This window comes from Silene latifolia, chromosome 1 (genome assembly GCF_048544455.1).
Source record: "Silene latifolia isolate original U9 population chromosome 1, ASM4854445v1, whole genome shotgun sequence".
NCBI classification, from domain to species: domain Eukaryota; kingdom Viridiplantae; phylum Streptophyta; class Magnoliopsida; order Caryophyllales; family Caryophyllaceae; genus Silene; species Silene latifolia.
The window spans coordinates 3,864,752-3,936,840 of record NC_133526.1 but is presented as its reverse complement, the minus strand read 5'-3'; the positions used below and the strand labels follow the sequence as shown (position 1 = coordinate 3,936,840).

General features: G+C 37.8%; 5 protein-coding genes and 1 long non-coding RNA gene across 7 annotated transcripts; 2 read left to right on the top strand and 4 right to left on the bottom strand.

The window, feature by feature from the left end:
• Positions 1–11,111: 11,111 nt before the first annotated feature.
• Positions 11,112–15,000, bottom strand: LOC141593935 (uncharacterized). Of its 2 annotated transcripts, none has more exons than XR_012521968.1 (3): positions 14,761–15,000; positions 14,583–14,662; positions 11,112–13,470 (listed from the first exon to the last, which is right to left on the bottom strand). It is a non-coding gene; the product is annotated as an uncharacterized LOC141593935 (long non-coding RNA). The 2 variants fall into 2 exon arrangements; XR_012521969.1 differs by having other exon boundaries at positions 14,865–14,994.
• A 13,093-nt stretch (positions 15,001–28,093) lies between these two features.
• LOC141593919 (uncharacterized) lies at positions 28,094–32,943 on the top strand. The gene is made up of 5 exons (XM_074414182.1): positions 28,094–28,398; positions 29,086–29,150; positions 29,501–31,633; positions 31,747–31,834; positions 32,203–32,943. Exons 1-5 carry the CDS (start codon positions 28,314–28,316, stop codon positions 32,832–32,834), a joined length of 3,003 nt encoding a protein of 1,000 aa, XP_074270283.1. The 5' UTR covers positions 28,094–28,313; the 3' UTR covers positions 32,835–32,943.
• Positions 32,944–33,590: 647 nt separating this feature from the next.
• Positions 33,591–40,520, bottom strand: LOC141594455 (deoxyuridine 5'-triphosphate nucleotidohydrolase-like). Its single transcript, XM_074414476.1, has 3 exons — positions 40,328–40,520; positions 34,577–34,668; positions 33,591–33,989 (listed from the first exon to the last, which is right to left on the bottom strand). The coding sequence occupies exons 1-3, from the start codon at positions 40,480–40,482 to the stop codon at positions 33,745–33,747; spliced, it is 492 nt and encodes a 163-aa protein (XP_074270577.1). The 5' UTR covers positions 40,483–40,520; the 3' UTR covers positions 33,591–33,744.
• Positions 40,521–47,096: 6,576 nt separating this feature from the next.
• On the bottom strand, positions 47,097–54,048 carry LOC141593903 (SUPPRESSOR-OF-WHITE-APRICOT/SURP RNA-binding domain containing protein 1). The gene is made up of 5 exons (XM_074414181.1): positions 53,914–54,048; positions 51,668–52,687; positions 50,915–51,189; positions 49,861–50,615; positions 47,097–47,547 (listed from the first exon to the last, which is right to left on the bottom strand). Exons 2-4 carry the CDS (start codon positions 52,639–52,641, stop codon positions 49,888–49,890), a joined length of 1,977 nt encoding a protein of 658 aa, XP_074270282.1. The 5' UTR covers positions 52,642–52,687; positions 53,914–54,048; the 3' UTR covers positions 47,097–47,547; positions 49,861–49,887.
• Positions 47,368–48,537, top strand: LOC141641328 (F-box/kelch-repeat protein At3g23880-like). Its single transcript, XM_074450016.1, has one exon. It carries the CDS (start codon positions 47,368–47,370, stop codon positions 48,535–48,537), a length of 1,170 nt encoding a protein of 389 aa, XP_074306117.1.
• A 657-nt stretch (positions 54,049–54,705) lies between the features above and the next one.
• On the bottom strand, positions 54,706–66,008 carry LOC141593714 (formin-like protein 14). The gene is made up of 18 exons (XM_074414170.1): positions 65,611–66,008; positions 65,345–65,500; positions 63,451–64,154; positions 63,145–63,366; positions 61,294–62,975; positions 60,776–60,899; positions 59,328–59,399; positions 58,848–58,946; positions 57,835–57,876; positions 57,664–57,744; positions 57,514–57,564; positions 57,344–57,425; positions 57,152–57,246; positions 56,374–56,445; positions 56,158–56,274; positions 55,916–55,984; positions 55,762–55,828; positions 54,706–55,295 (listed from the first exon to the last, which is right to left on the bottom strand). The coding sequence occupies exons 2-18, from the start codon at positions 65,415–65,417 to the stop codon at positions 55,105–55,107; spliced, it is 3,843 nt and encodes a 1,280-aa protein (XP_074270271.1). The 5' UTR covers positions 65,418–65,500; positions 65,611–66,008; the 3' UTR covers positions 54,706–55,104.
• Positions 66,009–72,089: the final 6,081 nt, after the last annotated feature.

Genomic DNA, 72,089 nt, shown 5'->3' with positions numbered 1-72,089 from the left:
GTCAGTGGTCTTTCAAGTGAAGTCATGATCCGACTTATCACACTGTTTACTGATAGCACGACTTGCAAGTGTAAGGCCAATGAGCACAGCAAGCGGACAAGACTGACACCAGGTTGGATACTGTACCTAAGATGACTACTTGATACTATATTTAAAGTAAAGCAACTATAGAAGCAAGGCATGCATATGATAGAACTGGTAACATCCAGGTTGGATCTTTGTTAGAGTATAAAATCGATCTTGGAACTTCAACCATCGGCCTTCAGAAGCTATTGGTTGAGATGGTTTCATGACATGGTATAACTTTGTTTCCTTTCGAACGAATATTAGATAGCACAAAATTGAAGAACAGCTCATTGATGTAACAACAATATAAAAGACGATTATTTTGGATTGTAAAGGGAAAATAGATACCCGCGAATAACTTAGGTCACAAAAGTTTTGTTAGGGTGAAATTGCGGAAACAAGTACTCTTATGAGTCTATTGAGAGGCATTCGACAAGTAGGCCTTAGGAACTGAGGAGGGCCACCACTGGAGCTCGAGCCTATTGCCAAACATCTCTCCATTAAATCTCACCAGGCTTTTTGAAGGCTTTATCAATCTTGTTTGTGTATCGCACAAAACCAATAGCCCCTGCTGCACATAAAGATGCATATAAATCAATTTGTCATTGTTCGGGTGCATCCCTAATCCTGGGAGTAAAGTTTCTCTATTGGCTGGTTCGAGTTTGTTCAGATTGCCCGTGCATAAACCTTTGAAAGTCATTTTCCATATCAAAGGTACTTGATTCGGGTCCAATTTCCAGACCGCCAACGCTAATTCAATGGCCTTCCCACGTTGTATGTAGTACATAGGATAATAATCCTTGTTAGGGTTATGCATGATGTACAATTGTCCCGAAGACTCTCGCAAAAAACAGCCAACTTGAGATGCCAATGACGGGAGAACCTTAGCCTCAATGGTACTAGTATTGTCAGTCGTCTCGTCCACATCAAATGGATTAAACGCAGCGAAATATAACATGTGGTGAAGGTAGATGATGCCGTTACAAACAACACCCTGAAATTTATTATCATAAATACGCCCTTGAGCCGCTAGTTCAGGGTTGATGGATACGCTAAGATTAAATTTCTTCCATTCACAAATCTCAGAACAATAAACTCGCAATTGATAAACCGGTGGTGGATCGTGATTAATCACAACAACCCTAAACTTGTAATTTTGGGTAAGGTCATAAGGCTGTTGGCATACTAAACCAGCCCATCGCTCAAATGATTGCCATTGGTTGTCGGTAATACGAGGACATGGTGGCAGAGCAACCCATTGTTTGGTTACTGGATTGGTAATATAATAAATCTTATCACATTCATGATTGGAACATAAGACTAAGTCCATGAAAGTTGCGTCAATACGGAAAAACAAAGGTAAGAATTTCAGCGATAATTTTGGGAACCCAAACACGGCTTTATTGGTGATACCTTCATCCCCACAGTATTGATGCCGAGGTATCTGAGTATCCATCATAATTGCTGTAAACGTAAATGGTGGCTCGTCGTCGCCAGTATTCTGACCTAATAACTTCGAAAGAGTAGTGCTTTCTCTCTTATGATAAGAGTAGTGAGACCCAAATTTAGGGTCGGAGATTAAAGAACACCAACGTTTATTTACAAGCTTACATGCTACAATAGCTGCACAAGACGGAAGTCTAAATAATATTTCAGTTAACATATCATCATCCAAATCGTCGATTGTTGTTGAATTACCACCACTGCCACCGCTGCCGCGGTTCATCTTTTGTGTTTTATTACTGTATTATTAACCAGCCTAAGCAATTGAAGAAAGAAAGGGGAAGTTTGGCGTCTTGGGGCGTTATTAAAGGGGATTTCTCGCATCTAGGTCTCCATCTGGTCGGGTCTGGTAATATTGAATATATATGTTCCTTATATTTTGGGTCGGGTTATTTTCAATCGCTATAGGTCTAGTTATTACTTATTAATAAGTCACTTTGGACGTTGAGTCATATTATTATTATTAAACCTTTATTTATTACCTTATGGTTTTTGATATATACAACCCATTAGGTTGTATATAAGTATTTAATATCTTCTATATTTGGTACTCCAAGTTAGGAATTCAAAATTAAATTATACACGTTCCAATGCTAAGGGTTGTTTCTTTTTTTGGATTGGCGACATTATTTACCGTCGCTAAATTAGTGACCGAATGTCGTCGCTAATCCTCTTAATCCGTCGCCAATTTGGCGACCACCAAGACTATCCATCGCCGATATTAGCTACAAAAATCGATCGCCCGAGTCTATCTAGGCGACTAAGCGTTGCGACGACAGATGGGCGACTATTTTCGGTCGCCAATTTCATTTTAGCGACGCCAATCCATCGCCTATTTTAGTCGCCCGGGTAGTGAATTCTTGTAGTGGTTTATACCATTTCTCCCTAACCACTAAGGCTCTGTTTGGTAAAATCGATGAAATGGTACCTGAAATCGAAAAGGTACGAAAACGATAAGGTGACTAAAATTAAAAAGGTACCGAAAAGCTAGTGAAAATTGGAAACCGATAAGGTAGGTGATTAATTGTAAAGTGTTTGGTAAAACTAACTGAAAAGGTAACAGATTTTTTGTAAAATGACATAAAAGAATATTAATAATTATAATAAATTAATTTAAATAAAGGGTAAATATGTAAAGTACAACATTTCAGCTACCTGAAACTTTAAAAAGCTACCTGGAGTAACTTTTCATTTCAGGTACCTGAAAAGTCATTTCAGGTACCTGAAATGACTTTACCAAACAGCACTAGGTAAAACAACTACCTGAAATATTAGTCAAATCAGGTTCCTTGGTCAAATCAGGTACCTGAAATGCCTTGCCAAACATAGCCTAAAACTTGGGAGATACGGTCTTTTAATAAGTTATTTATTGAAAGACAAGTCTTTCGTATCTTTTGTTTGTATTTCGTGACCCTTTTGTTGTTGATCGTGACATAATAAATGTACTTATTTTATCTTTAATCCTGATTAGTATCTATTTTATTACCTTTAGTACCACTTTTTTAAAAAATTGTAAAATAGTCCCTCAATAAGCTATTAAAAGACCGTCTCTCGTAAAACTTACTCGTGCCACATCATGTTGTATTTATATAGGGTGTTTGACAAAACGAACTTCGATAACTTGATAATCACGTAATATATCGTTTTCTTTATAAAGTATTTCTTCCCTATTACGCCTTTGGGTTACAAGAAATCTTCCGTAGGATAATAATACACCAAATTTCCCTCTTGTTCTAAGGCAAGAAACAAGAGAAAACTTTATGAAGTTTTTATTTGTTTGTTATGCAAAAATCTGAATAATAAAGTTTGTTTTATTATTTTTTTTTCTAACCTTTTCTCATGCATATCTTGTATATATAGTCCCTCTTATTCTATATTTTCTTCCCTATTTTCTAAAACGGATTATTCAGGTTTTCTTTCTCTTTCTTATTTTGGAAACTTTTACACTTATTTTATTCATTTCTCTTTCCTATCATCAAACCCCACCCAACTCTTTTACTCATATATTTATTATTTTCCTTAATGTTTTAACCCCGTCATTCCTTATTTAACTCATAATTATTCATCCATCTCTCCAACCACCAAACCCCACTCAACTTTTTACTCTTATTTTATTCCCCTCCTTAATTCTCATGCCCACAAACAAGGGGAAGAAAATATAGAATTAGAGGGAGTATATACTAATGCAATTTATACAGAAAGAGAAAAGTAGTTATCATCCAAAGGATCATAAAGATAAATACGAAACAATGCAACATGGTTTATAGCAATTAATTGCAAAAACCTCATAAACATCACTCGCCCCGATTGGGGACGTAGCTTTACCAATTTATGTAAATTGAATTGGTTGAATTTTGGCTAAGTATTTGAACAAACACTTCCCCAATCATCGACCCCGATCGGGTTTAGCCAACTCTTCATTTTCGAGCTTTATAATACATGCCCAAGTACTTATCGAGGTCCATATAACATCGACTATATTGCATTGTAACTTTATTCTTTAAAACCGCACATTCAAACTCGTTTATATGAGCGTGTACTCCACAGTCCACATTCCTTAACCCATATTATAACGGTCAACCTTGCTACGATTTTTGGCCAAATCCCAATTACATTCAAATAATATCGTGATTAACTTAAATCACCAACACATCAAGTCATCTCTTGGATATAAACTTAAAATGCCTTAACAAACGAACAAAAAACGAGGCACAACTTAATAAGCGATATGCTAGCTATAGTCCCAATTCTCAAACATCTCAAGTACGAAGTCAGCAAGATGATACGATCTAAATTGAGACGGAAATTTAAAAGGATAGAAATGCAGCTGTTCGACCGCAAGGATCGATAGGCTACCCCAATAATAGAATTGTGGTGAATTAATCACCCAGATTCCATTATAACAAATGAGATAAATCTCACAAGTTCATTCATAAAATTCATTGATTGATGATTACACATTAACTAATACCATTATATAGCCTCTAATGACTTGGAGAATAAGAAATAGAAGAGAAAGTTACTAGACTACCCTCCACTCATATTTCGGTGTGTATCACAAGACTACCAAATGTAATTGCGAAGTAATAAGTTCGACAAATAGAAAGCCAAAGCGAATCAAATTTGATAACTTCACAGGGAAGTTCATGAGAGCTGAACTACTAATTAAGGCTGACAAGCAACAAGAAATAATGTCAAAAATCCAAGTGAGCAAAGGAAAGAACAGCAAGCAATAAAATACGAATGATGATAGCAAACTACGACATTACCAAATGATGTATGCAATGCTTACCTGAAAAAGAAATAAACTCGAATAGTGTAGTCACTAAATATAGAAAGCTGACAACGTTTGTATTCGATTATTTTGTATTGTAAAGCGAAAACATATATTCGCGAATAACGCAGGTCACAAAAGTAGTGGGGATGAAATTGTGGGAACAAGTATGAGTCTTATTGAGAGGCATTTGACAAGTATGCCTTAGGAACTGAGGTGGGCCACCACTGGAGCTCGAGCCTATCAAATGCCCCTGCATTATGTGTGCCCAGACTTTGTAAAGGCTTTATCAATCTAGTTCGTGTATCACACAAAACCAATTGCTCGTCTGAATAAAGACGCATATAAATCAAATTGTCATTGTTCGGGTGCATCCCTAATCCTCCGAAAAAAACTTCCCTAATTGGAAAAACTACTTCACTGGCTGCTGGTTCGTATTTGTTCAGATTGCCGGTGCATAAACCTTTGAAAGTCATTTTCCATATCAAAGGTACTTGATTCGGGTCCAATTTCCAGACCACCAACGGTAATTCAATGGCATTCCCACGTTTACTGTAGTACGCAGAATAATAATCCTTGTTAGGATTATACATGATGTACAATTGTCCCGAAGACTCTCGCAAAAAACAGCTAGCTGGGGCTGCCAATGACGGGAGAACCTTAGCCTCAATGGTAGTAGTACTGTCAGTCATCTCGTCCACATCAAATGGATTAAACGCAGCGAAATATAACATGTGGTGAAGGTAGATGATGTCGTTACAAACAACACCCTTAAATTTATGATTATAATAACTACGATAACTTGCTGCTAGTTCAGGGTTGATGGATACGCTAAGATTAAATTTCTTCCATTCACAAATCTCAGAACAATAAACTCGCAATTGATAAATTGGTGATCGACAGTGATTAATCACAACCACCCGAAACTTGTAATTTTGGGTAAAGTCGTCATAAGGCTGTTGGCATACTAAACCAACCCATCGATCCAATGGACATTCATTGTCGGTAATACGAGGACATGGTGGCAGAGCAACCCATTGCTTGGTTACTGGATTGGTAATGTAATATTGGAACACAATATTGGAACATAAGACTAAGTCCATGAAAGTTGCCTCAATACGGAAATAACAAGGTAAGAATTTCAGCGATAATTTTGGGAACCGAAACATGGCTTTATTGGTGATACCTTCATCCCCACAGTATTGGTGCCGAGGTATCTGAATATCCATCATAATTGCTATAAACGTAAATGGTGGCTCGTCGTCGTCAGTATTGTGACCTAATAATTTCGAAAGAGTAGTGCTTTCTTTCTTATAATAGGAATAGTGAGACCCAAATTTAGGGTCGGAGATTAAAGAACACCAACGTTTATTTACAACCTTACATGCTACTATAGGTGCACAAGATGGAAGTCCAAATAATATTTGAGTTAACATATAATCATCCAAATCGTTGATTGTTGTTGAATTACCGTTGTCGCTGTTGCTGCCACTGCCGTTGCTGCCGCCACCGCGGTTCATCTTTTGTGTTAACCAACCTAAATAATTGAAGAAAGACAGGGGAAGTTTGGCGGCTTGGGGCGTTATTAAAGGGGATTCCTCGCATCTAGGCCTCGATCTGGTCGGGTCAGGTAATATTGATTATATATATATGTGCCTTATATTTCGGGTTGGGTTATTTTGAATCGTTACAGGTAGAACTGACAAATAGATTAGGTCGTATCGTGTTTGTGTCCGTGTAAACTTTAAACGGGTCATCACTACCCGACTTTAACCCGACCCAATTACATAAACGAGTCATTTGTCTCAACCCTAACCCAACCCAACTTACTGTTTAATTCATTTATCTTTTAGCCGATAATTTTTAACCCATTTAACATGTTTAACCCAATAAACTAATAGAATAAGCTAAGCGTTCGACCCTATTATCCCCAAAATGATGAATAAAAATACTTATTTTTAAGTTGTTTGTTTGGATTATTGGTTCAAAATATATTACGACACTTTTAAATAAATGGGTTATTCGTGTCGAATTCGTGTCAAAAGAGCTCAACCAAATCCGACCCATTTAAGTTTTGTGTTGTGTTCGTGTAAACCAATCACTTAAATCGGTCATGACGTCTTAACCCTAATCCGCTAATTTCGTGTTGGCTTTGTGTCATCTTTTTGGATCGTGTCAATGATTCCCACCTCTACTTACAGGTCTAGTTATTGAGTCACTTTGGACGTTGAGTCGTACAGTATTAATTAAGTAACGTATAATTGTCCGGGTCATGTTTGAGTCAATATTAAGATGTACTCGTATTTTGCGAAAACACTTATTTATAATCGAAAAATGTTTGATTGTTGATCTTTTGTTTTGTAAATTGTAACGAATATATTATTAAGAGTGAATTTAAATTTGTTATTTTGAGTCATCTTCAAGTCGAATCCTTCAAATCTAGTCATATTCGAGTCAGTGGTTTCAACTACGAATAACTGAACAAGGATGATAAGAGAAAAATAATACTCCTATATAGAAAGGTAAACAAACAAAAGAGACATCTATGAATAAAATTCGTAAACAAATGACAGGGACAAAGGAAATGATTTGTTAAATATTCTCGTACGAAACCCCTCTCGTATAAGTTTCGGAAATATGCAGATTTGCCCTGAAGCCATACTGCTCAACAAAGAAGGCGGCCATCATCTCAACCGTCAGCGCAAAACCGCAAAAGGATGACAGACATATAGGAAAAAAAAATTAATGGATACTGTAATAATGGATACTACATCTCCCAACTCCGATATAGGACAAAAAATAGAAACTAGAAAAATAAGGGCAAAGCGAAAAATATACCAGCGAATATGGGTGAAATTGTGAAAACAAGTATGAGTCTATGGAGAGGTATTTGACAAGTATGCCTTAGGAACTGAGGTAGGCCACCACTGGAGCTCGAGTCTATGAAGCAACTTGAAACGATATCCTGGAAGACTAAATAAAGGCTTGATCAATTTTGTTCTTGTATCGCACAAAACCAAGCGATCCTCTCGCCAAAGAAGGATATAAATCAACTTGTCATTGTTCGGGTGGATACCTAAATTCCAGACAAAGTGAATATTGCCGCGGTATGATGACTTTATATCAAAGGGGTTATTCACATTGCCTCTGCATGAACCTTTGAAAGTCGTCTTCCATATTAAAGGTACTTGATTCGGGTCCATTTTCCAGACCTTCAACGACAATTCAATGGCATTCCCACGTCGCTTATAGCTCACATAATTTTTCTTCTTAGGGTTATGAATGATGAACAATTTTCCCGAAGACTCTCGCAAATAACCTTCTTCAATTGATGGGTCTGGCAATGCCGGGAGAATCTTAGCCTCAATTTTCCTAATCTCAGTCGTCTCCTCCACATCGAACGGATTAAACGCAGCAAAATATAACCTATGGTAAAGGTAAATGATGCCGTTACAAACAACACCCTGAAATTGGGTATCATAAAGATGCTTTTGAGCCGCTAGTTCAGGGTTGATGGATACGCTAAGATTAAATTTCTTCCATTCGCCAATCTCGGAGCAATAAACCAGCAATTCATGAACCGGTGACGGGCATTGCTGAATCACAACAACCCGAAACTTGTAATCTTGGGTGTAGTCATCATAAGGCTGTTGGCATACTAAACCAACCCATGGCTTGGATCGCCATTTGTCGTCGATAATAGCAGGGCATGATGGAAGAGCAACCCATTGCTTGGTTAGTGGATTGGTAATGTAATAAATCCGACCGTGTCTATAACTGGTCTTAGGATCGGAACATAATACTAAGTCCTTGAAAGTTGCTTCAATAACGACAGCAAAAGGTAAGAACCCAAGCGAGAATTTTGGGGACCCAAACACGGATTCAATTGTGCTAGTATTACGCACAAGGTAATCGTCCAATTGACCGTCAGCATCATTCTTACTTGCAATAAAAGTCCATGGTAACTCGTCCTCGCCAATTTCCTTCTTAAGATCGGAGAAGTGAGACGGAAATTTAGCATCTGAGATTAAAGAACACCAACGCTTGTTAACAAGCTTGCATGCTACGATAGGTGCACAAGACGGAAGTCTAAATAATATTTGAGTTAACATATGATCATCCAAATCGTCGATTGTTGTTGAAGTACCACCACCACCGTCGTTTGTCTTGCGTGTTTTTCGAGGTCTACACATGGCTCTCTTTCGGTATGATTTCTGCGTTGTTGCAACAATATAACATGCAACAACCAATTATCTTATCTTATAATATATACAAGTACTAATTTTCCTTTTCCTGGGTAGGAGTAGAATTATTATATTATATTATATACCATTTAAACTTGCTTGGCCATCAAGTATACGAATAAAGAACTGATCAATCAGATTGTTTTTACCATAAACCAGCCTTAAATAAAGAAAGCAAGCGGAATTTTGGGCCGTTTTTGATGGGTCGGGTACGGTTACTCGGGTAACCTTTAGTATATATGTACTTTACCGTATAATTTGGGTTGGATTATATTGAATCGCTAATTTACATATAAAACTAATTTTAATAAATATTACTGTCAATTTTTTATTTTTTTTGGGTGAATCGCAATATTACTGTCAATTTTCAACAATAAATCACAATTTTTTCCAACAAATCAAAGAATTAACGGTCAGATCAAATAGTCTACTGGAGATGAAGAGGTACACATTTGGAATTAATAAGCTCAAGTTAAAGAGTATAGAAATCATACAAGGCACTAGGCACCCGGATCTATGTCGTCCGGCCTAGCATTAGTCGCTCGGATATCTTCTAGCCTTAGACATGGCCAGTCGATGCAATTCCGATTTCCAGCAATTAGATAAATTACACTCCAAAACAAACACAAAAACTAGCTCAACTTAAAATCGAAAATCAGGGCAAAACAGTTGATACAAATGGAAACAGTGTACTAAATCGAAAGTGTGCTGGTGATTCAACTCTGTTACGGGTGCATGAAAGCTCGGGTCATTTTCGGGTCGGGTCGGCTCAATTCGGGCTTTAGATGTCATTCAGTGCGGCAGGTCGAGTTGATTTCCGGTCTCAGGTCAGCCTTTTCCGGGTCGGGTTGATTTTTAGGCCTACTTCCAATTGAACCTTATTTGATTGATTGACGCTTATTTTAAGCCAACACGAGGACCTGGATGGAGTCGAACCACCAACCTCCCAAATATGAGATTTGGGCGCTCTTCCCTAATTAGAGCTTACAGATCCATGCTACCAAGACAGAGATGAGGGAAACAAATCATGAAGTAGGATAGTACCGTCTTAAACTAGAATTAAAACTATTGGCATATTCACTTCGTCACACTCATTTATTTACCTTTTAAATAACCCTCCCAAGACACAATGAATATAAAAGGTAAACAAATGACCATGAGAGTAAATTTTACTATTAAAAATAGTCGGAAACTATTTCACTGTATGTAAACGCCATTATGCATCAGTAGAGGTGGCAATCGGGTCAGTCGGGTCGGGTTTGGATCATATCGGGTCAGCATACCCTTTCGGGTCGAGTCGGGTTTGGGTCGGGTCATTTCGGGTCAGATGATGTGTCGGGTCGAGTTTGGGTCGGGTCATTATCGAGTCCGGTAACTTAATCGCATTACTATAATTTTTTACCTTTTAAACCTATTATTTGGTTTAATTAATTCATTACTAAGTCAAACATATCAATCTGAACACAACATCACTTTCATTTTGCTCAAAATTAAGCTTAATAATTGTCGGGTCATCAATTTAATCGGGTCGGGTCTGGGTCGGGTTTGGGTCACTGATAATCGGGTCGTGTCGGGTTACGGGTCATCATCGGGTCGATTTCGGGTCACGATATTTTCGGGTTCGGATCGGGTCAGACTCGCCAGCTCTATGCATCACATCTGAAGACTAGTTTTTCAAATCGTTGGAGGATACACCCATACTCCCCTCCATCCTCATTCATCAACTCTGACAATAAGTTAACCACGGTATGTACTTGAACAACCCTTTTAAAAATATGGTTTTCGATAAACCGAACATAGTTTTTTTGGAAATAATGGTCAGAGACTCATAATCGTGTACTAAAGTTCTATAATGTATAGTTTTCAAATTAATTGTCATAAAGTCTACTACAGTTATATTTGGAAAAAAAAAAAAAATCGGATCAGTCTCGACTTTCATTCCTCCAAACACTAGCAAACCAACTCTTTATCATACAATAACCATCAATGATCAGCCACAAAACCTAAAAGCGCGGTCAAACACAGTTCAATGTCGGAATGACCAAAAATCATCTTAAGTTTATGCAAGAACTACTGAAGAGACGTTATGTTACTACAGCTCTGAGTAATGTTACTCAAAAGATACAAAAATCATATACTAGTATCTCAGTCCAGCCTAGTATTAGGCTAAGGCTATCAGATATCTTCTACCCAATAGACATGGCCAGTCCATGCAATTCCGGATGGCGACAAGTCGGCAAACGACTCTTTGAACCAAGCCAATAAATAAGAGTCCGGAGCCAAAAAATATAGAAATAGCTCAAGTTAAGTGTGAAAAAACAAACATTATCGGACAGGTATTAATAGAGGAACAAGATAAGAACATACCCGGTAATGTCTTAATCATGATTCATGAATGCACTAGATTACTGGAATAGTCCGAATGACATCCAAAGGCCAAAAGATACTGATTTTCTTTTACAAATCCAAAGAGTATAATTCTTGAACCTAACCACATCCGTACTAGAGTTGAATACAGCCGTGTTTTGTAAATCCCGAACCCATGGAAGAGTAGAACAACCTTCCTCATCAGATGACCTCCCCATCCGTACTAAAGATCTTGAAAACACAGTGTTCCATGACTCCATCTGGTATGTTAATGAGCTTAGTTGATAATACATCCATGGTGCAGACTGACAGTGACTCCATCATTAGGACACACCATGACCAAATAGACATGCAGAATTCAGTAGAAGCATTACAAAATTACTCTTGATCAACAGCCGCATCATGTATAGCCACGTGACGGTAGAGCTTACAAATCCACCTAAAATACAGTTGAAGGCTATCTACAACAATAGGAAGGCCAGAGAAGTACATTCTATTCCTTTCAACCTTACAGTTATATAGAGAGAAAGGAGCAGGGGAATACCAAAGTTTGACAAACTCCTCTAAAAGCCACTAACAATTAGATAAAATATAAAATATAAAATATAAAATAATTAAAAGGGGCATCATGAGACAAAGCATAAACAAAATTAAGATTACTAATAGTAAAGACGTGCAATGGGGAAAAAAATTAATGAAAGTTTTTAGCAAGAGATTGATAGCATGAGAAAATGAAGTAATGAACACGAGGGGTTAGCGTATCTATATTTGATACTCTTACCGGTTGTTAGCGAAGTTTTGGAAGTAATAAGGCGATGTTACTGTAGTTGTGCAAATTCAGCGTTTGACACTGAACAATGATCTGACTTATTGCGCTGTTTACAGATAGTAGAACTTGCATGTGTAAGGCCAGGATCACATCAATCGCATATGAAGTGTCCAGATTCACTTCCAGGTTACCACTCATTGGTACAAACTACAAACAATGGAGAATACGGTAATAACATACTCGTATTACGTAATTAAGATAACGACTTGATAAGATATGGATTTGACATATTGCAGAATTGTGGTGCTAGAAGATGCACGATTTCAAGGTCAAATTATGCTTGAATTACCAATAGCGAAAAACAGCTCTCCCGAGGGATTTCGAAGCTGGAATTAAGGCCCTTTAAAAAGAAACGTCCATTCATTGAAAATCAAGTAACTTTAGAAGCAATGCATATGATAAAGAGCTAGTTAATAATGTACAGGTTAGCTAGGTCACACAAATGATGGGAATTCTACAAGAATACAAGGATCTGAAAAAGTTACCTCCTCCTGGTTGAGTTACTGATCAAGATTTTCGTGAAGACAGTTGAGCAATTAACTAGTGGCTTTGATTATGTACCCCAAAAGCAACTTTTGGACAAAAATGCAACGAGAAAAGGGACCATGATTGCATGGTTCAAGGATCAGTCGGCCAATTCTCAAACAAATCCATCATTTGTTTGTGAATGAGGTCGACAATCCAGATATTAGATATAGATCACTGAACCACGAATCACCGAGCAGTAGTGCATGAAAAAAAGAAAAGGAGAAAAAAAGCAGGGGCGCACACACACCAATGGGGGAGAGCCAGGCAAAATCCCTGTGCCATCTCCCCCAAAAACCAAAAAACGACCTTTTTATTAATATGGTGACCTGCCATGCGAGCGCACCCATCATGGCAAAGGCCGACTGACAACCCCAATAACAAATCCCATAAGAAAATATATCATCACCTACTTCCCATCCCGTTGTATATCTAAATAACACAGCGTATTCATCTTACTGCCTACCCTAATTTCTCCCTTCAATAGACACGAATATCTCATTTAGATTGGATAAATAGAATGATAATAACAGTAGATATTTAACCCACCATACAATTGCCGGAATCAAGGTCTATATCCCTCCGTCTTCATATAATCCATGAAGTAAGACAGGATTGAGTCAAGCTTCATCAGGTAGTGTCACTCCATTGATTTGGCAAATCTTCAAAAAGAAATCAATCAACAATATCATTAGACCGAACAAGAACAACAAATTGACGGTTATACAACAATAAAGACCGAAAGTTTCATCCAAGGCATTAGATTTAACGAGAACCATACATCTTTAGGTTGTGCACCAAATAAATACTTCCTTCTGTCAATAATGAAAAATCTAGTAGAAGATAAATGAGACGGATGGAGTATACGACTATATTGATCTGTAGGTCAACTTTTTCATCAATAATGAAAAATCTAGTATCGAGAAGAACGCATCCAATTTCATATAGAAATACATACAAAAATTGAATGATCACGGAAAAGGCAAAGATTCTTGACAAATAGGAGATTGAATGTGATAATCAACAAAATCATAAGAGAGAAAATTACGCAATCAACAAACATTAACAAATATCTCAAAGATTAAATTATAAATCCAAAATCATCACGAATTATCAAACACACAATCAGATTAACAATCGGTAGAAAGAATCGATCAAAAACGCAAATCAACAGAACATTAATTCATGATCCAATTCAATCAACACGGTAAACCTAAATGAACACGAGTGAATAACAGAATTAATGCTCAAAAATCACTTAAAACATGAAAGAAGTTGAGAAGACTTATGACTCAAACAATAAGATCAATCAAATTAGTTTATTAAATCGAAAATCATGAAAACATATACCGAGTATTAAAGAAACAACGACTAACTTGCATACGAAAAAAACTCGCATATAATTCAACAAAGAGAAACAAATTAATCGGCTAATTCAACATAGTAAACTTCGATGATCAAGATATATGACCTGGAGGATTAATTTAAATGCAAAAGAACACGAATTACCAAACATATCATCACAGAAAGAGAGTAGATTCAATAAATAAAAAATCAACAGAACATTATTCATGATCCGATTCAATCAAAAATGTATAAATTCAATCAAATTAATCGAATAATTCAAAAATAAAGATAATAAAGATTCAACAACGCACTTAAATACGACAGCAATCTCGAAACATCAAGCAATTCATCGATCAATCAATCAAGTAATTCAATCAAATTAATCGAATAATTCAAAAAGAAATATAATAAAGATTCAACAACGCACTTACATACGACAGCAATCTCGAAACATCAATCAATTCATCGATCAAACAATCAATCAAGTCTTGTACTAATCTCGATCATCTGCAATAAAACAATTCAAACACGAAACATCGATAAAAAAATCACAGCATATGACGTAAATTTATTTAACGATTTAAATATTTTGTGACTATATCTACCTCCGTTTTATGATACTGTCTCTGTTTTTATTCTTTGGGACGAAGATTTTAATCAAAAAATTTATAAAAAGCTTTGCAAAAAGAAAATAATCAAAATATAAAACGTCAAAATTTGGTGAAAATATTTTAATCAAATGGAATAGATAGGCTATAGAAGGGATGGAGGTTGTTGAGACGAGAGACAAAAGGAAGAGATATTTTTGTAATGGAATAATCGAGATTCAATGAAAGAATAGGAATATTTTTGGGGGAGAGAGTATATTTATATGATTTAAAGGCAGTGAATAAACGGTTCAGATTGGATCTGTGATTGATGATCCTACGGTTGATAAGGAAGGATGGATTAGTTGGGAATTTAGGAAAAGATAAATGAGTATCTTCTCCTAGAGGCGATGATTCTAATGCTTTATTTGAGGCAATTTATGATAATTTTAAGAAAAAGTGGTACTAAAGGTAATAAAATAGGTACAAATCATGATTAATGATAAAATGGGTACATTTATTATGTATATAGGTACGAAATTACTATATCACGATCAACAATAAAAATGGTACGAAATAAAAAAAAGGGTACGAAAGATTGGTCTCTCAATAACTTAGTGAGAGACCGTCTCTCCCAAGTTTTAGTGAAGATGAATATGGAAAATGAGTTTGGGTGGAAGTCGGAGATATTCGACGTCATATTGGCGCGTAATTCAGGAGGAAATGAGTCGCGCGTGATTTAACCGTCCTTTGGGAGTCATCTACTCATCTACTCATCTCTTGATTATTTTAATTAAAAAACAATTTTTATAAAAAACCGTTTTATATACTCCCTCCTAATGCTCATTTCTTCCCCTTTATCACTCATTTCTTTCACTTTCATTTTGCACAAGAAATAAAGAAATGATTTTTGACCATACAAAACACTCTACCCCACATGCAAATGAATTTGAACCATACAAACTTTTCCAAAATAGGAAAGAGAGAAGAAAATCCGACTACTATGAAAAATCGATTCATTAATCAAAAGTCAAACGGCATCTACAACAGACGTCAGAAAAGACAAAATACAATATCGTTAAAATAAAAAAAAAAAAAAAAAAAACCATCTTCAACGAAACAAAGATCTCTAATTAGAATGCAAGGGGCTTCTGCACACACTCGAAAACACAGTTGTTTCTTCACACGGCCCAACGGGAGGGGATCTTCGGATCTGAAGGAGTTTTGTGAAAGATGGGTTTTTTCTGATCTAACTTCTTGTATCTAACGGACCTATATTAGCTCCACAACCATAGGAGAAACAAGGAAAGCTTCGATCTTCCGCTTAGATCTACAACTCCTATAAAGGGAGACAAAGCCCACATAATGTAGGAGCAAACCCACCATAAGTGGGGACAAAACTCTCCAACAGGGAGAGAACAAAAAAAAAAAAAAAAAAAAAATGAAACCGAAGCCTAATTGGAGTAAGTTATCTATAAATATCATTAAAAGGGTAAGATTTAAAAGCCACCTAAGCATAGACTAAATGCCACGTTACATTTGTAAATGCCACCTTGCGCAACTAAAAATACACGTCACCACCTCCACACTCCGTAGACCTCGCTATCTCCTCCTACTCACAATCAACTAAAAAGGTGTGCTTCCGCCTTAAAGTTATTGCGCTATTTCAAGTTCCCCTTCCTCTTGTTACTAGCTCCGCATTGATGGCACTCATAATTGTCATCCCTTTGCCTTCCCAAATTGATTGCCCCATACAATATGATTAAATACTCCTATAGAGTATATAATCGAGTTCTGTTCTCTCTCCATTGTTCATCAATGGTCGACAACTCACTCCTTTCGCCGCTCTTATTAATTTCTTAATAAATCCCACCATTTACTTCTGCACCTCTTATTTTCATTTACTTTTCCATTCAATCGATTTCAGGTACTCTTCACTTCTTTACTTATTAATTTCTATATCAATTACCCAAATTTTTGATTGTGTTTTCAACTAATCAATGTTGGTCTGTTTATTGTGTTTATAATTAGTCGGTCACCACGGATTTTAGGCAAGTTGTTGAAACTATGGTTAGTGAAACACAATGGTGACTGTGATTATTTTCACAATATTGATCTCCATGGTATAAAATGTGGAGTTTGATAAGTCTATTTGTAATGAGTTAAGAAGATTGATTTTGAAGCATGTCAAATTTTGTATTAAATACACTCAATTTCCATGTGTATATGGCCTTCGTTGTTAGTTTTTATATTCCCACATATGCTTTCTACAGATGAGGAGTCCATTAGTGAGTATAAAGGTGGTTCATTTAAAAAAAAAGTTGAAATGGTAAGTAAGTGTGTGGTCATATTTTTGCATCAGTATATCATCTCACCCGATTTACCGTATATGGGAACTTATTACCACGGCATATATTTTACCGACTCGACTCCATGTTGTATGTTCTTGTGTGCATATTTCCATAGCATTTTCGTTGCACTTTGTATTTTGCTCATGTGGCCACCATATGATTTTATCTTGGCTGATCAAGTCTCCATCGTCATACCCGTATTAAAGTTCAAGATGTCAATGTGTGGTCTTATTTTTGCATCAAGATATAGCATCTCATTAAATGGGCCCTTTGTTCTAAGAGCCATTTCCAAATAGTTACTAATACACGTGACATTATCATATCGACCTTAACTACTACCCAACGTCCCCCCCCGATTTGACATTCTTTTCTATTGCAACGTCGGGAATCAAAAGCGGTAATAACCATTCCTCAATCCTCATTGATATACAAAGTTACGAACTTTAATGGTTCTACGTTAAGACGTTTTTAATCGCACAAGTGAGCGGCCTAATAGACCACTTGCCCAATGTAATTTGTTTACAAGTGTTCAAACAACAAGTGGAGCGAAATTTACTCGACACTACCTTTGAAGCACCTTAAACGTCTAATTTTAGGCATATTTCCAATTATTTGTTTAATTATGGTCTATTTAACATGTCTACTGACCTCTTTCACAAAATTTAAAACCGAGTTTGATATGGAGTGTGGTCATCGTAAAAGAGGCTTTCCACGTAAGGTGACAAGTTCCAACGACTCAAGTTTGGTCACCCCCAACATACACCTCATTGCCGGTGGTATTGAGGAGTGAAGACAACGCGGTGGTCCTCTTCGCCCTTTTTAAAAATTTGTTGTTCAACATACCAATTGCAAACATGCTGTTCTTATTTACTATCTTAGGGATGCGGTAGGCATTTGATGGCATGGACATTGAACCAACTGTCTCTCCGACAACGAGCCATTTTGCGGGTACCTCAAACCTTTCAGCCATTTTACTAGCAAAAACAAATTGTGACATGACAAAAAATAATTGTGACATGACACAACCTAAACACACTGAAGTCTAGCGGTAGTCAAATTAGAACAGTATCACTTTACGGGAATATCTCGAAACCAATTTGCATCTTCGTTAATTTCTCCATAAACATTCTTAAATGTCATGTGTAATTATTACGAAAATATGTCACTTCCCCTTCTTTAAAACGCCATTATAGACAATAAAGACGGAAGGTAAAATGGGCGAGGTTAGACTTGGTTCTCGGGTTAACATTTCATTAGCTAAGTAATTACTAATTACATTACATTACAATCTTTTCTAAATATCAATGAAATTATGTCTTTGGTATAGTGGTATATATACATGAATGATAGTTTGAATTCACGGCTTTTGTTTGCATAGTTTGAAATCGAGTTTTTGTTTCATATCTTGAAATTTGTTTTGTTTGTCGCCATTACCATTTATTTTACTTTGTTTCTCGCACTAACTACTTTTCAATTTTGTTATTTATGAGTGACAGATGATACAATTAAGTAGTTATGCGAATTTGAGTCGTACATATCATGCAATTTTGTTTGTTTGATTATACAGGTTGACTTTTGAGAGCTATTGAAGTTTTTCGTTGATCTGCACATCTGCATCATCAAGAGTTCAGGATCAACAGTGAGTGAAGAACGAGCATTGATGAAGCGAGGGGGACAAAAAAATCTAACCGTAATTACGCTCATAAAGACGCTCCTTATCTTGAAGGTTGGATGAAATGGAAATCAAGAAGTGCTTCGAGAATATGGAAAATACGGATTGAGAAGAGGAAATTAGCATGGTCAAGTCATATTGACGGTTGATCTTACTCATTTTACTCCGTCATCAATCGATAATGACATAACTTTTCGGCATGCCTTCACCTTAAGTTTACATTTACTCTTCTCTTCCTCATGACAATAATATTGCTATATATTGTAACATCAAAATGACATGTGCGTTTTGTTTTTTAATTATTTTGTGTTTTTCTTCTAATGTTACTAATGCAATGTGGGCTATTTGTTTTCCAGGTTAAATCGTCTTTAATTTAAGAGGATATTAAACCGTCTTAAGTAAAGACAACACTACAATTTAAATAGGGATTAAATGAAAGGAGATTTGTTTTTCTTTTTGGGTGCATACCAACTTGACTAACTCGGATTCGAGTTGGGTACGACCACAAGATGAAAGGAGATTTGTGAAAAAGTCTTAACCAAAAACGGTTTTAACTTAAGACCGTCTTATATGGTCTTAAGCAAGACCGACCGTTTGATAAAATGAAAGGAGATTTGTTTTTTGGGTATATCATCTGACTAATCCGGATTCGAGTCTGGTACGTACGACCACTAGATGAAAGAAGATTTGTGAGAAGTGGTAATTTAAGACGTTTTTATCTTAAGTCCGTCGTATGTAGGATAGTCTTAAGCAAGAAGGGCTTATATGACATACTTTATATTTAACCACGGGTTTCCATGTAAATAAAATCTTTGTTTATTACGTAATACATTAAGCACACTTCAAGTTGACAGCAAATTAACGAGTATACGTGCCAACCATTAGGTAAAAAACTAAAGAAGGGTCTAAGCATATCCCGTGCATTGCACGGGTCACAAAACTAGTTATTAACTTAAAAACCACTATTAAATTAACTTTATCAATCGTGGCTTTTCATAATAAGGACATTAAAGTCTTTCGTTAATGCCTTAATGGTTTTCCAATATGAATATTGTAAAACCGTTTTACATGAGACTTACCCTAAATTATATGCAAAAAAAATTACTAAATTCAATTGGGAGTACAATTTGCTTGGCCAGAGTTCTAAATTATATTTATGATTTGTGATATTTGTATACTTGTTAATTAATTAATGGGTCGTCTCATCAATTTTTTGTCAATAAAAGAAATAAAAGGATCTGGATGGACTTGAACCACCAACCCTCCCAAACAAATTTGGGCGCTCTTCCCAGTTCAGAGCTTACAGATCCATACCACACAGGCTAACAAGACAAAGCGACATGTTAATTTTATTTTAAAAAAAGCCATTATGCATCACCTCTTGACGACTAATTTTAGCTTACAGACCCATCACCAGCAGAGTCTCGTCAAACGCTTCACGTCCCTCCTACTAACCCCTCAGTTGCGTGCGGCGCACGCACCCACCACCAGCAGCACCCCTCTCCTTGCTCCTCGACTTACCAACCAAGCCCTGTCACCTCGTTTACCCTGCAACTACGCTCCCTAATCAGTCAAAACATTACGTATTTGATATGATTTCTAAGATCGAAATGAAATATTTCTAAGATCGAAATGAAATATTTTTGGCTAAACATGACTAGGATTTAAAAAGGAAGCAGGGAAAATCGTGGTTTCTTTCATACAAGTGTTGTCCCTTCTGAACATCTGCAGCTGATCTTCAAAAGTACGAAGTAGCAAATAAAGTATACCAAAAATCAGTACGAAGTAGCAAATAAAGTATACCAAAAATCAATCGTGAGTTTTTTGCAAGACTACTGAAGATACATATAATAATACAGCTAGAATAATTATTATACGGAGTACTAAAGAAGTACAAAAATCGGAGTACTAAAGAAGTACAAAAATCAAAAGGCACCAGCCAGCAGAACACCAATATCCCAGACCAGCAGTCGGATATCTTTTTCCCATAGACATGAGCAGTCCATGCAACTCCGTACGCCAACAATTCGATAACTACTTTCCAAACCAAGCCAATAAACAAGTGTCCAAAACCAACAAAATAGAATTACTTAAGTTACCAAAGTACCGGAAAAATAATACACATTTACCAAAACAGGTATTTGCGGACAGGAACAAGATAAGAAGATACCTGTATGTTTTGTGAAGCTCCAGCTTCTGCAATGGCGAGTGTACGACAAAAGATAATAATGTAATGCACTGAAACTTGTCCAAATGACAATCTAAGGTCGAATCCAATGAGTGTAGTCATAATTACATGTGGATGGTCAAAAATCCTTGAACTTAACCATGTCCGAACTCGAATGCACTTCTTTCTTTTCAATTGAACACAGCAGTATTTCTGACAATCCTCAAAACCAAGCAAGACTTCAAGCATCATATAATATCAGCTTCAAGGTACTCCCAAATATTATAACTGTCTGATGGGAACGAAAAACGTCCAATGTTCACCTTATATCAAGGTCAAGGCATCCTTAATACTGTAACAGAAACAAGTCAAATGATCACCTCATGAGCCTTAGTCGATTACACAGGCAGGTATTATTATAGTAATATGACCAATCGAAGGTGTATAATACATCTGTTACAGTATTGGGAGCCAACAACGAGTTTAGAGCTGATGAGCACTCCTTGAGACACTGAGGTAGCAAAAACACTTCAAAAAACCATTCTCAGAGCTAGGAAAATCTTGTAAAAGCAGGTACTTTCTATCAGCTTAACTGTACTTGACAACAGTGGCACCGTGCACCGTACATCGATCTCCCCAAAGTTATGTAGAAGCAGTCCAGAGTTGCTCTTGATCAATAATAGATCTTGCGTAGCTAAAAGCTTGCTTACATATCCACCTAAAGTACAGTGGAAGGGATAGCTACAAGCATACCAAGGAGAAATACATCCACTTTTCTCCTACCTTACATTTTAAAAGACACTACAATTCCATAGTTCTATAAATAGAGGAAAAGCAGTACAGAAGTTCTTCATCACTAATTCATCAATTAATTAATTAATAATAACCAATAATAATAAAGGTACCAGGAGACCAAGCATAAACGAAATGAAGAGAAATGAAATGAAATGAAAAGAAAGGATGTGCAGCGGAAGAGAAATAAAATTCATGCATGTTCTTAGCAAGGGAATGATAACTGATTTAGTGTCAACATTTGATACTCTTACCGATCGTCCGAGGAGTATTTGAAACAATCAGGTGATGTTACTGTACTTGTGCAAGTTTAAGGCCAATGAGCACAACCATCGCACAAAAAATGTGAGATTTGTTAACAAGTGTCAACAACTCATTGGTGCGAACAATACAAATCAATGGTAATACGACACTCGCACTGTAATTAAGATGACTACTTGATACGAGCTGAACTGAATGTTGTTAAACAGCCGCGTTACTGATAGATGCACAATTTTAAGGTCAGGCTAGAATACAGATATCCCCAATGGATTTCCTGAAGAATCTGTACGCCACTCTGACCATGTTTGACACGCCGGAATTTAGGCCCTTTCAAAATACTAAATCATACATTAAAATCAAGCAACTTCAGAAGTTCAGATGCAATGCATATGAGAAAAACCAGTAGACGTTCAGGTTGCCTACGTCACACAAATGATGGAAATTTGACAATACAAGGATCTGATAGAAATACCTCTTTGCGTTGGGTTGCTGCACGGTCAAATTCACAAGTTGCTTTGCTTATGTATCCCGACGGCAGTTTTTGAATGTAAAAAATGCTAAAAATGGAAGGAGAAAAGGGATCGTGATTGCATGGTTCAGGGATCATTCGGTCAATCCTCAAACCAAACAGTCCATACTGCTGTGGATTTAGTGTGTGAATGAGGGTCCCAATTCGTACAGATCAATGAACCATGAATCACGTAGCAATGGAGCAAGGAAAAAAAGGGGGGGAACACACACACCAACGGGGGAGAGCCAGGCTAATTATCCCGTGCCATCTCCCCCGAAAAACAAAAAACAGCCCTTTTTATTAATATGGTGACCTGCCATGCGAGCGCACCCATCATGGCAAAGGCCGACTGACGAAACCAAAGACCAACCCCATAAGACTATATCATCCCTTCGCCCAATGGCCCCTGTACATCTAAAAAGCATCTTAAAAGCAGAGCATATCCTCCCAATGTCTACTTCAACAGAGAGTCGGAGACAACTATATCATAATTTATATTGGTTACTAATAACAGTATATATTTGACCCACCATACGATTTGCAGAGCCAAGTCTGTATCCCTCGGTCTTCATATAGTAATCCATGCAAGACATCATCGGGTCAAACTTGCTTGAGTAACACCATACCAATATGAATGCCTGATACGGTAACGAATATATTAGTTTAAACATCATATTTGGCAAATCTTCAAACAGCAATAATCCACAATCTCATCGGACCAAACAAGAACAACAGTTAATACCACAGACTGAAAATTTCATTCTACGCCATCAAATTTTAAGAGAGCCCTTCATCAACTCATTATATCATAGGTCATTTCAGTCTACAAAAGTTCATACGTTAATCAATTGTAGAAGAGTTAAATCTTGCTGAATTGGCTTATATTCAGATTCATTTTTCTCAATCAATTGTAATTTCTCTGGGATTTGTCAATCTAAGCAGAAGACTAGACTTTGATATTATTGAGCAATATTTGATTCAAAGAACCCTCCCATATCAATTGAAAAAGCAAATCCCATCTCAATTAAAAAAGCAAATAAATAAATCAGTTCTGCTTCCATACTATCTGATCCTATATAATTTTGACGGAAATAACAACAATTCTTTAAAGATCGGAAATTCAATGTGTTAATGAAACCCATAATTAGTTTTAAGAGTCAACTTCGAGATCAGTAACTAATTAATGAAATAAATCAAGGAAAGAAAATCTCGCAATCAATAAAATTTAACAAAGACATAGATGAATAACTTAAAAACAAAATATATCATAAATTATCGGTGTAATTAAACACATAATCAGATCGATAAACAATAAATGAGAACATTCAATCAAATAAAAATCAAAGAAAATTATTCATGATCAGATCAATCAAACAAAGCAAACGTAAATCAAATTACTTTATTAATTCGAAAATAATGAAAATATATTCGGAGTATTAAGGATTCAAGAACTTACTTGCATACGGAAACAATCTCGCATATCAATCAATCGATCAATCAATAAAGTCTTCTACTAATCTCGATCATCTGCAAACAAAATCAAAAACCAAACAACAGCGAAACAATAACAACAAATCACAAATTTCAAAAAATTACAAAGAAAATCGGAAATCGATAATCGCCGCAATCATTCTTTACGTTTTTCTTCGGTGAAAAGTATTTTAATCAAAAATTCGCGAAATGATTTTGTCAAACATAGAAAGCTAAAAAAGATTTTAATTGAACGTATCAAAAGTTTACGAAAAATATTTTAATCATAGAAAAGGTTCAAGAGACGAGAAAATATTTTAATGAAACGTAAAGAATCGGAAGAGGATGATTGATGAGGAGAAGGTTAAAAGATGAGAAATTAGGGTATCAGGAGAGGGGAGAAGGACGAGATAATTTTTTGGACGGAGGAATCTAGAATCGATGAAAGAATGGAAGAAATTTAAAGGAAAGATGAGAGTATTTATACCTGTCATAGGCGGTGAATGGACGGCTTAGATTTGATTTCTGATTTATAATCCTACGGTTGGTAAATATAGGAAAAGAGTTTAGGCGGAGGTTGGAAATGTCCATCGTCCACGTCATATGGCGCGTAATTTAGGGGGGAATGGAGTAGGAATAGAAATAGGAATAATAACTCGCGCGTGACTTACCCGTTCTATGTTAGGACTTGCGACTTACGAGTTTTCTAGTGGTGGTTGTCAATTTGTTATATGGTGTTCAGACCCGAGAAAAGATGACCCGATTTTAAAAACTGATCGAAAATATCTTGAAAATAACCCCTTTTTTAAGCTGAATTAGAAAACGACCCAATACGATAATAACCCGAATATTAGCTCGGGACTCGCCGACCCGTGACTGAAATATGTAAATTTATTAAAAAGTCGAGTTTAATGCAAATAAATTTAATTAAAATGACAAAAATAATTAAAACTTGAAATATGCTTTTACTTTTAAAGCATAGTTTTAATCACATTATTAATCAATTAAATGATTACCATATAAATATAATCATTATTTGTCGCGTATGTGTAACAACTGACCAATCTAATACTTTGTAATATAACGTTTCAATATTGATTATATTAAATAAAAAAAATGTATATTCTTACTAATATTATACTCCATTTAAAGAAGTTTACTAATCTAAGGTGTCGTTTGGTTGCCTTTGTAAATCATGGGAATTGCAAAATCCCATGAATTACAAAAAATGGGAAGTGTTTGGTTGCCAATTTTTTGGCAAAATGTAGGCATTCAATATTCCTTGGAGTTTTGAATGCCTACATAATGTGGGAATTGAACTAACTACATCCCCCTAGGTAGTTGGCAACTCCTTGGAATTCAACTCCAACATTTGCAACCAAACGAATTTTCCGAATTCATGTGAATTTGTCTATAGGAAAATAATTCACATGAATTGGATTTTCCGGTGTTAGTTTAATTCCTGGATCAACCAAACGAGGCCTAAGATTTTACACTAAAACTTGGGAGAGACGGACTCTCACTAAGTTATTGAGAGACCAATCTTTCGTACCCTTTTATTTGTATTTCGTACCCTTTTTATTGTTGATCGTGACATAGTAACTTCGTACCTATTTACATAATAAATGTACCAATTTTATCATTAATCAGAATTTGTACCTATGTTATTACCTTTAGTACCACTTTTTCTTAAAATTGTACAATAATCTCTCAATAAAGCTTATTAAGAGACCGTCTCTCAGGAGACCTACTCAACATGCTTTTCCATTCGAATTTTGCTTTATGCTTTCTTTATTATACTATCTTCATTTTAATTTTATTTTTCTTTGTTTTTTAAAAAAAAAATTAATATATCAAATTAATTGTCTTCTTTGTAAATTCGGTATAGTTAATACGTGGATTATCACTATTACCCTTAGTATTTACACAAATTCTCATTGAAGACATGACATATCCGTCACAAGCTGAAGACGGATACCATTTTACCTCACAATGTACCCACTTTTTCTCTCTCTGCAACACTATTCATGTGGTCCCCTTTCTCCACTAACCCATTTTATTTACCATTTTATCTCACAAAATATCCATCACAAATGGAACCCGTCACAAGGAGACCAATTGTAGTATTTAACACTTCTCTATCAAATGAGTGTCTATATTCTTTTTAATTGAAATAGTAGAATTGTAATTTTACATCTATTTTGTAAACAAAATTCAAAATAGAAAGTTGGAAAATGAAATAGAATGAATGGAGTATTTATATTCTCTCTCACCTCCAATATAAATGAGATAAAACGGATATTAGTAAACTTCTTTAAATGTTCATAGTTCATATTAAAATCTTCACTAAAACTTAGGAGAGACGGTCTCTCACTAAGTTATTGAGAGACCAATCTTTCGTACTCTTTTATTTGTATTTCGTACCCTTTTTATTGTTGATCGTGACATAGTAAATTCGTACCTATTTACATAATAAATGTACCCATTTTATCATTAATCATGATTTGTACCTATTTTATTACCTTCAGTACCACTTTTTCTTAAAATTGTACAATAGTCTCTCAATAAAGCTTATTAAGAGACCGTCTCTCAGAAGACCTAAGCATGTTTAGGGTGATGTTTATTGTTTCGTAGTTAAACTTGGGTTAAAGATCTTCGGTGTAAGTCTCACCAAAAGCCATAACGTTGGTATTATGGTATTATTAAAGTTAATCGTTGTAATTTCCTCGTAATAAACAAAAATCGTATGGAATAAGTTTTTTCTTTCACATTATGTAGTACAGTTCAATTCAGCTCTATTCAGTTCAGTTCATTTTTTTCCTAACATTATATCCCTATTCTTTTGGAGTTAATTTTAATTCAGTTCCGCTTCATTCAGTTCAGTTGAATTCAGTTCCCCTTCATTCAGTTCAGTTCAGTTCAGTCCAGCTCTATTCAATTCATTTCAATTTAGTTTAGCTCCATTAAATTTAGTTCACATTTCAATCAAAAAGAACACGGCTTTTGTGCATCTATAAGCTAAATTTTTTATGAACAAACCACAACATTTTGAAAGGCCAATCGTAAGAAAAAAAATGCTTGTACTACACGTATAATAACACCTGACTTTTTACCTGCGAGTATGCGACATTCCTTTGTTTTCAGTGAGAAGTTTCCTTTGTTTTCAATGCAAGTATCCTGTATCCATCCACACTGCACAAAAGAATGATGGCAGAGATAACCATGAAAGCAAAGGAAAGAATAATTTCAGAATTATAGATTATTAAAAATAGTGAATAATAGATACGTCTAATTCATATATTTTGAAATTAGGAATGAAAATTAGGATGCTTCCTTTAAGTATGAGTGTATGACCATCACATTAATTTTATTGACCTTACAAAAGCAATAAAAAAAAAAACACATTAAAAGTCAAATATATCTCAAAACAAAAATTTAATACAAATTCTCATTTTTGACCGATCACAATCTTGGGCCAGAGAAATATGACAATATTGCGAGAAAATGTAACCATTATCATAAAATTGAACATTTCCTCAGTCAAAATTTGTGATACGTCACAAGAGAGCAATTGATAATTTAAAAAACAAAGAAAGAATTAGAAGCGTGAGGACAAGTCTCTTGTGAAAATGAAATGGCATCATCAAGTGGTATCCAATTTCACCAATTGTTAGTTGGCGCAGTGGTAGCATGGGGTTGCGCTTGGTAGGGAGGTCTGCGGATCGATCCCCCACAACTGCGATTGGGAGGGGTTTAAATACCGTAATCCTTGGACACGCCCCGAAATCCGGATTAGTCGGCGTGTGGTTTGGACAGGATGGTTTAGACAAAAAAAGTGGTATCGATTTCGATATCACTCTCTCACATACAAAATGTAGAGAATCACTAAAATAACAGACTATAAAAGAGCATGCAAGAGATCCCAAAATATTAAAAAATCACGTTGAAATACAAAAAATAACCATCCAGTATATAAAAGGTCTCACGATAAGTATTATCATGAGTCGTGACTCATGAAACCGTCTCAGATACTTGGGTAAAAATTAGTATAGTAAGAAGACGTTGACGTCAATTTAGAGGATACGCCATAAAAGGGAAATGGCAACTGTGACTGTCTGATATGAGTCATAACAACAACTCACAACCTCACCCAACACTGAAAGTACTCTTTCAACCGTATGAAAGTTACTCACACTTCCCACTTTCTCCTCTATACTCCAAACTTTTTAAGAATTATATTATTACATAAACCAGCTACCTTCTTAATCAACAACCTCCCTCCCTTGTTCATTCCCTCCTCTAAAACCGTCTTAAAACATCTCGAAATTAATAAATAAAAGGGTAAGCATGGGTTCGAAACCTGATTTTACGCAGAAGCTTCTGCATGATCTTCGTCTTCGTAAAGAAAGAATGACTGGAAGTCAGACATCAGGTATTCCTTGTTTCCTGCAACAACATTTTTGTTTTGTAATGCTCCTTCCGTTTCAGTCGATAGCATTTTCCGTAATATACAGCATTAGCAAGTTAGCAACATCATCATCAGAGCCTTGGTCCCAAAATAATTTGGGGTCAGCTGACATGATTCATTATCTGAAACCGTCAATAGCAATAGTCATATATTCACAACACATGAATCCAATGATACAGTCAGTAAATTAGTGTAATAACAATGAAAGCTACAAATTTCTACAAAGCTAGAAGCATAGATTCATGATTGTATATATTTTCGACACGATTAGTCCAGTTAGTACACAGTTCACAGAAACCACCAGGGTAAACTGTAGAAAAATTGGTAGGCTTGGAAGTGAGGTAAAGATAGTTGGTAACTTTGTAATGAAGTTACCAACAGACCAACATACAGTTGATTCTTTTTCCAAAGTTACAAGCAATGTAGGAAACCACGTGAGATCAGACAGCTCCCTTACAGAATCCCCCAATCCTTCAATCTTAAAACTTTACATAAATTATTCGACCAAACTTTAGCGATTATGAAAAAATTAATAATAAACGGAACATAAAATACCATTTATAGAGCTACTAGTTAACAGAGTCAATAACTCCGAACACCACTTACATTTGGACTGTGTTATGATCGATGTTTACAATTTCCTGTGAGCAGACACTTATAGGGGGAGCTCAAGAGACCTTTTCAAGCGGTCCAAGGGGGCAAATACAATCCAGACGGTACGTTTCTTTGTTAATACTCCTAAACAGTGGCGGAGTTTGGGGAAAAAAATGTTAGCTATAATGTTAGTCATATAACATTACATTTACATGTAATTCTAGTGATCAGTAAATAACAAAATTTCAGGGGATACCAAGTCCCCGCCAAGGACACCTTAGAACCCCGATTGCTCTTAGAGTCGTTTACCACAACATGAAGCAACAAAGATATTACAGAGCCAGTCACCAAACAAAATCAACCCAAATAAATAGCTATGATAAATGGGTTGGGTTGGGTTGGTCGTATCTGTGAGACCGTCTCATATACGCTTTTGGGTCAGATAGTAACATACACTTTTGGGAATATACAGATTGGGCAAAAGAATGGAAGCGCACAAAAAAGCCTTACCTTAAACCATACGACCACCCAACAGAGTGTAAATCAATTAGTACCTTATGGAGGCGGCCATCAGTCAGCGCAAAAAGGTGATATATCAATGGCCATAGCTTGCGCCTTTGACAATGGGGGAAATCTCAAGGCGGTAGAGCTCAAAAGCAATGCTGCAATGATGAACTTGTTACAACAAATAGGTAAAATATCAAAGCAACAAACTTCAACCAGGCAATGGCAATCAACAAGCCAATTCCCGACACTCACTCATTTACACATGGATGAAGTAGAAAGAGGAGCCCAGAAATTGAACCAAATACTCACAGCCTGCACTAGCGGACTTACTATTAATAAAGGCTCAGTAGAAGTTGGAAAGGAGCTCTGGAAAGGGGCAACGGAATTAGAGCAATCTCTTAGAATGCTTGTGAGTTTGCAAGAGGCATCAAACTGCACGATCAAACCACAAAGGAAAAGCCGTCTTAAACTGCTAGAGGAAGGTGAAGATTGTGACGATGATAGCAGTATCAGCATAGTGAAACAAAAGCAAGTAGAGCGACCAGTTTTCTCATTTGATAAGCCTTCAAAGAACACTAAAGGGTCGGTCCAGACTGATCTCCAGCAAAAGCAACAAGCTCTGAAAGGAGATTCAAACACCATGTCTGAGAAGCGAGGGCCCATGATTTCAACAGGTTCTCATAGGCGCTCTGCTAGCTGTGGTCCCGAATTATCATCTCAAGTAATAAGTTACACAAAATCCAAGCCGACTACAGCAAGACTTCCAAATGTAATTGCAAAGTTAATGGGGTTGGACGAAATTCAACAAAATGCGGAACCAAAGCCCGCCACAGAAGTACATACATGGCCCAGACACAGATCAGGGGAAATAGTTTCGAGAACTTCACATGGAAGTTCCGGGAGCACTGAATTAAAGGCTGAGGATACTAAGAATGTCAAAATCCTAGTCAACATGGAAAAAACAGAGAGCAATAAAATAGGAATAGTGACAGCAAATACACACAAACTGCAAGAAAAAAAGGCATACGAAGCAAAGACACTAGACCTGCAAAAAGGTATGCGGAAAGATGGAAGGGTGGAAATCAGGAATTGTGTTGATGATTCACAAGAGGTCATCTATCAAGTAAATGAGCTGCAGAGTCAAATGATACAACCAAGCGGCGAAGCTAGAAATACTAGAAACATAGGAACACAAAAACAAGGAATCAAGCATGCTACGGAAACATTGGAAGGGGCGGTAGGAATAGAGAAAAACAGTTCAGAAGTCCAGCACAAAGTTCAAACAGTATCAAGAGGCACCCACAATACCCATGAGACAGGAGAAAGAGTTGCCAAAAAAGTTTCAAAGAATCAGCAAAAGAAAAACATGGACGTTCAGTTGCAGCAGGAGATGAGGCCAACGACACCAACATTTGAACCACAAGGAAAGAAGCTTAGAACAGAAAATGCCAGCAGACACACAACGACTAACAAATCTCAGCAAAGAAAAACGGCAGCCCACCCTGCAAAGCGAAACAATAGCCAAACTGCAACGAGTCATGCAAAGAACTTGCCGAAGAACCAAAATGCTAGACAGAACAATACAGACGAGGGATGTGTAGCATCAAATACATTACTAACTAGCAGACAGAATTGTGATCCTACGACAGACAGTGCGTCTGCAAATTCAAAGAGCCTGGCAAATTTGAAATCAGGGAAGAATGGTAATTTAACAAATGGAGGAAGGGTATCACAGGCATTGACTAACTTAAATGTAGATGCAACGTCTGCTGGTGTTTTGACGAGGAAAGTAGCAGCAGAATTTACACCAGAAAGAAGAATCTTCAACGAAAAAAGAGTAAAAGCAAATGAAATAATGGCCAAAACAGTTAGGAGACAGAACCCAAAGAAGCTCGAGAAACTCATTGTGTCAAGAAGAGCAGTGCAACCAAGTGACAGAACAACCAAATGCGCACAAGCAAATGTCAAACCATGTGACAGACCGAAGCAGGAAAAAACACAAGAGACAAAGTCAGAACACATGAGTACCACAAACCAACGCAAGATAGATGACTCTCACAACAGACAAGACCTTGATGAACTACCTTCAAGCAACATGGTAAGATCAAGCTCATAAACTAAAAAGCAAGAAAAAGTTAAATTCTTTAGTTCAGGGTTGATAGGCTATGCTAATACTGCATTTAAAGACTAAATTTATCATACTTAATGCAGAGCGAGCTCACAGCATCAACAGCTGAAGATGGTCAGCAACTAGTAGCTGATGAAGCTCAAGAGGACAAGCCTCAAAAAATTGTAACAGGTAAACTAATTCACTTTTTAAAATTGAAGTCCTCACATAGGAAACCATGGTAAAGTCATCTAATTGTCGTAGTTGAACCAATTATTCCCTCCATCTATAGATAAACTCCCCAGTTTGTTTTGCACAAAACTGAACATACGATGGCGTTAAAATGTAAGTCGATGGAACATGTGGAATCACAAACCATAATGACTGCAAATAACATGCAAGAAAAGAAAGATTCGACAGAACTAAATTTACAAGTACATCCCACTTCTTTAAAATTATACCTTCATTCGCATCATGTGTATCTTCCTTTTGACCTTGCCAAGATCGGGAATAAAAAAATTACAAGAGAAAACAGGAAACTAAATCATTCAGTTTTGCAGATGACCACATGAATGGGGAACGTACTACCCACGCTGAGCAACAGATACATTCAAGAAAAGTAAAACAAGAGCCACTGACTGAAGACCAGATAAACTTGAAGCAGAAACTAATACAAAGTCATCTCTTCTTAAACACAGCAGAAGCCCTCTTCAGACTTCATATTCCTATTGGCATTCTCAATTATGCAAGTGATCAAATTAATAACGATAAGAATAACAACATGATATTGGATTGTGGTTATGAGCTGCTGAGAAGAAAAGGAAGAAGAAAAGAGATGTCGCTTTATCCCAACATCGGCAAAACTATGAAATGCAAAGAAGTTATGTCTTTGGATAATTTGGTGAGGCAAATGCAGGAAGACTTTGAGACCCTAAGAAATTATGGAAGGAACGGAACTGATGAATACAACGAGGTAGAATATATACTGAAAATGCTGGAGAGAGATATATTCTATAGGGCACCTGATCTTAATTGCATGTGGGACCTTGGCTGGAATGAGACTGTGTTTGCCTATACCGAAGTGGACGAAGTCATAAGAGACATGGAGCAATCTTTACTTGACGAACTTCTGGATGAGATCATAGTCATAGATCATCAAAAGCTGCAGTATCAATTACAGAAGACTCCTTGACCTTCTTTCTTATTTTCCTATATTCATTTGTGCACATCCAACTTGTACTTGAAAATTCAGTGTAATTTGAGATTTTGAGTTATATAAACATGAAAAAATTATGATGCTAGCTAACAATATCTGATCACACTGAAGAGACAAATTGTGAGTATATGATGAAAACCTTCAGGTTAGTTTACAGATCGGCGGTGCACTGAGACCTTTAATCATATACTCATAATTTTCACATTTTAATGAAAACGTGCATTCGTGCAGATAACAATATTCAGAGGTTTCGTCTTTGTCAAATCTGACGTTTACGATTGGTAAACATCAAGGTAAGCAAAATTAACCCATCACGGATACAGGGGATTCATATCCTACACTTGTCAGCCACGCTAATATGTCAGAATTTAAGAGCATAGTCAGCAAGCAAACGAGAAAAACAGCTAGACTAAGACTCTAAGAGCTACAGAGTAGACAATTGTCAAGACAGAATTGTTTTATAGCCACAAATGAGTAGAGACCAGAGAAGCATGAGCTGAGCACAGCTTGGTGAGAGCCTGACTCAAGTAAGCTCACTGCTCACATTCTCGTCGAGTTCAACTCAAGTACTTGAAGGTTTTGAGCATACAGCTCTCGCAACTAAAAGGGCCACATAAAGTTTATCGAGTCATTTTAACTCATTCCATCGTAGTAGGAAAAAAAAAAAGGTGCGCCGTTCTATCAAAGACCCCATCTATGATTAGTGAGAGCGCCATTAAAAAAGCAAGGGTATAGACAAAAGTTGCCTGCTTTCATTTCAACTACCAGTTGGTTCAAATATATGCAGTAGTAGCATTAACATAACAAAACAAAAGATAACGAACTAATATTACCATACGTCTAAACTAGAGAAGCCAAGAGCATAATAGAACCCTAGATTGCATTGTCAAACACCAGTAGAACCAAACCCACCAGCACCTCTAACAGTGGAATCCAAATCCTCAACTTCAAAAACATCAGGAGTTATAATCTTCTGGATGATCAACTGTGCAATGCGATCTCCCACCTTTACCTCAAATTCGACATCAGAGTGATTGAATAGAATCACCCCAACTGGCCCTCTGTAATCTGCATCAATTACCCCAGCTCCCACATCAATGGAGTGCTTCCACGCTAGCCCAGATCTTGGAGCTGCAATAATACAAGCATTAAAATCGAAACTTTGAGGATTAAATCAAATGGGTACTCCTAATAAAATAAAGTGAAATGAGATACAGTGTTGAAGGTAAGTGTGGTTAACTGATCAAGTATCCATTGCATACTAACAAAGTAACATCATGATCTATCGGACGTAATTGCACTTCACTTCAGCTCAGCCTTCAGTCCATTTTCTTAGTTCAGTTGAGATCCAATAAATTAAGTCCAGTAGTTTCAGTCCAAAAAAAACAAGTATTTAAAATGTTCAAAGAGATTATCATATAGTAGTCCACATAACTTTAGAATCAGACCATTTGGAAACAGTAAAATTAATGTTCAAAATCAGTTAAAGTTCAATGTTACTATGTTGATACAAAATTACAGGGAGGCGGGCAGTTAAGTCGTGTATTCGCAGTGCACAGAAACTGTTCGACGAAATGCTCAAAAGAGATTTAGATCAGAATTTACTCAAAAAGATGTGATATTATTCACCATTTTAATCCTTGTAAAGCTCTGTATGAAATTAATCAAATGCCATTATCCGTAAAACACCAAATCGAGGGTAACAAATTGAGATTTACCAATACGAGCGTAAGTTCCTTGAGGAATTGCAATGCTCAAATCAGTAGCAACCAACGCTTTACCTCTAGCAAGCACCTTAATTTCAACCGCACTGCAAAACCACACCAAGAAATCCCATCACTAATACGACAACAACGACAACATCACCCTAGTAAGTCTAGGGATTCCGCAACCTTACCCATGTGTCAGGAAATCCCATCACTAATACGACAACAACGACAACATCACCCTAGTACGTCTAGGGATTCCGCAACCTTACCCATGTGTCAGGAAATCCCATCACTAATACGACAACAACGACAACATCACCCTAGTAAGTCTAGGGATTCCGCAACCTTACCCATGTGTCAAGAAATCCCATCACTAATACAACAACGACATAACCCTCGTGTCTCGGTAGTTTCGGCAATATTATAGAGTAAGAGGGTGTCGGATGATCGCAATATTACCCTTGTGTCAAGAAATCTCGTATCACTAATTCACTATTACTCTTTCCGTCTCAATTATTTGTTTACTGTTAGGCAATGATATTATTTGGATAATTAAGAATAATTTAGTCAATCATGTTCCTTGATTTACGGATTACTTTTGCTAGTGGTATTGCCAACTCCTTGTTTCAGGGATTACTTTTGCTAGTGGTATTGCCAACTCCTTGTTTCATGGTGTGGGGTTGCTACCTTTATGAAATGCTTGTAGCTATATAACTGATTACTCTATGATGAATCAAAGCAGAATTCCAAAAACTATCTCATATGTCTCTTAGTTTATTCACGTAACATGGTATCAGACCAAGGTTTCTTTCAAAACCTAATATTTTTTTCCTTTTCTCTTAATTAAATCCTTCGCCATGTCTGGTGATACTATTATTGTCGAACCTCTGCACAATAAAAATGAAACCACATTTAAAATCGATCCCCTTTCTCCGTTCTACCTCGGGTCTCACGATATTCCCGGAATTAAAATTTCTAGTATCTCTCTAACTCATTCTAATTATGAGGATTGGAGCCGCGATATTCGTATGTCGCTCAAGTCTCGTCGCAAATATGGTTTCTGTGACGGGTCTATTACGAAACCTACTGACAAAAATTTTCTTGATCAATGGGAGGTTGTTAACTGTACGGTGGTTCGCTGGATCCGTAACATGATCGATCCTTCGGTAATTTCCACCGTTCCGTTTGTTGAGGATGCATCTATTTTGTGGCGCGACTTGTCGGAACGCTTTGCGGTGGTTGATAGCACTTCTATTCATTCTCTCAAGACAGATCTTGCTGAATGTAAACAACTCAAAGGTATGTCTATTACTGAATACTACGGTAAATTAAAGACTCTTTGGGATGCTTTAGCGGTACACGAACCTCCGTTTGCTTGCAAGTGTGGCCGTTGTATTTGTGACATATCGTCTCAGGCTATTAAGCGCCGTGACAACGAGAGACTTCATCAATTTTTTATGGGTCTCGATCGTAGTTTATATAGCACTCTCCGTCATCAACAGTTTCAATTAGAGACTCTGCCTACTCTCAATCGAGGGTATCATGCTGCTTTGCAATCTGAACGTCTTATTCAAAATGATGCACCTCCGCCGGATGCTACTACTGTTATGGCGTTTGCGACTCCCGGGACCTCACACACTCCCACTGACTGGAAGGCGATACGCGAGAAAGCAAAATTAGAAAGGCGTAAATTGTTTTGTACTCATTGTGAGGTACATGGCCATGATATCAAAAATTGTTTTATTAAGGCTAATAAATTTCCGGATTGGTGGGGCAGTCGACCTCGCACCTTAGAAGAGCTCCGACGCAGCAAGGCTGGTGGGACCGGACTCGCGGGTCCTGACCCGGTCGTTCACGCAAATGTGGCTTTTACGCCGTCTTCGATCGGTTATGCGGTACGTATATCTCTTGGATTATTGACACTTGGTGCCTCTAATCATGTCACGGGTGATATTTCTCGTTTTCCGACTCCATGGTAATTCCTCCTAGGCCGGTTGGGTTACCAAATGGGAAACAAATACTTGCTTCCAAGATGGGTACTGTTTGTATCAACAACTCCATTACTCTTCGCCGCGTCTTATATGTTCCCCATTTAACTTGCAATTTAATTTCCGTTTCCCAGTTGACGGCTGATTATGATTATTTATTACAATTTACTAAGGATTGTTGTCTTATTCAGGACCGGTCTACGAGGACGACGATTGGAGCTGGTGAACTTAATGATGGACTGTTTCTGCTTTCTTCCAATCTGTCCTCTACGGTGAACACAGTGGGCTCAGCTGGAGACTACAATTTGTGGCATAGTCGGCTTGGTCATCCGGGGGATAATGCGGTTAAATTTACTTCTTTAGCTCGAACAATTTCCTTTCATAATAAGTTGGTGTGTGATGTCTGTCATTTTGCCAAACAGTCTCGATCTAGTTTTCATTCTAGTGACAATATTGCTACTGAAAATTTTCAATTAATTCATTGCGATCTTTGGGGTCCTTATCGTATTCCATCAACTTGCGGTGCAAAATATTTTTTGACTATAGTTGACGATTGTTCCCGCTCTGTCTGGGTATATTTACTGCTTGCTAAGACTGAAGTAACGAGTTTCTTTAGGCATTTTTTGGCTATGGTCAATACTCGTTTTTCGAAAAAGGTGCAAATTGTTCGTAGCGATAACGGGAATGAGTTTAATCATATGGCTAATTATTTCTTGGAAAATGGAATTCAATTTCAAACCTCGTGTGTTGGCACGCCCCAACAAAATGGGCGTGTCGAGCGTAAACATCGTCACATACTCAATGTGGCTCGAGCTTTACTTTTTCAAGGTCGTCTCCCTAAGCAATTTTGGGGTGAGTGTGTCCTTACAGCTGCTCATTTGATCAACCGCCTTCCCTCGCCTCTGTTGCAAAACAAAACCCCGTATGAAAAATTGTTTGGTGCTCCGCCGTCTTATACCAATTTACGGGTCTTTGGCTGTCTTTGTTTCGTACATAATCAGAAAACAGGAGGGGATAAGTTGGAATCCCGCAGTCGAAAGTGTATATTTTTAGGGTACCCTCACAATGTGAAAGGATGGCGGGTATATGACCTTGACACGAAACAGATATTTAATTCTCGTGATGTGGTCTTTTATGAAGATAAATTCCCGTTCTCTGAGCCGGAGGATTTGAAATTGATTCGGGTACACCTATTATTTGTCCTGACCCATCATGTGATTCGCCATTTTCCTCTGCCGAAAACATGTCTGCTTCGACCCCTGCCCATGCTCCTGATATGGATACATTTTTGGATGCTGTCCCTTCTGCTACTGTCGACAATACCGTCGACTCTGCTGTCTCTACTGTCGACTCTGCTGTCTCTGCCGTCGACAATACAGACGCTAGCGATGCGGCTGGTCTTGGTCGTGGGCACAGGTTGAAGTTCCCTAATTCCAGATTGACCGGATATGTTCTTGATACGACAAACAGTCCATCTTCCCCAAGTTCACCAGTCTCTCCGTCTTCGTCCAACGGTACACCTTATTCCTTAGCTAATTTTGTTAATTGTAATAAATTTTCTGGTCCACATCGGTCTTTCTTAGCAGCCATTACAGCGGGGGTTGAACCTCCGTCATTTCGAATTGCGGTCCAAGATGACGGGTGGTGTCGTGCTATGCAAGAAGAGATTGATGCATTAGAAACAAATGGGACATGGGAGTTAGCTGATTTGCCTCCCGGTAAGAAAGCTCTTGGTTGTCGTTGGGTTTACAAAATAAAGTATAAATCTGATGGGGCCGTTGAACGATTAAAAGCTCGGCTTGTGGTATTCGGTAATCACCAAGTTGAAGGTCTTGATTATGGGGAAACTTTCGCTCCTGTAGTTAAGATGGTCACCGTTCGTACTTTACTTGCGGTTGCTTCTATTCGAAATTGGGAATTACATCAAATGGATGTACACAATGCCTTTTTGCACGGGGATTTAGACGAGGAAGTTTATATGAAACTCCCTCCCGGTTTTAGTCATGGCCGTGACGGAAAAGTTTGTCGTCTTAAAAAGTCACTCTATGGGCTTCGTCAAGCACCGAGATGCTGGTTTGCTAAATTAGCAGGGGCACTCCGTCAATATGGATTTCTTCAGTCTTATTCCGACTATTCTTTATTTAGTTATTCCAAGGACAAGGTTCGTTTACATGTCTTAATTTATGTGGATGATCTTGTTATTGCGGGTAACGATAATTCGGCAATAGGAGATTTTAAACGCTATTTGAATCAATGTTTTAAGATGAAAGATTTGGGTCCGTTAAAATATTTCCTTGGTATTGAGGTGGCGCGAAGTCGTGACGGAATTTGCCTTACACAAAGAAAATATACATTGGACATTATTAGTGAAGTTGGCTTGTTGGGCGCCAAACCGAGCTCCACACCTATGGACCCAGACCATACGCTTGTTTCCAACGTCAGCCCTCTTCTAAGTAACCCCGAGCGATACCGTCGCCTTGTTGGCCGTCTTGTCTACCTAGCTGTAACCCGGCCTGACTTGTCTTTTTCAGTTCATATTCTCTCCCAATTTCTGAAGGAACCACGTGAAGACCATTTGGCTGCTGCTATGCGAGTTGTACGTTATTTAAAAGGTAGTCCAGGACAAGGTGTTTTTCTCCGCTCCGATAGTGCCCTTACTGTGTCCGGTTGGTGTGACTCCGACTGGGGTAAATGTCCTCTTTCCGTCGGTCGGTGTCATTTGGTTTTTTTTTGGGTGAATCACTGTGTCCTGGAAAACGAAGAAACAACATACGGTTTCATTATCATCGGCCGAGGCCGAATACCGTTCTATGGCTGCTATTGTTTGCGAGCTGAAATGGCTCAAGGGTCTTCTTGCTAGTTTGGATGTCGACCTTTCTTCGATGCGGCTGTTTTCTGACAGTAAATCAGCCATTGATCTCGCTCAAAATCCGGTGTTTCACGAACGCACTAAGCATATTGAGATCGATTGTCATTTTATCCGTGACGCTATCGCGGAAGGCCTTGTCACACCATTCCATGTCCCAACGAAAGAACAAATCGCTGACATGTTTACGAAGCCTCTTGGTGCTGGTTCGTTCCACTACTTACTCCGCAAACTGGGCATTATCGACCTCCATGCTCCAGTTTGAGGGGGGGTGTTAGGCAATGATATTATTTGGATAATTAAGAATAATTTAGTCAATCATGTTCCTTGATTTACGGATTACTTTTGCTAGTGGTATTGCCTGATAGATGAACCAACTCAACCAAAACCTTAAGGTGATGGTTGAGGCCCAACTATTATAAATATTCCTATTACGCTCCCTCACTCAAATGCCCGTTGGGCTTGAAGAGTGGTTAGTTGTGCACCGGCTCCCCGTCACCGTGTCTTTGGTTTCCACATCGAGTTTTGAGGGGTTTTGAGGTTGCCAGGATTTGAACCCGTGACCTTCGGTCACACTGGCTCTGATACCATGATAGATGAACCAACTCAACCAAAACCTTAAGGTGATGGTTGAGGCCCAACTATTATAAATATTCCTATTAGCCAACTCCTTGTTTCAGGGATTACTTTTGCTAGTGGTATTGCCAACTCCTTGTTTCATGGTGTGGGGTTGCTACCTTTATGAAATGCTTGTAGCTATATAACTGATTACTCTATGATGAATCAAAGCAGAATTCCAAAAACTATCTCATATGTCTCTTAGTTTATTCACGTAACACCTTTGATTAAAATACCGCTAACAAAGAATAAAAAGTAACAAAACTGACATTAAAAACAATGATTTACCTAGAGAGATCGTATCCGGCGGCGAGATGGGACCCACGGGAAGGGATGACAGCCTTATCTGAGAGCTTCTTGATCTTCAGAAAAGCGGAAGCAGGGGTGGGTTCGATGGTTACGACGCCGTTTTGGGGTTGAGTTTGTGCATTGATGTCTTCCATCTTGATTCGAGTAATTTAGGGTTTGATGAGAGAACGATTGAGTAATTTGGATTTGTAAGTTTATTGGCGCCAAAGTTTCCCGCCATTTTTTTAGGTCATTTTGCTCTTTAAACTAAGTGGGCCTTCTTTGTTTATCACTCGTAAATTTAGAGTGGGCAAGCTCGACTCGACTTGACTCGTCCGAAATTTGATCCGAAACTAATTCAATTGGATCAATTTACAAACTGATATTGGTTATATTCTGATGATTAGTGATCCAAACCTGACTCGATATAAATTTGTCCTGTTATTAGACCGGTAAGATTGAATGATTGATGACTCGAGAATTATTTAACTGAAAGTTGATCCAAAATGAGAGTGAATTAGTATTTTGCTTTCCACGTTTGATTTAATAACAAAGTAAATATATCAAAGATTATTGAAAATTGTTGAAGTAAAGCGATAAAGTAATTAGACTAGATCTAAACCTAACTCGACCAAATAGGTATATTGGCCTGATATGACCTGTCCCGGTTTAACTCAACCCAAGCCTGGTCCGACTAACCCGATTGCCAGCCTTACTCGTAATTGAGATGAGGCTCCAAATCCGGACATTTGTTTACCTTTACATTATTTTGCACAAACATCAATGGGAGATAGTTGAGACTAGAGTTGGCAATTCGGGTCGTGGGCTGACGAGCGGACGATACGGCACGGCACGGCTCCGGGCAGGGCGAGTTCTTCGAGGAAGCACGAGCCCGGCACGGCGTGCTTTAGGCGGGCTCCGACGCGTTTTTATTCAAATCTTCGTGCCAGGCACGAGTGGGGCCGGCACAAATCTGGCACGACATGACTCGAAAATTGGCGCGAAAGTACTAAAAATATAGCAATTACAATACAAAAAAATACTAAAAATATAGCAATTATATAGCAAATCATTATTTATTTAAAAAAATACTGAAAATATAGCAATTATAAAACTTTTTTATAAGAAAAAAATTAAAATTAAAATAAACTTAAGTCACATGGGTCGGCCCACGTACCAAGCACGAACAGTCCATGGGCCAGACACGGCCCGAACACGAAATTGGGCGTGCCAAGAGCGGGCCGTGGCGAGGATTGGGGTGAGTGGGCCAGGCACGGCATGCCACGACCAGCCTAATATTTGTGCTTGGGCCAGATCAAATTTGGAGGAAAGCACGATGGACCAACACACGAAGGGGCCCAACACGTCCCATTGCCAATTCTAGTTGAGACTCATTGTTATTATAGCTAATGGCTAACTGGAGGACAATAGTGCAATTAAATGATCAACTAGCCAATAGAGAGTTGAAACTCATTCGTGATTTTGGTTGAAAAATAATAAATTAGGTTAAATTTTATTTTTTGATCAAACTTATAGAGCTTAATTACTACATTTAAAACTAGAGGAAATAACTTTACAATTGATCAAAATAAAGGAATTTAATCACCACTTTAATGTAAGACAAACTAGTAACATATACAATAGAGAGGAGCTGGTCCTTCTCTTGTTCTTCCTTTCTCCGGTATCTCACTCTACCTAATATTTACCTTATTTCCTAACATCAATATCCTCTTCATATATAATCTTCATCTATATTGTAAACATCCACATGGAAAATAATGAGTGGATGTTTGGCCGAGGGGCCAAAGTTCCACTGAGGAAGTTATGATCTTCCTCTTTCTAAAAGAATCATTCATGTATTGTGCACAATAGAGAAGATTTCCTCATAGAAGAGAGAGTGCTAAGAGGAGTTTCAATCCACTTTATTGTACATGGTCTAAAACATCAACATTGAAAAGTAGGCCTCTTTCTCTCTATTATTTTTTCTAATTTTTTCATTTGACCACATCATTTTCTTTTTTCTTTACCACTTTCCAATTTCTTTATCATTTTCCTATATTCTTCTCCACATCAAAGAAAATCTCATTTCCTCTCTTATATAGTTATATGCCACTTGGGCTAAGATAAGGACATCTTCCATTTATAGCTGATGTTTTCCTCTTCATCTTCAAAGAAAACAAAAAAAATTATCTTGCCAGATTTAATGCGACATTTTCTTAGTACTCTTTTTTATCCAAGAGGATGGTCAATCCTCTTTAGTATGCGTGCTCTAAATAAAAGAATTTAATCACCACTTTATCGCAAGACGAACTCCAACCTAAAATATCAAAGAGGACAAATATACAACTCATAATTTCACACAAGTGACACAACCACCCACCCCACAAGCCCACATACACAATCAACACTTTATAAAAGAACAAATCAAACACAATTTTTTTGTTTTAGACGGGTTATTTTTGTATTATTAAAAATATGAGATTTTATGACTATTTTATGGTTAAATGTATAATGATTTAGCTATTGTTACAACTTAAACTTATTTTTGATTAATGGTTATATTTGATTGTAAAATAATCTCAAAACTAGTGTAGATCCCGCGCAAATGCGCGGTAAATATAGGCATTTTAATTTTTAGTGCATTAGTTACAGATTTTAGATTTCTATCTCACAAATTTTTATAAAAAATAACTAATATTAAAATAAATCAAAAGAAATGAATAATTCCATGAATTGTGTTTTTTATGAAAATATTTTAACTACATCAAATTATTTAAAAAAAATTCTTTTTTCGTCACGAAATTAATAATAGGAATACAGTTGTTAAATATAGATTATTTTAAATGGAAAATTAGCTTAATAAATGAAAATCTAATTTATTTCCATATATAAGTTTGAGCATTTTGGAGGAAAAATTTTAGATAAGTTGTATTCTCTCAGTATATAGGAAGATTTATATTTTTTAAATTTGCACCTCATTAATATTTATCAGTTCATTCAATTGTATTTTGATATGAAACAAAAAATTGAAATGAAAAACTAATAAAAAAATGTATTTAAGTTGTGAATTTATTTTAGTGAATGTTTTTTGTCACGAAGCTAATAGTAAGAATGTGTCAAGTTATTCTCTACAGTAATAATTACTCCCTCCCATTCAAAATAAACCTCCCTATTTCCTTTTTCGGTTATTCACAATAACCTCCTTATTTCCTTTTTTGGTAAGTGTTTGTGTGGTCCAAATTTAATTGTATGGTGGGGTAGTGTATTTGTGTGGTCCAAATTTAATTATATGGTGGGGTAGTGTGTTTCCTTAATTTTTGTGCCAAAATAAAATGGGAGGTTTATTGTGAATGGGAGGGAGTATTACATTACTGAAAAATTTAACAACTTATACTTTATAGTTTAATATCAATTTTATTTTATTTTAATGAAAAAATCATAATTATGAATTTATTTTAAAAATGAGAGTTTATTTATAAGAATATATTCATTGAAAAATAATGTAATGAAAGAAAATTTTATTTATTACCTTATTTAGCTAGATGTTTTTTGGAGGGAAAACTAAGAGAATTTCTATTCTCTTAGTAATAGGGGGATGCCGTCTTATTATTTCAGATCAAAATAGTCGATTTTATATGAGACAAGTCCCAACCAAAAGAATCTTATCATCAATTCATCGCCAGCACCAACAACTTCAAATCTCCAATAATTAATGAGTGATTTATCAATTACGCATCTCACGTTCACATTTGCATAAAATTCAAACATTTGACAGTCAACCTCAATAATTTATAAGTTCTTGATTGTTCCACACAGGGAGATAATCGTCTTAAACAATAAAATAGATTCGATAAACGTACAAGACAAAAAAAATGCCTAAGAAATGAGACAAACTTTTGTCCCCATTCACCAATATAAGTGGTTTTCACATGTACTTATTCTAACCCTCAATTCCATTTTCCAAATATACCTACTAGTCTAACTAAGCGTTTCTACTAGCTCCCTAAGAGCAATAACAATAGTAGTTCTTAGCATTGGGGTTGTTACCAAGAACTTTATTTTAAAAATTCTTCTATTGCATTTAAAAGTTGGTTCTTACTTTTAAGAACCAAGTTCTAAAATAAGAACCAAGTTTATAAATATTGGAAAATGTACAACCAATAAATATAACTTTGTAAAATGTGTGAAACCATTAAACATTATTCATTTTATAGTTTTTTGCATCTAAGAACTTTATATAAAGTTCTTCTATTATGAACAAAAATTCTTAAAAATTGGGGTTAGTGTATTATAACATGGCATGTGAAGAACTTTATATAAAGTTCTACTATTGTTATTGCTCTAACTCCCTTAATTCTGCCACTATATTCAACGATCCGCTACAGCCCCTCAAATTTTGACTAAGTCAACACTCAAAACCTTATATATATACTCTTCGGGATTTTCCAATAAACTCGGGGCAACCGTCTCTGCTAACCCCTCTAATTCCGCCACTCCTCACAAGTTATAATGGCGACCCTCGACATGAACACCATAATCATCGAAATCCTCCCTAGATTACCCGCCAAATCGCTAATCCGCTTCAAATCCGTCTGCAAATCATTCAACACCGTAATCTCCTCTCGAGATTTCATCCAACTCCACCTCCGCTACCACACTGTCTCCTCTCTCCATTACCTCATTATCGCCGCAAATCGACGCATTAACTGCTACAACATCGACTCGCATTATCCCTCCACTCCCACAACTACCGCAACAACCTTCATTTTCGACAAACATAGCTCAATCTCCGTCATTGGCTCCTCGAATGGATTATTATGCATCTTCCGCACTCACAGAAGCATCAATTACTTATCGATTCTCAACCCAACAACGAGAATTTCTCGATATATCGATACCAGAATCCATGGCGGAAGTGATCGAGTTCATAATTTTGGGTTCGGATTTAATCACAAACACCTCGATTACAATATCGTCGCTGTTTCAGATTTTCGCGACGAAATCGCTGTTAAAACGAGAGTAATTAGGGTTTACAGCTTGAATACAAACTCTTGGAGCGTAATCAAGAGCGAAATTCCAACGGATACAAATTAGGGCTGAGAATCGGTCCAAGACCGGACCGAACCGGACTAAACCGGACAGGACCGAAGACCGAAAATAAAAATTTAGTGGACCGAAGACCAGACCTAAAACTTTCGGTTTTGAACCGGACCAAACCCGAAATATTTGGTCCGGTCAGGTCTTGGACCGAAATGGACCTAAAATTAGTTTTTTCACTATTTCGTATACGATAATTACATTTTAATTCTGCTAAATAAAATGCATTAAATAATTAGACGACTCTTTTTATGAAAATCAATGACAATACTAATTTATAATGTTTTTTGAAGATAAAATATTAATTTGATTCATAATATTTTAATGTTGCGTCATTAAAAACATGAAATTTGGTCCATTCGATCCAGACCTAAATTAACCGGTCTTGGACCGGACCGAAGACCAAACCTTGAAAAAATTAGGAACAAGGACCGGACCAAAATAATTCGGTCCGAGTTTGGTCCAGACCAAATGGTCCGGTCCAGTCCATTTTTCTGGTCCGGACCTAAATTTGCTCACCCGTAGATACTAGATACAGTGGAGGAAAGGCACGGTGGGGTCCTCATCGATGGTCATTTACTACACTGGTTGTTCTGGGTGCCTTCGTTGCGAAAGCGAAGAATCGGTTGCTATAATCTTTGTGAAGGAAATTGGGTTAACGACGTGTTATTGCCTCGGTACTACTACGACTCGACTCACTGGAATTACCTTCTAGATTTCGGGGTTGTCGATGGATATTTATTCTCGTCATTCGAGAATAAGATCGAGAATCGGTTTGATGTGTGGGTGATGGAGGAGTATGGGGTTCAGGAGTCATGGGTCATTTTGCTGAGTGTTCCTGTTTCGGATGGTTTTGAAGGGGGAATTGTTCCGGTTGCTTGGTGTCGAAACTCCGACAAGGTTTTGATTCGACTGCGTCATAGTTGTAAACTGTTTTGGTTCGATAAGGCGGATGGTGGGACGATTAGCGAGGCTATATTTAAAGGAGCTCCGGATTTTTCGAACCTGCAAGTTTATATGTGTAGCAGTAGTAGTGTTGGTCTTCCTGGCGGTATATATTTTGGAAATCCTTAGGAACCAAGTGTTTACCGGGCTGAGCAAAACCGGTTATCTGCTCCGGTCTTGCAACGGGTTCGGATAACCGGGTTTTTTTTTTTTTCCGAATCCGAATTGGATTAATTCGGTTAACCGATTTTTTTGGAAAAAAAAAAAATCGGATCCTTAAACCGGTTTACCCGCTCCGGTTTCAAGAAAGATGAACAACCAACCATATGCATAGAAACCACAAAGAAAAATTAGGCGGAATCAATCAAGAAAAATTAGGTGGAATCAATCAACAAGTCAATAATTTGCGTTACACACTTACACCTAATACTTATTTTTGATTTTTAGTTTCTTTAAAAAAAACTGTCTTCGGTTTTGAATCTTCTACAACCGAATCCGCTTCATTTTTTTATAGTAAAAAATCCGGTTCGGTCATCTGCACCGGAAAAAAACCGAATATTCGAATTCCGTAATTCGGTTTTCGGTTTGATTTCGGTTTAAAAATACGGGTCAGACTTTTTTTTTTCTCAGCCCTGGTATGTAATGTAATGATACAGGATTGTTCAAGTTCTCTTTCGACGGTACAACATTAAGACGGTCTTAACTTAAAATGAACAAAATGTCAACATTTTGAGGGATAACAAGTCCCCTTCATAACTTTGCGAGCATGTCATGAATGTGACAACCTTCTGTCTCTTGGAATTAGTCCGAAAAGCCGATTCAGCAATAATTTTCTCAAACCCCTAAATTATACATTACTCTGTAAACTGTTGTGCATTCTTGCTGTTTGACTTTCGATTGTGTGATCGGTAATAGCGGAGCCAGAAAACGCTATTTAGATCGACGAAAGACAGCAGACACAAATTTCATTAACCTTTTGGTTCCTTACTGATAAAACTATGGCGACTTTGGATATGAACCTAATATTTGAAGAAATCCTGCCAAGATTACCCGCCAAATCCCTTGTCCGCTTCAAATCCGTCTCTAAATCGTTTCAAGCTGCAATCTCGTCTCGTGAATTCGCCCAACTCTACCTCCACCACCAGTCGCTCTCCTCTGACGACCACGACATCATCATCCTGCAAAATGACAGCAACATTAGGTTCTACGATTGCAACTCCCGTACATTCTACAACTCTTTCTTAAACTTCGTATGTTATCAAGGCTTGTTCTCGCTCTCCGCCGTAGGCTTCTTCAAGCGGATGTTTTGCGCATTTGTCGTTGACTTCAGTGATTACTTCGCCGTGCTTACCCCTTACAGCCATCTATCCCTTAACACGAAACCAGGTCCTCGTGTCGGGTTTGCGTTTGACCATATAAATCTCGATTACAAACTCGTGTTAGTCACCGATGAATATGATAGTTCTGGTGCTCATTTCCGGATCACCAGGGTTTACAGCTTCAATACCAAAACCTGGAGTGCATCGGATATCAGAGCACCGGTGGATACCATGGAAGGAAGGCACGACACCGGCCACTGCGCCCTAGTCAATGATCATTTGCTGCATTGGATATTCAAGAACCCGTCAAAGGAAGCAAGTATCGGTTGCTTTGATGTTTGTAAAATGAAGTGGACTGATAACGTGTTATTGCCTCGATACCATTACGATCCAACACACAAGAACTCCCTCCTCGATTTTGGTGTATTCGATGAGTGCTTGTTCTCATTATTTGAGAATCGAGTTGACTCTCGTTTTGATGTTTGGGTGATGAAAGAGTATGGGGTTCAGGATTCATGGTTCAAGTTCTTAAGCATTTCGATTTCAGATGACTTTAAAGGAGGAGTGGTCCCAATCACCTGTAGCAGTGGGTCTAATGAGGTTCTAATCAGGCATCGTCGAGGCACTAGACTATACTGGTACAATAAGGCGAGTGGTGGAACGAGAGAGGCTTATAGTGGAGCTCCGAAGCCTAGGTACCATCCAACATATAACTATCCAATATATAGTCTACCTAACAGCATTGCTGATATGAACCATCCAGTTTATAATAATAATACATGTTGCAACAGCATTGTTGAGATTCCTAGCGGCATACTGTTTTGGGACATCATTGTAGGACCCTGCTGACCCTGCTGCGGTAGGTAGACTATACCACCAGTTGTACTACACTTGGTGATATATTTTTAAACTTTATAATAAAATATTTGAGCTTAAATGTAATGTTTTATCTGTCCAGTTAGTCTTGCTGAAGACGGGTCGGAGCAAGTGACGGGTAATGCCACTCACAAAACGGATAGGGGGGACAAGGTGGGGGCACCCCCATGTGCTTCCCTCTCTCCTCTATTTGGGTCATTTGTGAGAGGAAATGGTATCCGTCACTCCAAAGTGACGGATACGTGCCGTTTTCAATGAGATTTTGTGTTATCTGTTCTATTGTAAAATTTACGAACTCTTTAACATAAATATTGAGCTCAAAAAATGATAATGAAACTCAAAAACAATACACATAATAAGCTCAATTAGATTTTAGTTTGATGTCGATATTTTAAAAGCCCAATAATATTTGATATGAGAAATGGATGATATACAACACTGAATACTGTTGTTACTGTATACCTTAATTGTGATGAAAATTTGATACACGTGTGACTAAATTCATGTTTGTGAATTGTGGGGGTGAGATTGTTGAAGTTTAAGTTTCAAAATAAAAGTTCCAATGTTTTTATTTACATTTTCGGTTGTGTTTTGTTTATTTTGAAATATTGATCGCGTATGTTCACACACATTACTAGGTTTCTAAATTTTGGAATTTAAGCAGAGCAAACCAAATTTCATATATCCTTTATTTTATATTATCAAGTTTGCATTGCACAAAAACTCCAAAAGTTTTAGGCAAATATATGAAATATTTTGATTAGTACCTTTGTAAAGAATTTGGTCCCTCATCCTCATTCTGCTACCATCCATTCTTCACAAGCACGCCACCGATGCCATCACGGGGCTGAAACCATTATCCCACCACCACAGCCAATAACCTTCCAATTAATCCACACACTATCTCCATTCCCTTCACCATATCACTCTCTTTCTACATCTCCCCTAATCTCGCTATTCGCTATTAGATTGGTTGTCTTCTTCTCACGTAGAAAGAAATCGGGGGGATAAGGGCGATGGAAGAAAACATAGAAAGGCAAAAAAAAAAAAAAAAAAAAAAAAAAAAAAAAAAAAAATTATGGATGGAAGGGATTTGCCAAGACCAAAACGAAAGGAGAAAAAGAAAAGAGTGACGAGAAAGACATTTAGGGAATGTTTTGCTTCTGTACTTGAAATCATAGGATGAGTGCATGAGAATCTAACATACATGATTCTGCAAAAAGATTAAGGCTCTAGAAAGAGATAAAAGCCGAAACATGTAAAAGAGAAAATGAGATGTAACAAAATAACTCAAACCTTGGGTTGGAATATCTCTACTTTGCCTCATTTCGTTGCAGCTCTAACGCTCATTGAGGTATGGTAGTTGCTGCTTCGATTCTTGCGATAACTACTATAAACATCATCGTATTGGCTACCCTCATCAGAGGTCGAACTTGCTCCGAGCCCTAACCTGCCTGAACCAAACGATGCTGGTTCCGTGTCTGTACCTGATTGCAAGTTAGCTGGTGGAGGAATACAAGCTCCTCCCTTCCGCACTGGAGATTGTCTCTCATAATCATCTTCATATCTTCCTTCTGACCCATTCATGGGCCCCTCTGAAGGGTTTACCTCTCCAATCTCCTTGAAGAACTTGGAAACACGCTCCAAAAGTTCAGATTCAGGGGTATCAGATGGAGGTATGACAGTGGGAATGTCTAGTGGGCTCATTGGAGAGTAGGGCACGCCGCTTCCTATCTGTTGTTTCTTTACCATTCCAGGTATGAGCCCTGGAGGAAACAAAGGGTAAGTGGGTAATTTTTCACCGATATTAGTTGCTGGTTGTAGTAGCATATTTGGAGGGTGTTGTTGGTTTAGTGGGGGTACAGCAGAAGTTAACGGCATGGACCCTGGAAATACAACAGGAGGCATTGTATGTGGAAGAAACTGTTGACCAGGAATCATTGGTGGAAGCGGAGGGCCGTGTCGATCGGGTTGATCCTGGTTAAGTAGAGAATTTGGTTTGTTCTGTTGCCAATGTGGAAGATTACCGATTCCTGTTTGGTGAGGTACTCCTGCAACAACAAAATAAGAGTACAACTGTGAGCCAAAAAAAATCAGCGGAGACGTAAATTCAGTTGAATATGAAAAGGTCAGATTTTTAAACAATATAGTAAGAATACCACAAAGGGCAACCCCACAATCCTTCCTGATTAAGTGGTGAGACGCTGACATATAACGTCGATATCATACCCTAAGCCTAGGAACTGAGAATCTTTGCCTCCATTAGAAAGTTAAACTCTACTGTCTATCAAGGGATTCGAATAAATAAATAAAAGCGGACAAGGAAAAGGAGTTTTCTTCCGACTAGTACCTGAAGGATCAACAGGTGTACTAGGCATCTCATTTGGCTTCCCCAAGAAAGAATTTGCCGATGGTCCGGCAAGCATTTCACCTTCAAGTGCTTGAATAGTTTCTTGGTCATATACTTCTTTTGATGCCCAAAATTGGACAATCTTTTGCAAACGAGACTGATTTTCATCCTTATTCTGTGGGTAATGGTAAATCCTAGCCAGCATTGCGCCCAAGACAGGTTTAAAAGCAAGAGCCTCATTATCAAGTTCGTGAGGATTGACACGACGTTGGAAGCTGTAAATCAGATAACAAATGGTCAAGAAGAGAAATATAAACGTAAAAGAGAATAGAGAAAAGCAGACAAAAATCACAGATCGCATAAGGCTCAGTACGGCAGTAGCATTTACTCGGGGAAGTTTACTTAGCATTGGCAAATGTGTACTAGAGGTGCTTAATGAGATTATAACACAACTTCGCTGGGTAGTGGTAATCGATGAAGGGATGAAAACAACACAGAGATAAAAATAGTCGTTAATGCAAGAGAATTTCACTGTTTTAACATTCTACGAGGCTGATTGAGTTACACCTTTAAATTATGAGCAAATGAAAACTGTAGCACAGTATTCTTGTCAACATTTGGTCATATATTTTATATACCAGCAAAGAACAAGAATGGAATGAAAAATTTGCAATTAAGATCGCACATGATTCCTTCGAGAAAAAACAGGGAATTTCTCATCAATTAATACAGCAACTTGAAAGTAAAGTATACCTGTCAAAGAGAATGTCATTAGCAAGATAGACTATGTGCAGCTGCTTCTCAGAATCATCCAAAGCGAAGATCCTATCTCTCAATGCTTCAGCTAAAGCAGGTGCAAAAGCAGACCTTTGCATGAACCATGCTTTAGCACTTTTGATGGATTCCTTTGTACCAGATAGGTTTACAAGCACATTGTTCAATTCCATGGCAACATCATAAGGAAGTGGACCAGAAAGACCTCTCAACATGTTCGGTGAGCGGTCATAATTGGGCCGACCATGACCGACATAAGGTTGACTATGAGGTTGTTGCTGATCGTAAAAATGAGGGAATGCAGGTTGATGCATTTGTGGAGCACCCATCATGGGCCCTGAAACACCAGCAGGATTCATGGGTGGTGGATGCATAACAGGCATACCAGAAGGGAAAGGGGCACCAAAAGGGCCAGGTGGCCGCGTAAATAAATAGAGCTTATAGCGGTAGTATCCATGACCATCACCACCAAACAAGAAACTATAAGCTGGGTTGCCATGTTCTTTTTCGCATACCTTTGCTTCAAACTCTGGGCCATTTTTGGCCACATACTCCACTAGCTTGTCAATACGCTTTTGCAACTCTGGATCATGAGGTGGAGGAACTGGAGGCGGTGCAGAATCATATGGTCCCCCAGGAAAAGGGGGACCCATGTGAGGTGGCCCATGAGGAGGAAAAGATGGGCCAGGTTGTTGTTGCTGATGATGAAGGAGATGAGGATGGGAAGGATGAGGATGAAGTGATTGTGGTTGCTGCTGACGTGGAAATGGGTACTGTTGGCCAGATGGGTGTGGAGGTAGGAAAGGAGGACCATGGACTGACGGAGGAAATTGTTGATGCTGTGGAGGAAATGGGAATTGCTGTCCTGGCAAATTTCCAGCCTGCTGTTGCTGTTGCTGTTGCTGCTGAGCAAATGCCATTGCAGCAGCATAATCATGCGGCGGACGATCCATAATTAAATTTTGCAGTAATAAACGAGACTGAAACACCTAAAAATGGCTGCAGAAAACAAGAATATTAGATTATTCCTACTAAAAAACTCTTAACAGTTATAAACTTATAATTCATTAACATATGAGTAAAGTTATGATTAAAAAAACCGTTATTAGTGTTTCTTCAGCCATGACCATCAATATCATGTCGCATTACAACTTATGTCTTTGAAATGATTAATTCTCACCAATTATGTCCCTCATTCGCAGAGACGACACTCATGAGAAGCTGACCAAACGCTGTAGAATACTAAGCGTCTTTGAAATTTAGAAAATCAAAAAATGGTATTAGTGTTTCCTTTGTACAACTTAGGTCCTTGTATATCTTAGTTCTACTGTCACTTAATTTACGACATGTAAAACTCAAGTTTAAGACTGAGAGAATTGCTGAATCGGCACCATTCTGCCAGATAAACCATAACCAACCTTTCATAACAGATAATCTACTTCAACCCCGGAATCAGAGCATTAACTCACACCTGATTAACGGTACAATAAAGAGTTTCGATACAAATCTTTGTTGTGCAACCACCAAAATATTCTCGGACAGCACATTATCAGCTTACTCCCAACACCTTATCCCTCATTATCCACACCCAAAACCTAAAAAAGACAATATCCCAACATCCAAACACCTACAGGGTATTACTCTCTCTGACTCAACTAATTCTTTACGTTTTTCCAAAATCTCGATCAGAACAAAAGTTCAACTCTATAGAATCTATTGAGGCAGAGGGAGTATATGTAGCTCCAATTACGACTAACCGCAACTTTCTAAAGATCAAAGCCCAACAAACCTAAATACATTATCCCCAAACTCCTAAAATGTGAAGCATGATCAGAACAAACTCAATCGCATTAAACCGACTCCGTAATCCACAGCTTTCTAAGGATCAAAACTCAAAAACCTAACCAAATTATCTCCAAACTTCTCATAATGTTAAGCATTAACATAACAAGCTTGTTCGCAATAAACCGACGCCGTAATCCGCATCTTCTAAAGATCAAAACTCAACAAGCCTACACACATTATCACCAAAGCATGCTCACAACAAGCTCAATTGCAAAGATTCGACACCGTAATCCGATTGTGAAACCCTAAACACTCAAAATAGGGGAATTTGGGGATACGTAGAGGCATAGAGCTACAATTACATACTGAAATACTAATTAAATCAACAATACTTATACAAATAAAACTGAATTGATATATGAAAGAGAAAAGGAAATTACCAGTTTTTGATTTGTAGTTCTTGCGATTTACAGCTAATTCTTCTTCGAATTTCTAGGGTTTTGGCGGTTTTGTCCTGCGATTTTTCGATAGAAAAAGAGGACAGTCTATTAGTTAGAGATTTGACTGAGGATGCAAATAACAGTTAGTCGTCAATCCGTCTTAAATTAAAACGGTTAAATAGCCAGTCACTTAAAATAGACGACGACAAATATTTTGCACATTCTGCTTTTGTCTTGTACGGAACAAATTTGACCCGTTTTAAATTTAAACGGGATATACCCGTCTTACCCAAGAATTGTGATGTTCAAATTTGTGATTTTTTTTTGACATCCATATGTCAATACTTTAACTATAGTTTTTCGCATTAATTATTTTTATTATTATTATTATTATTATTATTACAAAATAATTTTATCACAAATATTTCAATTTTTAATGTAAACCGAGGTATCCACTATCAATAATTGAGTAATTTTTATGAAATATATTGTAATAACAAACTAAATATATTAATATCTTTTCATAATTATTTATGTTTTTTAGTTCAAAACATATTCAGTCAATGTTTTACGACTTTGGTTGGAAAAAAACGAAATAAAACGAACGATTGTGAATATTATTAGCTAAGACTATTTACGAAGTTGTGCCCCTAATTAGTCAAACGTAAAGAATCAGTTAAGTTAGAGGACGTGCTTTATTTCATGATTTTATTATGCATCACATGGATAATAACGCACGATACGCACGGTAAACCCGCGACCAGCCAATTGAGACGAAAAATGGGCGAGGAATGAACAAAATGAGAACATTTACAGTTTCACATACTAGGCTAATTCTGAAATACAGAAACTATACAAAGTAAGCATCATTTATCTTCGACGTGCAATGTGTATTCAGAACGAAGGACAAAGGTTACTATGAAAGAGCCCTAGAACTAAAAGCCTGGAAACATTCCCAGAAGCCTGCAACAAGGCCTATAATTTCTATTTGTTGCCTCGACTCAGACTCGCCCCTGACTTCCGAGTTGTCTATACAGAAAGATCGGAATTGACTGTGTATCTCCAACACGCAGTTGGAATCGTTTTAAGTATGGATTAGACACCCGAGTTTCTTAACCCGGCCAAGAACTGGAGAACGGGAATTTCACTTAAGAAGATCATATTGGCTGTATTTGGGTCGTCTGGACTGGCTCAACTCGTTTGTTTCCTGATCGGGGCTTTGATTTTGGACCTATCGACTTCCCTTTTCACAGCAGTAGCACCCGCTGTTTTTTCTTTCATGGCTTCTTTTTCCAGTTTCTTCCTCTCAGCTTCTGCTTGTTGGGCATTCTCTTCTTTGGATTTATTGAACAGTTTCACGAAGACGAACAATATTTGAGTTACTGCAGGATAGTGAAACAGATAATTAATTATTCCTTCCAATTCTTCGGAATTCTCCATTTGCTTTGGAATTCTCCAATTAATTAACGACTCATCTTTTGAAGAGCGTGAGAATAATTGAAACTTTAGGTTAAAATTGCCAAATTTAGAAATGAGTCGATTCCACTAAAGGCCAAGAGAGGAAAACGGGTCAATTCCAAAGAAGAGAAGGGAGTAGCTACAAAGATATTTCATATATTAATTTTTATGCTAATTCCATATTAATTAATCATTTGTAGTAGCATTAACCAAAACTACCATCCTAAGCACATGCAATGGAGCCGTAGACGTGGGTCATGTGGCTCCTATGCCGGTGCGTTTCCCGGTTTCCTTATGGATTAAGGACATAACAAGTAGCAACTGTACATTGGTATGAAGAATAAAAAAAAGGAAAAGATTACTACTGTCAGAAAGGTCTTTGAATCAAACCTTGCTCAAATGGACATCGAGCTGGATCTTCCCCGAAGTATTGGCAAAGAGAATCCGCGTTTCTTCCCTATAAAGTCAGATTCGAGAATAGAATTAAATACGAAAAAAAACACGGTGGAGATGACATCAGACTTAATTTTAGAGGACGACCTACCACTTCTGAATATAGGGAGGTTAGAGACCTAACTTCAGCTTCAGCTGTATCCAAGAATTCTTTCAAAGCCTACATAAAACAATATCAGCTACTCCATCAAACTTTAAGACACGATCATCCACTTCTTTTAAGAAGAGAAAAAACAAAACCACGAAATTGACCCTAATGAACAACGATAACAGTATTTAACCAAACAGTATGAAGCTTGAAAAAAGTTAACAAAGATCGAGAATTTCTGTTACCTTCCGGAAGCCAGCAGAAATAATCCCATCATTTTCTGAAGCAGCAAGCTCTTGCTCAACCTTTTCAAGACCTTTGCTCACAGCTTGCATTTCTTCGGCTAAAGATTTTAGTTGTATCTGGTTGACAGAAGCAACATATGACCAAAACATTGATGGTTTAGAGCAGGCTTAGATGAGACATTATTGCAGAAGCAGAAGTAATGGGGAATTGCGTACCTTAGAAGCAGCTTCCAAGTGCACCAAATCCTTGTCAAAATCTAATAGCTCCGACAATTTTTCAGCTAAAAGCTGAACATTAGCACCATAATCAGTATCCACATCAAAATAATAATGAAAAGAAGACGTATTATTAAGCAACACCAACTAACAAGTAGGACGTAGTTAGGTATTTTGCATGCTATTACATAAGTAGCGCATTAAATGTGAACATTTCACCATTTCTAAAGAAGCATTAGTAATTTAGTAGCATAATCTTAGACACAAAACATATTTTCACAACTTAGTTCAATGAAACGAACCTTCTACATAAAAGTAAGTCTTGTGTTAACCTAAATTAAAATGGCATAAAAACAGTAATTCAAATTACGTACAACATCAACAACCAGAACAAATACATCTACTATAACATTCAATTACATGCTTAAATGTTAAATTACATCCGATTGTGTTACAAATACACCTTTTTTTAATCTTGTGAACTTTTATTTCTTTAACTGCAGGTCACTATTAGTTAGAATATACAAGTACTCCATTACTCCCACATCTCATTCTCAGCCCCCTAGTCTCGACCAACAGAATCACCAATCATATCTCTCAGACAACTTTATAACGCTTCAAGAATCAAAATGTATCTTTGAATTTGGCCAAGACAGAGACCCATGTCACCAAAAAAATCCTAGCGGTAAGAAAGTGTATATATGAACTAGATTGACTATTGCTCAAATCGTATATTGTGTTCAGAGCCGTGGTTCTTTAATTTGTAACAACTACATACCTTGCACAAGTAATGCATCAAGGTCATTTTGTTGTTCCTTGCACGCGTATCAGACAGTTTAAGAAGGCTGTCTAGCTTGAATCCAACAGCAGAACCTGATACACAAGACAAGACTTGCTTAAGAACTTTTGAGAGAAGTGATTTCGAGTCAAGCATTATCTTTCGTGAAAATGATGTCAAGAACACCCATACCTCTTGCAGTTCCTTGATTTAAGGCATTTCCTAGAGTAAGTATTGTTTGCATTATTTGCCTCAGCTTTACAGATTCTCTAACCTACAAGTGTGCTAGAATCAGTCTAAACTCTAAATACAACAAAGAACGACAAAAGTCATTATATGTCATTTGAGGAGTTGCTAAGAACCTCTCGAGAAGCAGCATTGATGGTGTCCAAGTTCCCTTTCAAATCACTGACCTGCATCATTGACAGGTAGTTGTCATCAACTGATCATAACATCAAAAATTGAATACTGAGCACGGCTGCTTGGCAAGTAAAAAAATTATTATCTTATACCTGAGTTGAAAATGTTATTTTAAAGGCAAAAACTCGTAATTTAGACTCAACTCGCGGAACCTTCATCAGCTCCAGGAAAAACTGAAATGGTCGCGATGAAAGCATTGTGTCAGAATTGATGATTATCTTTGTAGCACAGCATGCTTAAAAGTCCAAGTCCAAGAAAACTACCTGTTCACATTTCCCAAGCATTGCTTTGTCCCCATTATAATTCTGTAAAAGAAGTCAAGAAATCATAGAACACAGCAACAAGAAAGATCAGGTAAATTTTATGCAACTTATTCAACATGTTGGAGATTGTTTTAACCAAAAATCATTGTCGTTCCATAATAAGAAAATTTATTACATTGTACATAAAGAATAGCTTTAATAAATGAAAACATTGCCTTGCCAATTTTACTACAAACAGTTACAAAATTAAAATAAGCCTCCGAAGTCCAAAGTCGAAACTACTTTTGAATGATACAATCATACAAACTACTGCTTTTAAAAAAAAAATCATACTCTCTGCCCTCTGGTCACCTTAGTTTACATATTCCATTTCAATCTACCCCAGCCAATAGTTTGAGCTTACTTTTAGGCATATTTTGCGTGTTGGAGAAATGTAGGACTTCCTAGCTCACTTGCACATTCTTACATAAAAAATCGGTCCAAAAGCAAACTTAAAGTAACCACATAAAGAGAATATGAGAGAATGAGATGGCATGTGATAACGCAGGTGGTCGACCACCATCTACTTCCTATATTTGCTTCCACTATCACCCACCCAAAAGTTACGTGAATGTCAAAAATACAGAACAAGGATAAGCTCATTGCTCTAACCTAAGCCCAATCAACCTAAACCTTAGGAGAAAGCAAAATCACGAAGAAAAAAAGGTGCAAACCGCTGTCCATTGACACATAACACAGGCATCATGACTAGGCATAGTACACATTTTTCTGTGATGAAAGACAGCTTTATAAATACATGTTGGGTCCAAATACTTCTTCGGGCGTTGTGGATAAGCTTACGAAAAGGATCACAACTGCATAAGGGTTTGATTTTGAAAATTCCGCACACTTCCCCAGTTTACAAGGATCTGTACTCAAATTCAGAACTAGGAACTGGATTACTGGATGAAATAATCTCAACATCACAAAGAATCACCAATATTTTTAAGCATGGAGAGCCAGAATATGAATACCTTCAACATCTCCATTTCCTCTTTTGTAGGGCAAAATTTTATCAGATTCTCAACTTGATCAATATCCAATGCTGAGGAATCCAGTGCAAGGACAGCACTCTGCATATATAAGTCAACAAGTAAAATACTTTTCAGATAGTAGAAAAGGGGTGATAACGGATTGGCAATAAAATCTATATTAATCTAAAGTTCACACCAAACCATCATTTATAGCTGCTTTGCATTGCAATATCTCATTTCACAAAAAGAATAAATTATTCAAGCAGCTACAACAAGGGCTGATCGGTAAATTTAACCAGAACTTACAGGATGAAGCTAATATGAATGCAGAACTAATGGTGAAAGCAACAATGAATAAAGCAGGAAGCATAAATGAAAGTGTCATCATAAATCCAAAAATACAACTCTTTACACCTAACAAGACATATCCAAACTAATAGTTCAGTTATTCTGCTACCAGAAAATAAGAGGGAGCTTTACCATCATATCTGGAAGAGGAATCTTTATTTTCGTGAGCATTATTTCACAGTTATTTGCTCTGCGCAAATCAACCTGCAAAGAACAAAGGAAGAATGTAGACAGCAGTAAGAGAACACCAAATCTGAAAATCTCTTGATATATCGATACAACTATACAAGGTAAGAGGGAATCCAAGAAAAATCAATTATTAGATAACAATATTAAACATCTAAACCAAGTGATCAGAAACAAAAAAACCTATGTAACCTAAAACATTTCCTCTTATAAATATCAAGTGATAACTTGAGGGGATGGGTACAAAGTCTGGTTCTTCTAACCATTATGAAATAACAACTGTGGTCGCAATGATAGCACTTGGGAGTTGGGAAAGGCTGGACATACAATATTGATTTTGTCTAGTGATACACGCTTTCAGGTTCTGATTTCCGGCCTCCAAAGCAATGGAGGAGGTAATCCCATACCCCTACTCCGCCTCCTAATATGCTAGGAGTCAATCTCAAATTTGAAGTTGTCTTGTCTGAGATAGGCTGAGCACTGATGGAGGCCCAAACAAACATAAGTAAACTTGGGCTACAAAGTTTCATAAATTGTCTTGAGAAAAAATCTGTCTCACGTGTCGCAATCAAACAGAATAAAAAAATGTCTGCTGCCAATAGTTTCTTTACCTCTTCGAGAAAAAGGGAAATGCAAGTGTCTTATTTTCTGATACTATCCGTTCAGAACTAACTTAATCCGTCAGCCATTTCTAATGATAGTGGTAGAGTTCCCTATGGTTAAGATATTCTCTCGTCTGGGATACTGAGCCAAAGCACCACCTATTACAGATTACTTAGTATAAAATCCGGGAACAATGGAACAGCCCTCTTAGACTAACATTTAAGAAAAAAGGGACATAAACAAAACAAAAACAAAAAAACAATACATCAAGTCTCTATCAAAAGTGTCTCCTAGAAGACAAACCTTAATGAAGCAACACTAACACATTGTGGGAGAGCAATGGTGGATAGAAATCGAGGAGAGGGAGAAAGCAAATGGGAAAGAGTGAGGCTCCATTTTCCCTTCAAGTCTTTCAAATGGGGGCAGGGACTGGGTATATTACAGAGTGAGGGAAAAATGAACTATCAATCCCTCCCCTTTCGCTCCTTCAACTTCTACCTAAACAAGTAATTTTAGATAACTGATCGCTTCCCTCCTCTCCCCAATCGTTTCTGATTTCCCCTATAACAAGAAATAATATCCTAATAGTTATCACTGTACCAGGAAAGAATAAAAGATATAAGGTCCACGGTAGATAGGAAATGTACAATGCAACTAGTAGTAGTACACATGTGTTGGTCAAAGGACAGAGTCTTATATGGGTGGCGTCTTCGATGTGAAAAAAAAAAAAAGGAAATGTAAATAAGATTTGCAAGCACAAAATTAAATGCTTATAGTTACACATTACTTACCAGCTGTACTTTTTCTGGCTTATTAATGTTGGGGCCGCGTCGAACACCTACTTTACCTCCACCGCTTGCATCAGTGCCAGCTGAGAACAAAGTCTCGAGTTCTGAGATATCTATCTCTGGAGCACTGAAGCAACATGTTGGCAATCCAAACTTCAATATTTAGAAGTCCTTGTTTCACAAGTACGTTAAAATATCCCCAAAAAAACAAAGAAAATGTACATAAAATAGGCAGTGTGACAAATTCTCTAGAGCATGCGTTCCAATCAGTTGGATAGAGAGTTGGCTTAATTCCAAAGTCACACCAGTCTAGTAACAGGCGACATAAATACTTCATTAAAAAGTTAACTGGCATACTCTAACTTACTGTGAGACAAAACTTCTATAAGCAAAAGAAAAAGAGAAGCGCACACCAGATAAGAGTATGAAACTGGACAAGAAACTAGTTCACCCAGGTCCACAACTAATATTCAAAGATTTCAAACACTAAAACTAAAGTCCAGGTGGCGTGCGATACATACCTTGATTGACTTTCCTGTTTTTGATTATCAGCCCATAAGCTACCTTGCATTGCTCGAGTAACTTTTACCCAATGTAAGGGTTTCAATGAAGCTTTCTTTGGAGCAATAGAAATTGCAGCAGCGCCTCTACTTCTGCTTCCCAGCCCTAAAGCCCTTCCCCTTCCAGTAGACAGCGGAGGTGGAGGCGGTGCACCAGGTCCCTTTGGTGCAGGCGGAGGAGGTGGTCCAGGAACGGCACCACGGCCTAATCCTTGTGTTGCTCCTGGAGGTGCAGGTGGCGGTGGTGGTGGCACCACAGATTTAACTGAAGAATTACCTTTAGATGGAGGTGGAGGAGGAGGAGGAGGTGATGGTCCTGTAGATGTAGAAGGTGGAGGTGGTGGAGGCGGTGGAGGTGGAGCTAATTGTTTCGAATTGCCTTTCATTGAAGGAGGTGGAGGTGGAGGCGGCGTTGGAGGTGGGGGTGGACATGAACGGGCTGATGGAGGTGGAGGTGGGGGTGGCGGGGGAGGCATCTGTTGCCGATCACCACTCCTTGGTGGAGGTAGAGGAGGAGGTGGAGGTGGGGGCGGACATGAACGGGTTGATGGAGGTGGAGGTGGGGGTGGGGGTGGCGGAGGAGGCATCTGTTGCAGACCACCACTCCTTGGTGGAGGTGGAGGTGGGGGTGGCGGAGGAGGCATCTGTTGCCGATCACCACTCCTTGGTGGAGGTAGAGGAGGCGGTGGAGGTGGAGGCGGACATGAGCGGGTTGGTGGAGGTGGGGGTGGGGGTGGGGGTGGCGGAGGAGGCATTTGTTGCAGACTACCACTCCTTGATGGAGGTGGAGGGGGCGGTGGAGGTGGAGGGGGACATGACCTTGGAGGAATACATGCCTTAGATGAAAGTGGAGGTGGAGGCGGAGGTGGAGGCGGAGGTGGAGGCGCTGGGATACATATCTGAGTAGGCTGTCTAGATGGAGGTGGAGGTAGAGGTGGAGGTGGTGGTGGTGGTGGTGGTGGTGGAGGAGAAGCGATATAAGGCTTTGTAGAGTTATTATAAAGTAGAGGTGGCGGTGGTGGTGGTGGTGGAGGCGGGGGAGGAGAAGCAGAAGCCTTTGCTTGAGATGAAGGGGACGGGAGATTTGTCGTCGTAGAATAACCAAAACCAAGTGGTGGAGGGGGAGGAGGAGGGCAAGATGCATCCTTCTTAGCTGTATCAACATAGGGCACTGGTGGAGTAAGTGCTGATGGCGGTGGCAGTGGCGGTGGCGGTGGATGTGATACTGATTCCAGGGATGTTAGATTCTGAGAATCTCCAGAAGGATAGGACGGAACATCTTTTGCTTCATCAGATGCAGAATCTTGATATAAGGGGTCATCAAGGAAATTACTTCCAGTAATACTAGTGTTTGATGATTCGTAGAAGTTATCAGGCTCCGTAAAATCACAGCTATCAGCCACACTACATGCTTCTTCAGAATCAGTTGGAGATGTGTTTGGACTAAGTCTGTTTTGTAATTCAGAAAGTTGTTTAAGCAACCATAATGTAGCATCATCACTGTTCTCACCCCATTCTGCGCCACTGAATAGTTCCTGAACCCTGGAAAAAGCTTCGATAGGCAATCCCCCCCTCTCTTCATAGTTTAACACTGACGTTGGCTCTTTCAAAGGAGACAGTTTCTCTATTTCGCCAAATATAACCTATGTTTTCAAATAGGCATGATTAGTAAAGAACCAGGTGAGTTCTCGGATTTACTATGTACTTTCACATTTGGACCAAAGTTGTTATGGGAGTGTTCTTGTGGGTTATTTCTAATGTCCTAAAACGAAAAGGTAGTAATTCCAAATGAATAAAGGGGCTAGTACATACCTCTGCTCTGAAACCTTTTGGATATCGCTCTTTAGCATCCCAAAGTATTTCCAGGTTCTCTGAGTTGAGCATTAGTATGTTTGACCTAATAAACGCAGTGTTAAACATTATCCTGAACATCATAACCTCTCTTTCAAGGTCCACGTCCAAGTGGACACATTCAAGAACAACATCCCCTTGTACCGCACACTGTATATCAATTTTAATCACTTCAGAATCAGCCTGCAGTGGATAATCATTCAGATTAAAATAACTGATGGTAGTAAGAAGACAAGTTAACCTTGATTTTTTTGGGTAAATACAAACCTGCTGATAATGCCTCAAACTCTTTTTCTTGTTGACCATCGAGAAAAGCATTTGAGTTGAAAGACCATCCTTATTACGAAGATTCCTACCGAAGATACGGATGGCAGGCCTACAACCCTTACTGTTATCATAGCTAGGAATACCTCGAAGAATAAGACAATCTAAGGAAAGAGAGCGCTCAGGGGGTGGCCACTCCGGTGACAAATTCCTCCGTGCAACATACTGAAGATAACGAAGCTGAGACGCAAATGGATTGAGAGGAGATAACAGCTTTAGAAACCCTTTTGGTGCCTCACGGTGGACCATTTCAAGTGTTTTCTTTTCACCACTATGCAATTTTCTGAAAATTAGAAAACCAGACAAAAGAAATGCCAACAGTGGCCAACCACCTCTCTCGCAATGCAGCAAAATAATATTATGCTGATCACGGCCAGATAGCCAACTGTCTGAAACACGAAGAAAGTGATGTACCAATGAAAGTGGCAAGATGGGGCAGCCCTCATATTGCCTCGGATAATCAAATACTGTGACATCATATTCACACAATATCTCCGCAAACTGACTCTGCTTTTGGCCTTCTCGAAAGTTGAAAGCAAGAAATGATGAACGAGGAAATGCTTCACGCAATTCATTTATAACCCCGTGAAGGTACATATGGTAGATTCCATCCCGCAAAACATCCGTAGAGAAACATGAATCAAAAACTACAAGGCAAGACGAAGAAAAAAATGACCAATTAGTGAAATCTCCTGATATAAGGGTTCCACAAATCTACAAAGTGTGACATACCACAACAAAAAGGACTATAACAAAATCTCAGTCTGAATTTGATTTAAGGTCTGCGAAGATAAGCTACTAAATGTAACCTTCAATATGAAGTTAAAAAATTACAGAATTGGTACAAAATGGAGGTAAAAGAGGGTAAGCAAAAAAAGAAGAATAGTAAAAGAGGAAAAAGTAATAAGAAACAAGGAAACATAGGGAAGCAAACAGACCCACTTCATTCTCAATCAACAGTATCCAAGTCTTTTTGATCTTTCCTAACCACCACAATGACATCACTTTGCCACCCTTCATTGACGAAATGGGTGGGTGCATCACTCGACCATCATCTAATATCACCCGACACCCATCACCTAGTTTGATGCTCCCTATCTTATCTTTAATGGATGCAGCTCTTAACTTCTTATGTATAATCTAATTCTTCGACCAACCATTCCTTGTATGGCCACTCAACTACTCAAGTGGTTACATCACAATTCACAAGTTAACGTATACTTAACTCCGCTCCCCTACTATATTATTCAAATTGTGCTTTCATGCTTCCTACTTCCCCCATTTCCAATTCTAACATGATCATGCCTATACTGTCAACAAAAGAATACCCTCTATTACCACTAAGGTTCAGCGGCCCCTCTACAACTCTAAACTAGTCAACAACACAGCCGCATACAGCACACCCCCACCAACAATGCAGCTCATACAGGATCATTTATACATTAATTTTGTCGTGATACGGCTAAAGCTCCAAAGTCCAAACAACATTAGTCTCAATAATACCAACACCTCGATAACAACAAACGCAACAACGTCAACAATACCACACTCACAGTATAAATCCCTCTAATAGTAGGGTAAGTGAAGGTCCCGACTCCACACAAATGCAACCTCGATAATATAATTAAACTAACTACACACTTAATCCACAAAGAGACAAACTATGCAGAGCATAAGACAAACTAACACATGAATACATTATCAACAAAATCATACCCCTTCTATCCCGATCATTTGTTTACCATTTTCATTCTTTGTCGGAGATATTTTAATCAAACGTAAACAAATAATTGGGATGGAGAGAGTACTATCAATCAAATAACAGCTAAATTCTCACCATAAACTCTATCAACAAATTCCAGCAAACCATCAGGTGGTCTCTTATGAAAAAATCTGCTAAGAATAGACATTTTTCCAGCTCTTCAACAATCAATCAAACTTTTACCCACTATTCAGCAACCAATTTAACCACTGCCCAGTATCACCAATCACCCTGTAACAATCAAACAACAAAAATTAAACAAAACCCTAGTTCATAATAAACTTCTAAAAACAACAAAATCCCACAAAATAAAATCAACAATTCAAAAATTAAGTAATTACCCAATTAAATTGACACTCAAATACACACAGTAATTTGCACCAATTGTTAAAATTAGAAACTTCAGAGGTTAAGTGAAAGAAAAGCTAGTGACTTTCACTTAGTTGATTAAAAATTAAAAAATGTTGGAAATTTTGAATGTGTAGGATAAATTTGTACGAATGGTAATTAATTTGTGGTGGAGTAATTACTTGATTTGATAATTTTAATTTATTTTTTTCCCGTTTGAAATAATTTGCCCCCACAAAATAAAACTGAAATCACATTGAAATAATTAAAGTGATAATTACAAATTATACGGAGTAATTAATTTCAGAAATATGGTATTTTTGTGAATTTTTGTTTGAGTGAGGTGCGTCTTTGGTGTGAAAAATAGGAGTACTATGCTGCCGTGTGTAGTAAAATACTAAAATGGGCCAAAATGCTGCAATTTAGCTTCAGTCCATATCATCTTGCTTGTGATGTAATATGTCCATATGACCAAGTTGTTCCAAGTTGCAATTTCTAGCCTAGACCCGTCAAGCGAGTCAATCGGGTCAGATTCGTGTCGAGTCAATTTCTGTTTGAGATGTTTGAGTTTGCAAAAAAAAAGGGTCGGTCCCGTTATTTCGGGGTTCAAGTAATTATTGGTGGGTTGTTATCAAGTTATTTAGGGATAACGCCATAACATTCAATATGCAATCATAAACATTCGGGTGGGTCACATTCGGGTCCTTAGTCTGTGTGCGGACCGGGTTCGGATCGAGTTATTCGAGTCGGTATACTAGCCAATAAGTGGACACTCTTCGTATAGTTAGTTGTGTGTAAACCGATTTTAAAAATATCATAAAATTGTTTGATATGTAGTCATATAATCCGTAAAGATTTAAAAGGTACCTTTTTTAGGGTTAGTTGTGTAAAATACCAAGTGATTTTAGTTTTAGAATAACATTTGTGTAAAATTGTATATGCATGTTAATACTTGTAAAGTGTAACTACCATCTTGCAATGGTAATAGAATTCATCGGGAGATTCAGATGGAGAAGAAAGTGCAAATGAGCAATTCATGCTGTTTGATGCCTACACTATGTTTGCAGAGTTGAAAAGCAAGATGAAACCTTGGCATCCTAGTTGGCACAACCATCTCCAGAGGCCAAAATCTATATCTTTTCAGAAAAATATGATAAACCGATTAATGGACATGTCTTATTATAAAGTTAAAAATGCTTGAGAAAATAAGTCTAAAATTCTTTCAGTTAGCGTAGGGGTGTACCTAGTTGGCTAGTATGATATCAATCTTTAAAAGTTACCTTCAAGATAAATTTTTTTTTTTTTTTAAACTTGCCTCTCAAAACATATTTTGTTTCACACTAATACAAATCTCACAAAAAAAAAAAAAATTAACTTGAGTAGTCATTTTGCTCTGCTCATCTATCATGTTAATCCATCAACCCCTACATACACCCCGACTACCGTTAATGATATTTCGACCATCAATGACACCTTAACAATTGTTGATTTTGGGTGACATGAGAGACAAATGTAAGACTTTGGTGAAAGGCTACGAAATATATGGTGGAGGTTTGGGGGATGAAGCAAGGTGGTGGTGGAGAAGGTTGCGGTTGGGTTATAGTGCGATTACATAGGGAGGCGGTGTTTTGTTTAAGTATATATTCATTCAGTAAGATTATATTTTGAAGACTCAGATCAATTGATAAAGAGTTAGTTGTGATATCTTAACTATGTGGTCAAGGCTTGTTAATTAAGAAACACAAACAAACATAAACGTAAGACGGTAAGATCAATTGTAATGATAAAAAGGATCCAAATGGTACCAAACGATAAAGATGGCCGTCTAAGCAGGGCTTGAACTCAAGACCTTCGATTTAGTTAGAAGTCTTAGAACTCAAGACCTATGAATCTATGATTAAGTAGATCAACTCATTACCTTCCAAATGGCGGTGAAGATGGTTGTCTTGGCGTGATTATAGCGTGTGCACGTGGGGATGGCGGTGTTGTGTTTAACTATATAATCCTTTAGTAAGATTATGATAGATGAACCGTCTCAACCAAAACCTTAAAGTAATGGTTGAGGTCCAACAATTATATTTATTTCCTATTACGCTCCCTCACTTGAATGTCAATTGGGCTCGAAGAGTGGTTAGTGCACACTGCACAGGCTCACCCATATCATCTGTTGAAGTCCACTTCGTGAGTTATTGGAGGCTGTCAGGTTTTGAACCCGTGACCTTTGATCACATTGGCTCTGATACCATGAATACCATCAACTAATAAATGGTTGTTTCACTGTTTAAGCTTAGCTAGAATTCTTGAATTCCGGCCTTGTGTCAAGACTTGTTAATTAAAAAGTCAAATCAATATCGAGAAGAAGAAATTGTGGAAGCCCTTAATCAGATGCACCCACTTAAAGCACCGGGTCCAGACGGTATGAATGGTCTCTTCTTTCAATCTTTCTGGCATTTGATCGGTAAAGATGTTGTGGGCACTGTGCTTGGAATTCTTCGTGGTGAATTATCTCCGGCGGATTTTAATAAAACTAACATTGTCTTAATTCCAAAGAAGAAGGCGCCGGATAAGATAAGGGATTTTAGGCCGATAAGCCTATGTAATGTGGTGTATAAACTGGTCTCAAAAGTCTTGGCGAATAGATTGAAAGTTTTCCTCCCCGAAGTGGTGTCCGAAAATCAGAGTGCTTTTACTCCAGGCCGTTTAATTACTGATAATGTCTTGGTCGCTTTCGAGATGTTTCACCATCTTAAAAATTCGAGGCAGCTAGATGGTTTTATGGCTATTAAATTGGATATGGCGAAAGCTTATGACAGAGTGGAGTGGAGTTTTCTGAGACGGGTTTTGGAGGTGATGAATTTCGATCAGGGATGGGTTAATCGAGTGATGGCTTGCGTGTCCTCGGTGTCGTTCTCGGTGCTTATTAATGGGGTTCAGACGGAAGAATTTAAACCGGGAAGGGGGCTAAGACAGGGAGATCCGTTATCGCCATATCTTTTTATCCTATGTGCTGAGGCGCTTTCTAACTTGTTGAGACGGGCTGTCGCTGACGAGGCTCTGCACGGTCTTAAGATTTCGCAAAATGCCCCTGCTATTTCCCATTTATTTTTTGCGGATGACAGTATCTTGTTTGTGAGAGCGAATGAAGGGGAAGCTAACACAGTGAACGCTATCCTTCGAAAATATGAAGCGGCTTCTGGACAGCTTGTGAGTCTTGATAAGACAACGGTATCCTTTGGTAAGGGTGTTTCAGGGGATGTGCGAGATCGTGTTGCTGGTCGATTGGGGGTGCGTGAAGTGGAGGTCCAAGAGAGATATTTAGGCCTTCCTACTGTTGTTGGAAGGTCTAAAAAAGTGCTTACCAACATTATTCGGGACAAATTGTGTAAAAGATTAAATGGATGGCGTGGGAAGATATTGTTGAGGGCTGGTAGATAGGTTCTTATAAAGGCAGTGGCCAATTCACTCCCTACCTATGTGATGAGTGTGTTCAAAATTCCCGCGTCTTTCTGTAACGAACTCCGATCGATGGTGTCATGGTTTTGGTGGGGTCATGGTGAGGGGAGTAGAGGCATTTGTTGGATATCGTGGAAAAATTTGTGTCGACCCAAATCTGATGGAGGTCTTGGTTTTCGGGATTTTGAGATGTTTAATGATGCTCTTTTAGCGAAGCAAGCATGGCGTCTCGTTACTGAACCAAACTGCTTATGGGCTCGGTTAATGAAAGCAAAATATTACCCATTGACGGATTTTATGGCGGCTGGACTAGGTGCTAGACCAAGCTTTACTTGGCGTGGTATTGTTGGGGCTCGAGCTACGTTGGAGCGGGGTTTGAGAAGGAGGATTGGGAATGGACAAGACACGCTCATATGGAGGCAGCCGTGGGTTTGTGGGAATAATAGGGGACTGGTCATCTCGCCATGTCAACCGGGGCTTGAGGGGATGAAGGTGGCGGATCTCATGCAGCCAGGGGGTGGGGGATGGAACGTGGATAAGTTGTACCAACTGTTTTTGCCGTTCGAAGCGCAACGAATCCTCAATATCCGGGTGAGTCCGAATTTACCAAGTGATGATTGGTTTTGGTGCCTTGAGAAAAGTGGTGAGTATTCGGTAAAGACAGCTTATGCTTGCTTGATAGAAGACCGTAATAATGCTGGGGGGCCGTCGAGTTGGGAGCAGGAAAGGTGGATTTGGAACCGGTTATGGAAAGTCTCGGTGTGGCCTCGCGTCAAAATTTTCTTCTGGCAGCTGTGTAGCGGAGCTCTTGCAAAATTGGAAAACATAGTCACTCGAGTTCGAGGTGAGTTCCCTTCGACTTGTTATTTATGTTCTTATTTTTCTGAGTCAAGTTTACACTTGTTTCGAGACTGCAGTGTAGCACGATGGGTGTGGAAGGAGGTTGGCTTAAACTGGGATGATGGAGGGTGCGGAGGTGGGGAGGTGAGGGATTGGATTGAGTACGTGTGGAATGAGATGGATAGGATGGACTATGGGAAATTTATGGTGGGATGTTGGGCTCTATGGGAGTTTCGAAACAAAGTGGCTTTTGAGGGAGCGTTAATTGAGCCGGCTAGAATTGTTCAGCGGGTTTGGGATGTGCTGAATGAAGGGGTCGAGGGCATCATTTGCAAGAATGCGACACGAGCTGCAGGGGTTAAGGAAAGAGGAAATGGAGGATGGAAACCGGCACCGGAAGGATGGGTTAAGATAAATGTTGATGCGGGGGTAAAGGAGGGCGTGGGTGTGAGCACAGGGGTGGTATGCCGTGGAGGGCAAGGGGAAGTAATATGGGGTATTACCTTTGCACGTGATGTTGAGTGGGAGCCCCGGCATGCAGAAGCAATTGCGGTCTTAGACGGATTACAGGAGGCGCGAGAATGGGGGCATCGGAAGGTGATTTTGGAAAGTGACTGTTTGCAAGTGGTCGAGGCTCTCCAGGAAGGAAGCAAGGGTCGTAATGATTTTTACTTAGCTTTAGATGATATTCGTTCGCTTTGTAATGATTTTGAGTCGATTGTGTGGTCTCATACGGGTCGGGTTAACAACACGGTTGCTCATGAGTTAGCCCATGTAGTTCCTAGAGTAGTCGGTAAAACTTGTTGGTCGTCTGAGTTGCCAGAGGCAGCTTGTACTGCGGCTTTGTTTGATTTATCATTAATGCATTAATACCCTTCGGGGTGTTTTCCTCAAAAAAAAAAAAAAGTCAAATCAATACATATATATAAAGCATAAACTTTTCAAGCGATATTAGAGAGTCCAACTTTTTTAGAAATCCTATAATTTAAATAAAAATTTAATAAATTGTCCTAACAAGAGCAGATTTCTAAAATAAATAATAAAATTAACCTAATAAGAGTATATTTTTAAAAACAAGTAAATTTTATTTAATTTTATATCCTAATATAAGTAGATTAAAATTATTAAATTACACACATGTATATAGAGTGGAGTGAGTATAAATTTCCAAGTAATTGTAAGTTTAACTTCTCATTCTATCTACTTCTCATTCTATCTTAAGTTGAAAATGAACTAAAATGTTATTAAATGTATCCTAACAATAGTAGATTTCTAAAAAAAATGCGATGTTAGAGAGTCCAACTTTTTTTAGAAATCCTATAATTTAAAAAAAAAATTAATAAATTGTCCTAACAAAAGCAAATTTCTAAAAGAAAAATTAATAAAAATTAACCTAATGATAGTAGATTTTTAAAAACAAGTAAATTTTATTTAATTTTATATCCTAATATAAGTAGATTAAATTTATTAAATTACACACATATATATAGAGTGTAGTGGGTATAAATTTCCAAGTAATTGTATGGTTAACTTCTCATTCTATCTTAAGATGAAAATGAACTAAAATGTTGTTAAATGTATCCTAACAATAGTAGATTTCTAAAAAAAAAAATTAAAAAATTATCCTAATAAAAGTAGATTTCTCAAGAACAAAACAAATTTTATTTAATTTTATCGTAATATAAGTAGATTAAATTTATTAAATCACACGCATATGTATATAATTTAGTGAGTATAAAATTATAAGTAATGGTAACTTTACATTCTATCTTAAGTTGAAAGTGAACTAAAATGTTAAAGATATTTCATAACAGATGGGAGGCAGTTTAGTACTTTATATTCCAGTTGAAAATGAACTAAAATGTTAAAGATGTTTCATAACAGATGGGAGACAGTTTAGTACTTTATATTCCATGACTATTTGTGATATTGACATAGTGTTTTCCGAATGAATTTCTTTTGTAGGAGACAACGATATATGGGGAGGATTTGTATGATTAATAATATTGACAACACCTTTAAATTTTGCGTGTTAGAGCGTTTGTTTGACTAATACTACCACTTCACCAAATTTATGTAAGCTAATGGCTACTTCATGATCTTGAATTAGGTTATAGATCTTCAATGACAATTATCTAGGTATGACAATCTGATTAAGATTTTTATGATTCACATCAAA

Excerpts from the sequence above, each read along its gene's own strand:
- LOC141641328 (XM_074450016.1), top strand. The coding sequence starts at position 47,368 with ATGGCGACTTTGGATATGAACCTAATATTTGAAGAAATCCTGCCAAGA.
- LOC141593714 (XM_074414170.1), bottom strand. The coding sequence starts at position 65,417 with ATGTCTATTCTTAGCAGATTTTTTCATAAGAGACCACCTGATGGTTTG. Across the intron at positions 59,400-60,775 it reads AGCCAGAAAAAGTACAGCTG|GTTGATTTGCGCAGAGCAAA; the intron begins GTAAGTAATGTG and ends TGTTCTTTGCAG. Across the intron at positions 55,829-55,915 it reads CCTCCCTATATTCAGAAGTG|GGAAGAAACGCGGATTCTCT; the intron begins GTAGGTCGTCCT and ends CTGACTTTATAG.
- LOC141594455 (XM_074414476.1), bottom strand. The coding sequence starts at position 40,482 with ATGGAAGACATCAATGCACAAACTCAACCCCAAAACGGCGTCGTAACC. Across the intron at positions 34,669-40,327 it reads GCCGGATACGATCTCTCTAG|TGCGGTTGAAATTAAGGTGC; the intron begins GTAAATCATTGT and ends GTGGTTTTGCAG. Across the intron at positions 33,990-34,576 it reads AGGAACTTACGCTCGTATTG|CTCCAAGATCTGGGCTAGCG; the intron begins GTAAATCTCAAT and ends GTATTATTGCAG.
- LOC141593919 (XM_074414182.1), top strand. The coding sequence starts at position 28,314 with ATGGGTTCGAAACCTGATTTTACGCAGAAGCTTCTGCATGATCTTCGT. Across the intron at positions 28,399-29,085 it reads GACTGGAAGTCAGACATCAG|ACACTTATAGGGGGAGCTCA; the intron begins GTATTCCTTGTT and ends TCCTGTGAGCAG. Across the intron at positions 31,835-32,202 it reads GCCTCAAAAAATTGTAACAG|ATGACCACATGAATGGGGAA; the intron begins GTAAACTAATTC and ends TCAGTTTTGCAG.
- LOC141593903 (XM_074414181.1), bottom strand. The coding sequence starts at position 52,641 with ATGGATCGTCCGCCGCATGATTATGCTGCTGCAATGGCATTTGCTCAG. Across the intron at positions 51,190-51,667 it reads AATGACATTCTCTTTGACAG|CTTCCAACGTCGTGTCAATC; the intron begins GTATACTTTACT and ends TCTGATTTACAG. Across the intron at positions 50,616-50,914 it reads TACACCTGTTGATCCTTCAG|GAGTACCTCACCAAACAGGA; the intron begins GTACTAGTCGGA and ends TTGTTGTTGCAG.